Source organism: Trachemys scripta, chromosome 6 (assembly GCF_013100865.1).
Source record: "Trachemys scripta elegans isolate TJP31775 chromosome 6, CAS_Tse_1.0, whole genome shotgun sequence".
Taxonomy (NCBI): domain Eukaryota; kingdom Metazoa; phylum Chordata; order Testudines; family Emydidae; genus Trachemys; species Trachemys scripta.
In genome coordinates, this window is record NC_048303.1 from 21,540,398 (window position 1) to 21,612,486 (window position 72,089).

The following is a 72,089-nucleotide window of genomic DNA, read 5'->3' on the forward strand; positions in this document are numbered from 1 at the left end:
TTTATCCTCTAGGGAATGGGATTGACTAAACAGCAAAGCCAACAACAACAGCTCCAGCCTCTCTCTCAACTAACATCTTCCTCTTTCCCCCCCAAAAAAGAACAGTTACCATAAAGACTATTAAACAAAAGGGGGTTTCACTTGTAAAAGTATCTCTCCAGCTAGACAGAAAGGGAACAAGGATGTTAAAATGAAAGCTGTCAAGTATCAGGGGGTAGCCGTGTTAGTCTGTATCTACAAAAACAACAAAGAGTCTGGTGGCACCTTAAAGAAGAGAACAGCAAAGATAGAAAATGAAAGCTGTACTTAATACTTTACATTTCAAATGCTTAAACTGTTTTTCCTCTTTTCTGTATCTTTAATAAAAGGTTAAAAAGGATTTTTGAGGTGTGTTTGCCATAATACTAAGCAGGTTACAGTCTCTGTATATCAAACCCCAAACCTTGTTGAACACTGTTTAATGTTGGACAGTGACAGGGTCACTGTAACACCGTTAGCTCTTTGGGTGCATGTATTGTATCTAAATTAATACAGAAGCTAAGAGAAACCCAGAGAGATGGGAAGATGGGGGGGGGGGGAATTGCATGCTTGTCATCTTTGCCTCGGGTGCGACAATGTAGCAGGAGTAATAGGTTTTATTAGTGAGTCTACTAAAGGAATTATCTTTGAAGACAGTGCCAAATGTTGATAGTATCCATATTGCAACTGAACTTCTAGATGCCAATTTTGACAATCTGAGGGTGAAATCCGGGGCGAGGATTTCACCCCAGTCTCACGGGTGACCTGGACAGCATTCTTGATACTGCTGAGACCAAAAGAGCAGAAGTAGATAGTGCCAATAAAGCACATCACCATACAGCTTTTCTTAAGGAAAACACTGTAAACAATAAAGTGGAGGTTCTAGAGAATCAAATAAGAGATACAAGTGTTAGAATAATTGGCCTCCCTGAAGCTACCAGAACAAATGGCCTTTTGGGGGTTTTAAAATGCATTATAGCTAGTGGAAGAGTCAATGTATAGCAATATACAAGTATGAAAATGTAAGGGAAAAAGTGTACTACCCCTTTAAAGGACAGGTTGTAGACTCCAGCCTCCAGCTGAGCTATTTAAATACAGGAACAGGAAGCTAAGAAGAGAGATTGGTGTAGAAGGCTGTAGTGTATGGTGGTTTTTCTTTCAGGTAGCAGGAAATAAGCCTTATCTGACTCAGGTTTGGGAATGTTAGTTGGGAGCTCTGAACCAGCATCCTGATGAAGTGGTTGTTGTAAGGACTGCTGTCCTGAAACCTTATTAAAAGGTGACCTGGCATTTGGTTAATGTGTTTTGGCTTCTCCTTTCCCTGGGCTATTAAAATGAATCTATTGCTGCTCCATTTGGGGAAATTGAGGAACACACCTGCAGTGCCACACAGGGCCACAAGGGAGCGTGCAGTGACTGCCCACACCTTTACAAAGAGAATAAAAGAGACTGAATCTAAGCACTCTTGAAGTTGCATGTAAAATATATATATATATATATATATACACACACACACTATATATATATATAGTGTGTGTGTGTATATATATAGTTTTATAGTGAGTGTGTGTGTGTGTGTGTGTGTATACACACACACACAATAAAACAGAATTCTGGGCGAAACTAAGACTAAAGAATATTTGATGATTCTGGAAGTGAACTGCTGGCTAGGTAAGTGATGTAGGGAGAAGAGTTTTGGTTTTGTGGAACATTTGGTCCAATTTCTATGGGGGAGGGGGGAGGCTGTATAGCTTGGATGGCCTCCAGCTCAATAGAAGAGGGACCAAGTTCCACAGGGCAGGCTGGCTAGAGTAGTCAGGATGGGGGTAACCGAATAGCAAGAGGGGAAGGTAAAAAGAGGGAAGAATGAGCATTCAGAACAAGAAAATTTGAGACAAAAATCAATCAAGGAACCAAAAGGACAAGAAGAAAAGAAAGTACTGAATTGCCTATACACCAATGCTAGGAGCTTGGGTAGCAAACAAGGAAATGGAATTGCTCATTTATGAGTATAATTTCAGTCTAGCTGGTGTTACTGAAACCTGGTGGGATGATTTGCACAATAGGAATGACCAAAATCAATGGTTAAAAACCTATTTAGGAAGGATCGAGTGGGCAAAAGGGGAAGGGAGAGGCACTTTGTCAAAAATGGCATTCCCTGTTTCTGACTCACTGATCACTCAGAAGAAAGTCATCTTGAATGCTTATGGATCAATGTCCTAACACTGAAAGCACAAGATGTAGATGTTAGTTGGTGTCTGCTATAGACCACCAAATCACAATAGGGGAAAGGATAACTGCCTCCTCATGCACCTATCTAGAATGTGTAGGGGAAAAAGCTGCATGATCATGGCATGGGGACTTCAATTTGAATGAGATACACTGGAGGTCTCATGCTGCCAGTATTAAAACATTATTGGAATGTCTAAACATTAGAAGTGTTACAGCCAACACAAGGGAATTCTTTAATAGACTCCTAACTGACAAAGAAGAACTGATCACTGAACTAAAAATTCATGGTAGCTTAGGCACAAGTGATCATGACTTGATTACATTTATAATGTGCAAACAGAATGAAGTCCAGAACAGTAATATGTACCTAGTGCTATAAGAGGGCCAGTTTTGCAAAGCTGAAAACAATTATGAGCCAAGTTAGCTGGGAGGAAAAATGATAACTGGAATAACTTAAGAACATCTTATTAGGTGCCCCAAAAGCCAAAAATCAAGAAAAAGGCCATATTAATTAAAAAACCAGCCTGGTTTAGAGGGGAAGTGAAGGCAGTATACAAATGAATATACAACAAATGGAAGAAAGGAGAAGTTGATAGTGACGAATAGAAGTCAGAAGTTAGGGATTGTATAAAATTGATAAGGGCACAAGGAGGAGTCTATAACCAGCAGACTTAAGGACAATATGGAGGGTTTTTTAAAAATACACCTTTATCCTGATATAACGCGACCCGATATAACACGGGTTCGCATATAGCGCGGTAACCCCGGGGCTCCAGCAGCGGGGCTCGGCCGGCGATTTAAAAGGCCTGGGCTCCCCACAGCAGCCGGAGCCCGGAGCTCTTTAAATCACAGCCATAACTTACCCCTGGACTACACTGGGGGGAGTGGGGGTGGGGAATCGATCTAAGACAGAATCATAGAATATCAGGGTTGGAAGGGACCTCAGGAGGTCATCTATAGATAAGCAACTTCAGCTACGAGAATAGCGTAGCTGAAGTCGACGTATCTTAGATGGAATTAAAATTACTTACTTCGTGTCCTTGCAACACGGGATTGGTGGCTGCGGCTCCCCCGTCTACTTTGCTTCCACCTCTCACACTGCTGGAGTTCAGCAGTCGACGGGAGAGTGATCGGGGATCGATTTATCGTGTCTACACTACACTATAGACATACCCTTAGAGATGTTATCCAGAAAGAATCAGCAAGTTTTAGATATAGTCTGGATCTGAGGACCTAGAGAGGTATCCCAAAAGATGGGTGTTGCCAATTCTCTTGTTCCTATACGAAGGGCAGCTGTGAAACCATGTTTGGCAACTTCTGCATCTTTTTGGTCAGTTTCAAAGGACACTCCAATTGAGCCATAAGGTGACAAAGAGGTGACTGCGGCAGCGTCACATTCAAGAAAAAAACTTCAATCTTTCTGGAGCACATGGAAGTAGTAATAGCCAGCATCCTGAGAGTCAGTGTGGAGAGAGAGATCCAGAGTGGTGCCTGACATTTAGTCACCCAAGTGGTGAGTACCCGTAACACTGAAACAGCAAGAGGGAATTTAGGAGGGCAGAACATAATGATATGACTTGCTATCTGGTCAGGACACCAGGCTGACAACGCTACTCTTATGAAATGTACCATTGGAGTGTTGAAGACAAGTGGTCAGGACCTTCATTTTACAACTCATCCAAAGACAGCATCATGCTGGGGGCACTAGTTCAGTGACGACTCAGAGGACAACCCCATTTCCTGCCCACACCATTACTGATGTTTGTCCAGGGGGCTTTCACCTCCACTGGCATCCCCCACCCACCCACCCCGCCACACACAACTGAGCAGGTGTTATGTTTTGTTCAGCCAATCACCATTTAACCCCATCTGGTAGTTCCTTGTTATGACTCCAGCCTAAAACCAATCATCTCTCCCTTCTTGGGGGGGAGGGGGATGGGAAGGGAAGAGTCTAGTGAGTCAGCAGGCTGGTAACCCTAGCAAAGGGTCCACAGACTCAGATCTCTTGGAATTGAGGCCCCTTTTGTTCTGCAGGAGATAATAACCCCTCTTCTAGGGTTGACAGGGGAACTCAGCCCCCACCATTCCAGCAGCTTCCAACCCAGCCCCCACCACTCCTCCAGGTTCCAATCCCAGAATCCTGGCCAGAGCAGCTGAAAACAGTTTCTCCCAATTCCTCACTGCCTCTCTAATAGGCTGTTTCCCGGACTCACACTCTGCGATTCTCTTCCTCTAGAGATCTGGCTACCAGGGTGGCTTCTCACCACTCTATTGCTAAAGGCCCCTGCTCACAGTGACTCGTCAGCCTCCTTGCAGCTACCCTTTCCTTCCCACCTGCAGCCTTTTCATCTCCCACCAGCTGCAGGGCCACCAATCAGCTCCAGCTGAGGAGGCAGCTAGTTTCCCTGTTAACCCTTGAGGATATGTCTACACCTATGGCTGGCCTATGTCACCTGCCTCAGGCACATGGGGCCTGGGCTGTGGGGCTATAAAACTGCAATGCAGAGGTTCGGGCTCAGGTTGGAGCCTGGGCTCTGGGAGTCTGTGAGAGGAGAAGGTCCCACACCCTGGGCTCCAGCCCAAGCCTGAATGTCTACACTGCAATTTTATAGCCCTGCAGTCCAAGCCCCACAAGCCCAACCAAGGCAGTTGACGTGGGCCAGTTGAGGGTGTTTTATTGCAGTCTAGACATACCCTGTGTGTCTGGCACAGCTGGGATCTATACATGCCATCATGTTAGACTGTCGACAGACAAGGAATTGATTTTTCACATGAAGAAAAGCACAAGACTTGGTAAGTCTGGTCAACTTTTTTTATTAAAATTCAGGCCACAATCCATTTCTTCTACATACCCTGTTTGGCTGTCTTCAGCCCTACCCAGAACGCCCTGTATTATAGCACAGTCTTGGCACTGTATGGAATATCTTTGCAGCTTGTTGCATTGTGCGCACTATAGCCACTGGCCATAACTAATAGCCTTCACTATACAAAGGGATTCAGATGAATCACATCTTAACAATGACTAACATTCTTCAAAAAATTAATAAAAGAGGTCTGTCAAGAATTCACATCCGGTACAATACAATTTTATGTTCTATATACATGTAAAGCCAATCCATTTGGCCTCTACCCTTTGCGTGTCTTATTTATTTAGAGTTCCTAGCGGCAGAGACTGTCTCTTACTAAGTGTTTATACAATACCCAGCACAATGGGGCCTCATTCTTGACATACAAAATGCTGTGTAATACAAACAATAATAATTCTTTTGTAATACTAAGACTGCCCTCGTTAATGGCCTGTTTTGTGCCTCTGACCATAGCTCCATTTCTTTTATTCAGTACGGCTTTCAATGCTATCAGTCACTGGACTTCTCTCCAGTTAAGCAAGAAGTGGGTTTCTCTAGCACACTGTTCTGAATTGAATTCTAGTTCAAGATTTCTCAACCCATAGGTCGCATGATCCAAAATTGGGTTGCCAGAATGTTTCAAAGGGTCGTGTGGCAACTCCTGTGGCTCCTGTCCCACGGGGCTGGCAGGGCTCATCTCCCTCCTCCAGGCACTGCAACCTCTGGGGTCCCAGCGCCACTCAGGTTTGGCCCAGCCTCATGATGACGGGAGTCCGGGTATGCCAAATTTGAGTGAGTGGCACTGCAACCCCATGAGCCAGGTCACACAAATTTGGTCTAGTCAGGGGCACAGGCCCAAACCTGAGCAGCGCTGCAACCCCAGAGGATGCAATGCCTGGAGCAGAGAGCCAAGCCCAGCCAGACCCACAGCACAGGAGTCACCACTATAGGGTGAGTGCTGGGCAGGACTCAACCCCCTTTGGGGAACAGGACCTGACCAAAATCACCCAAGGGTCTCTACCCCCCAGGCTATTTACTGGATCACAACAGGCCATAAACATTTACAAATGGGTCCTGAGCCCAAAAAAGGTTGAGAACCACTGTCCTAGTTTATATCTTTCCAACTGTTCATTTTTTGATTTCATTAAGTTAATCAAACTACAGACATGAGACAGGGCTGCAGATCTGAATCCTGACTTCATGCTAACGATGAAGTATCTAAAATAAAAGCTTGATTGCAATAAACCCTCTTTATTTTTCAAGTAGATGCCTGATTAGCTCAATCGCATGTGCACTAACCATGAATATAGCGCTATGTAGCCAATGACAAGGTGTGTGATAGGGAGGACAATATGTGTTTTGTTTTTAAATTCAAATAGAGCTGGTTTGTTTTCTTTATTGTCCCTCTCCCTTAGGGGCGTATTCTGTTTGAATGTTTGTTTCCATAATTACCCATTACATTTGAAACATTTGTACTTTTACTCTGTTTCAATGTTTGATTTTCAATTTCATCTACCTCTTCTCACGCTGAGACTCACGCTGAAGTTTGTACCTGATAGAAGCAGGAAAATGATACTGCAGCAATTTTTATTCTATTGCTTTCTAAAATTTCATCCAAGTAGACTTAGTTTGTCAAATTTCAGGTACCACCATAATAATAGACTGTTTCTAGATCTTGCTGTAGTCTAATCATGGCTAATGGTTTCCATCTAGCCCCTAGTAGGCAGATGATCTCATTAGAAAGCCCATCCAGCATCCCAACTGTCACTCTTTCTGGTCCAGTACATAACTAGAGGATTTCAGTTTCCAGAGATGTCAGACTGACACCTTTTATGAACATTGAATCCACTTTGAAAAAAGTGCCGTTTGAAAGACAAACACCATGTCCTAAGAAAAGAAATTTGGGGCAAAGGAGGAGGAAAGACAGAGGAAAGTCTAAGGGTATGTCTACACGGCAATTAAACACCCACGGCTGGCCCATGTCAACTGACTTGGGCTCACAGGATTTGGGCTGTGGGACTGTAAAACGGTGGTGTAGATGTTTGGACTTGAGCTGGAGCCTTGGTTCTGGGACCCTCCCCCCTTGCCTGGTGTCAGAGACCAGGCTCCAACCCGAACCTGAACGTCTACACTTCAGTTTTATAGCCTCGCAGGCCCATGAGCCTAAGTCGCTGACATGGGCCAGACATGGATCGTGGTGTGAATCCAGTGCACTCTCTGGTAGCAGCAAAAGTGTCCTGTAGAAGACAGGTGATGAAAACAAGGAAACTGTGACACGTCTAGTGGCATATGCTTGGAATAAGAACAATGCAGTGCTCATAAGTAGATAGAGACTGTCATTTAATGTGCTTTCAACCAATCCCTTCATTAAATTTTCTCTTCGTTAAATTTATGGCCTCAAAGGGCTTGCTGGTTTAAAGTTCAGTCAGTGCCACCTAATGGCTGTATGTTAACTTGTAGAACATATACACCTTATGGACTTCAGTTAGCATCGCTCACTGCATTCAGAGAACAGTAAGGCTGCAAAGGGAAGCACTCAAAAGTCAGAAAATTAGTTAAGATTATAGGTGCAACTGAATTCTGTCCTCTTTTGCATTCATATTATTCATGGTTAGTCTTATTACATGGTCACATGCTGTTCCTTAGTAATGAAATATTATATAGTACATTTTTTTAAATAAAGCCTTAGATGTAGATTTATAGTATCTTGTAACAATGGACACTAGTGTCTCTGTATGAGATAGATTGGCATACACTATTTCTCAGATTATCCAAGGTATTATTACACATTTTATTCCAATTAGATACATTCACATATAATACAGTACTCTTTTGTTATGCAAGATGATTAAGATAATTGTACTAGTTCAGTTTATCTTTGTTTTGTTACAATCAGATACAAGTGAAAAAGTGAGAGGAAGAGTAAAACTGCTACTTTCTGTTGGAATATCTTAAAACTTGTACCTGGAATAGTGTTACAAGTCTATGAAAATCTGAGTGATGGGCCAGTTATAGGAGATAGCCATTGTTAATTCAGATAGAGCTGCATCAACCACCAACAGCAATCAAGAATCTCATGTGGTTTTCAATGGTTCTTTTGCATTCTGTTTCCTGTGTTCATTGCAGATTTCACACTTGGATGCTTCTTTAGCTTTGACAGCTTTTATGCCATGTCAGAACAGGGGGTGTTGGGTTCTGTCCTTACTCTTCTTAACACCTAGATTGACACTGTACATTTTAGTTAGCATTTCCGACCTCATGCTGTGCCCTTTGTACAGAGTCCCACTGGCTGAAGCAGTTTGATCTCTGTAATCCCAATATGTTTTTAAGATTAGAGGAAGTGCTTAATTTGTGTCAGGGCAGGTTTAGCAGTTCATAGCCCTGACGCCTCTGGGCTTGCCGCCTCAGGTATGAAAGTAAAAAAATTGCTTGAGCCCCAGTACCTCTTTCATTACAAATAAAGCATTGCTTGAAGGTGTATTCTCAGTGTTTCCCTCTTTCTCTCTCACACACAGACTCTCACACATGCATTTACTGTGAGTGTATTTCTTTCCCTCCCCCTGCTCCTCCCACCACCACACACACACACACACACACACACACAAAGTAAGAGATTTTAGCCCAAAATCAAAATGTTTGGAGTTACAGCCCTGGGGACTGAAGTCCACTATTTATCCAGAGGTAGCAGCTGTATAAGCTTCCCCACACTGACCTCTTATGCCTCAAACCTGATCAGAAGGCACTACAGGTAGGGGTAGGTGAGTTGTCCAGTCCATTCAATCCTTGGGATGAAGTCCTGGGGCAGGGAAGTCAATAAGAGTTTTGCTATTGATTTCAATAGTGTCAGGTGTGTTGCTGGCTGACCAGGTTCCAGCTCAGGCAATGTCCCCACGCCCCAGTTGAATGCTGACAAGTACATAGCTGGAATCAGTCTGGCTTACCTGTGTTAGTATTGTTAAAGCAAGTATTAGAATTATAAGAATGTTAAGTGTTAAGACATTATTGAATGCTTGTGAGCTGTAGCTCACCTATAATATTTATATTCCGTAGTGTAAGGCCATATTTGAGCATTTGCACTGTAAACCTTTGTAACTGTACCTCATCTGCCTGGAGAGAGACATTAACTAGTGTGACATGCTGATCTCCAATAGAAGATGTTATGTGGTGACTGACAAGGAAGGCCCATTGACACCAGATGGACTAGAGTGGAATATTAAAGAGGATAAAAGATTTTGTCGTTTACTTTCCCTCACCCCCCAAGAAGATGAGTCTCACAAATGAATTCCTCCCACTGGCTGAGTTTACAGCTCAAATCAGAACAGGGGGGAAGGGAATAAAAACCCCTAACAAGAAGGAACTGTGCCTTTCTGCTGCTTGGACTCTGGGGGGCTAGGATTACTGGGCATAAGCAAAAGATCCCCAGTGCTTGGCCTGTGTTAGCCCCAAATGACATATAGATCTTGCTTATTATAGAAGCTTCTATTACCTTTTGAAACTTAAGTTTGGAACTAATTTGTGTGTATATGTGTTTGCCTGCTCTAACTTTGTAAATAACTCTCTTTTCCTTTTTCCTATAGACTAAATCTTTAATTAGTTTATAATAGGATTGGCTACAAGTGTTGTCTTTGCTGTGAGATGTAAAGTGCAATTGACTTGTGGAAAGTGACTGGTCTGTTGGGAACAGGAGTAACTATAATATTGCCGTGACCAGGGGAGCTGGAGCAATTTGTATAGTAGGGGGATGTTGAGAGCCATTGAACCAAACTGTAAACCCTGTATATGATGGAAACCACTTCAAGTCAGGGGCTGTGGCAGCCTCCCGCCCAGCACCCCTAGTTCCAGCACCTATGGCTGTGATTCATGGTATAAGGGACGATCTATCACAAAGGCAAGCTCACCCGCGTGGCAAAACTGACCCGAGTTCCCAAGGAGACTGTCTGTGACTCCATATTAAGGATGTTATACTGCCTGAGGAGTTTGCACTTGATAATTGGTTGGTGAAATTTAAGTAGAGAACTCACAATTAATTACATCTTAACAGTCTGCTCTGAGGTTGGTACGCGTGCTCTTGAGTCACTGCAGGACAGATTGACACGAGGATTTTACCCCAGTTTATTCTGGTGAGAAGGAAAGAAAAAATATGCAAATTACTTCTAGTTGTGAGGGGGTTTTGTGGTCCCCTAGGAACTGAACTAAGATTAGTATTATTATTTTTGCTTTTTTTCTGGGTGCATTGTCCTGGGTGAAAGCTTTATTCTGACTCCTTCACATAGGTGAAGAAGATTGGGGAGTTTGTCTCTGGACAGTGACCTCATGTGGCCATTAAGCAGAAGATTAATATTTTCCTGCTGTTTCCTCTACAATCACTATTGCTGGTCCTGAAATGCTAGACTATCACCAGCAAGCAGTTCTCACTAGAACTAGTGCCTTTGCAATTTAGTCTTAGGCAATTGTTCCGGTACTACTGGTGCAACTGGACAATATAACTTGCTTCACAACAGATTTCTGTCACATAGCAAGTCAGCCATTCACCAGAAACTCAGATGTAGCTGTGGCATATTTAATTCATAACTAATTCATATTATTGTTGATTCTGTGGATCATTGGTGAATTTCAGCACAAACACTGCCCTTTCTGAGAAGTGGTGTCTAATCTGAGCAGGAAGCAAACATTGATCTGAACTGGGACATTCGCTGAAAGACTTTATTCGAAACCATGACATTTCTAATCTTTAGTGTATGGTACAGTAGCTTGAAAAATGAGCAATAAAATCCCCCCAATTTTATTGTTCATCCAGTAGTTAAAACTGCAAATCAATGCTTTTCACATGGCATAATGATACAAGCTCTGAATTTTCACCTCGTGGACTGAGGACCCAATCCTGCAAAGTGCAAATCATTCTCAATTCTCCTGAACTTCCCTGGAGATTGATCACATCCAGCACAATACAGGAGAGGGCCTGGAGTAGATTCCATTCTAAAGAATAAAGTTGAAAAATGAAGTCCTCAGAAGTCTAGAATGTTAAAGTCAATGTTGCTATGGGAACCTTAACTCTGCTGTTTTGTGCACAAGTATTACAATACAGTCTTTAATTCCATCATAACACATTATTTTTTCTGTCGGACCTCTGCCTCCTTCACTGTGCAAGCTGGATGGAGCGCATTGAATGAGACAGCTCTTCAATGTTTATTTGCTGTCCTCACTGTCCAATACGTGGTTCCTTAGCGCATTCACTGAGAGCCATCCACCCGCGGCACTGAGTGAGGCAGGTGTTCTCTGGGAAAAATAGCACGTGGCCACGTACCATAAAGATTGTATTGTAATGCATATTTTCAAGGAGACAGAGTTAAAATAATGTGGGCAGCTTTAACTGTAGCCTTTCCAGACTTCTGAGAACTTCCTTTTGTAACCTTAGCATTCTTTTGACATAGGGTGTTGTATGGCATTTCTTAGCTCTTTTTAATTTATTATTTTGTAATAAAGAGGGAAATGGTAAAGAAATTCCATCTTCTGGAATTACTTCCTAGCCATTAGAAGAAAGCTCTATTCAGCTCAGTGTGGTCTGCCTCATTCAATGTGCACTTTAACTGGTCAGTTTTCAGTATTGAAGTTTCCCTGCTTTGTTTCAAATGCAACTTCACAATACTTACCCCATTCCATTATCACCTTCACAATCTTATCTCCTCTGACCCAGCTACTTGGTACCACTCAAATAGTGCCAAGAAGTTGCAATCTGACTGTGTCTGGCCAGTCAAAATCAGGAGCCAACAGGGAGGAGCATTCAGATGGCATAAAGCCAGCTTAGTTCTCTTGCACGCACCACTCTTCCCAACTCAGCATACAGGGGATGTTGAGTGGATAGATGGTTGGATCAGGTGTGGAGCATAGCAGTGTTCTGTTGAGTCTCAGATGCCATGTGGCTCATTAGGGATCCTACCCATCTACTGTAAGGTAGCAACCCCATCGATGCTCTAACTCACACTAGAGCCAGGTAGATTGGCCCAAAGAATGAGGAACTATAAACTGCTCAGTGCAAGGGAGAATCTGGCCCTACATTATCTGAGCAGAACCCAAGGTTGTTTCAGAGAGCAATGCAAAAGCCAAATAAATAAAAATAAAGTTAATGTGATGCACACTATGTAGAATTCCTTATGTGATGTAGCTAGTTATTATAGGTTTGTCTGTCTTTCTTGTCTTGGTAGCCCAGTATTACCGCCCAGCCTGGAGCACTTTGACAGAATGCTATCAGCTGAAACTGATTTGCAGATTTCCTTCTACAACAAATTTTAAAATCTGACCTGATGCATTGTCTGGTTTTTGTAAAAAGCAACAGAGGGTCCTGTGGCACCTTTGAGACTAACAGAAGTATTGGGAGCANTTGCTTTTTACAGATTCAGACTAACACGGCTATCCCTCTGATACTTGTCTGGTTTTTGTTCCTCTTGGTTGCTGAAGCAGAACTAACTGCACAACCATGTATTGATTCACAACAATAAAAACACAACCTTTTCACACTCATTCAATGACCAACTGCCTCTTCTCCCATCCCGCCCACTCCCCCTCACAAAAAATCTGTCCCTGTATGAACCTCTTGATTCCAGGACAAAACATCATTTTTGAAATAAAAGCATCCTCTTTTGAGGAGATTTGGAAAATAAGTGAGTGGAACTGAAAGCTCTCATGGGAAAATTCAAGGGAAGATGAACATGGGGGAAAATTACATACACAATACTGGATCAATTTGATTTTAAATCTGTTTTACTTGAAGCTATGTAATAAACTGGAGAAAAATTGTTCTTTTACGAAATCCCACAGCTTTTCAAATATTTCTGTAGAATCTATGAAGGGCTGAATTTAAAAAAAATTCCAATGCAATAACCTCACAATTCTGGTTGAGGCATATTAGCTCTTTGGTCCCAGTTCAAATTGAACTGATCTTTTTAAAAGACACTTTAGATTGTTTCAGACTGTTTTCTTGAAAGTGTTAAGGTTGTTTGGGTGCCTTAACTGTGCATTTCCACATCTTAACATGTTTGGATATGTTCTAAGTTTAACATTAACACTGAACTTACTGTGTTTATAAGTGCTTGTTTTGGCAATAATTACCCTATCCTTGTACCTTTTGTGTGTGTAAATCACTGATATGTACTCTCAATCTTAACTCCATTTTTATATGTATTTTGTCTTGGAATGTCCTTGTGGTTTTTTTTAACTATAATTTTCAAACATGAACAGTAAACAAGAAACCCAAAGAGGAAGTTACTATATGGTATTTCTAATGATCTGAAGACATGTAGCATCCACCATTTTTTATTTTTTTTCTATTTTATTTTAACATTTAGGGCCAAATTCACCTGTGTGCTCTGGCTGTTTTATACCATTCTGGACCTGCACAAAGCAGCAAGAGCATACTGGTCAGTTACACTGAATTTACAGCTGCTTTGTCTTGCCAGAGCAGCATAAGGTATGCACAACCCAGTTTTTCCCTCTCACTTGCTTCCCTGTACATTTTCCTGCACACACAATACAATTTGCCTCTCCCTCCAGTCCTCTGTATTCCTTGCACACTCTGATCCAAATTCCCCCTCCTGCCATCTCTGTAGAGTAGATTTGGCACAGTGGTTAAATGTTGAAAAGATACATTTAAGATTAATAGCCATTTTTGCAAATTGAAAGTTTCTCCACAAGCAGGAGGGAGTGTGCAAAATCTCCTTCAAGACTCACCAAGAAATTGCCCTTCTTCAAAATAGTCGCCTTTAGCCAATTGTTCTTATTGGGACTGAGTCTAAAAGCTGTCCTCACTTCAAATCTCTCATTGTTCTATGTGGGAGTGAGGCCACAGGGTGCCCTTAGCAAAGATGGCCACTTTCAATGGGTGTGTATCCACCAATCCCCCCCCCCCCCAACCTCCCCATGCAGCCTAGAAGCAAAAAAAGATCACTGTGAGGAGTAAATTAATGGAGGTGGTGGCCATTTTTGGAAGGGGCAGCCTGTGGCCTAAATTCCATTGAGAACAATGGAAGCTGGCAGCCATTTTGAAAGAGAGGACAGTTTTTCATGAGTTTCTCAGAAGGATTATATTATTCTTCAGCTTCTGCTGAAGAAGAATTTTAGGTATGAACAATAATGGGAAGAATTACCTTTCATGCTAAATATTTAGGTAAAACTCTACCCATTGTACTAGGTTTACTCAAGATTCAACTCTGCCAATTTTTGTGTGGATAGATAATGCCTGAGCTAAGATCATGTTGAAGGAGGGCGGGAATTTTACGCCAATTGCTAAATTTTTTAAGGATCTGATTTAAAATTAATTTATAAATTAACAATTTACTTTTAAATGGTCAAAAAAATCCACTCAACATTCAAGCAATATATGCTGTAATTTTGGGGAGGATACAGCTGAGGAAATTATTCTTTCATTAATGACTTGGATAATGGAGTGGATAGTATGTTTATAAAATTTGCAGAGGACACCAAGCTGGAAGGCGATGCAAGCACTATCATTTGGAAAAGCTGACTAGGTGGTGGTACTGAGGAAAAGGGTCTGGGGGTTATACTGGCTCACACATTGAATATGAGCCAACAATGTGATGCAGTTGTTGAAAAGGTTAATATAATTCTGGGAGTATTAACTGAAGTGTCATATCCACAAGGCTCGTTATCCTATCAAAGAAAGCTATCAAACCAATCTTAATAGCTTTCTTTGATAGGATAACGAGCCTTGTGGATAAGGATGAAGCTGTGGATGTGGTATACCTAGACTTTAGTAAGGCATTTGATACGGTCTCGCATGATATTCTTATCGATAAACTAGGCAAATACAATTTAGATGGGGCTACTATAAGGTGGGTTCATAACTGGCTGGATAACCGTACTCAGAGAATTATTATTAATGGTTCCCAATCCTGCTGGAAAGGCATAACGAGTGGGGTACCGCAGGGGTCTGTTTTGGGACCGGCTCTGTTCAATATCTTCATCAACGACTTAGATATTGGCATAGAAAGTACGCTTATTAAGTTTGAGACTAACAGAAGTACTGGGAGCATAAGCTTTCGTGGGTAAGAACCTCACTTGCATCTGAAGAAGTGAGGTTCTTACCCACGAAAGCTTATGCTCCCAGTACTTCTGTTAGTCTCAAAGGTGCCACAGGACCCTCTGTTGCTTTTTACAGATTCAGACTAACACGGCTACCCCTCTGATACTTATTAAGTTTGCGGATGATACCAAACTGGGAGGGATTGCAACTGCTTTGGAGGACAGGGTCATAATTCAAAATGATCTGGACAAATTGGAGAAATGGTCTGAGTTAAACAGGATGAAGTTTAACAAAGACAAATGCAAAGTGCTCCACTTAGGAAGAAAAAATCAGTTTCACACATACAGAATGGGAAGAGACTGTCTAGGAAGGAGTACGGCAGAAAGGGATCTAGGGGTTATAGTGGACCACAAGCTAAATATGAGAGTGTGATGCTGTTGCAAAAAAAGCAAACATGATTCTGGGATGTATTAACAGGTGTGTTGTGAGCAAGACACGAGAAGTCATTCTTCCACTCTACTCTGCTCTGGTTAGGCCTCAGCTGGAGTATTGTGTCCAGTTCTGGGCACCGCATTTTAAAAAAGATGTGGAGAAATTGGAAAGGGTCCAGAGAAGAGCAACAAGAATGATTAAAGGTCTTGAGAACATGACCTATGAAGAAAGGCTGAAAGAATTGGGTTTGTTTAGTTTGGAAAAGAGAAGACTGAGAGGGGACATGATAACAGTTTTCAGGTATTTAAAAGGGTGTCATAAGGAGGAGGGAGAAAACTTGTTCACCTTAGCCTCTAAGGATAGAACAAGAAGCAATGGGTTTAAACTGCAGCAAGGGAGGTCTAGGTTGGACATTAGGAAAAAGTTCCTAACTGTCAGGGTGGTTAAACACTGGAATAAATTGCCTAGGGAGGTTTTGGAATCTCCATCTCTGGAGATATTTAAGAGTAGGTTAGATAAATGTCTATCAGGGATGGTCTAGACAGTATTTGGTCCTGCCATGTGGGCAGGGGACTGGACTCGATGACCTCTCGAGGTCTCTTCCAGTCCTTTAAGAAAGGTGTGGGCAAAATAGAGAGTCCCCAGGAGTGCAACCAAAATGATCAAAGTTTTAGAAAACTTGACCTATGAGAAATGGTTTTAAAAAATGGACATGTTTACTTTAGAGAAAAGAAGACTGAAAGAGGCCTGATAACAGTCTTCAAATACGTTATGAGCTGTTTATAAAGAGGACTGTGATGAATTATTCTCTAGGTCCACTGGAAGTAGGATCAGACATAATGGGCTCATCTGCAGCAAGGGAGATTTAGGAGACTATTAGGAAAAACTTCTAGCTATAAGGATAGTTAAGCACTGGAATTGGTTACTGGGGACATTGTGAAATCCCCATGATTGGAGGTTTTTAAGAAGAGGTTAGACCAGGGGTCCCCAATGCAGTGCCCACGGGCACCATGACGCCCACCGGGGCATCTAAGTGCGCCCGCGTACTGGCCGGCGGACGAGCATCTGCCGAAATGCCGCCGAGAAGCAGCAGCATCCAGAGGCGTCACTGCTGAAATGCCGCCGATTTTCGGCAGCATTTCAGCGGTGACACCTCTGGATGACGCTTCTCGGCGGCATTTCGGCAGTGATGCCTATTGACGTTACCGCTTCTTGGTGGTTTTTCGGCGGATGCTCGTCTGCCGCCACGGTCCTCCGTGGATCGTCGTCTGGCGCCCGCCAGACAAAAAAAGGTTAGGGACCACTGGGTTAGACAAACACCTATCTGGGATGGTCTAGGTATACTTAGGCCTGCCTCAGTGCAAGGGGATGAATTAAATGATCTCAGAAGGCCTCTTCCAGACCTTAATTTCTATCATGTATGATTTTCATACATAACAAAGAAGTTGAATTGTACCTGAAGTGCAAAATGCATCTCTACTTTAACTATGAAGCTGCAAGCTGTGCCTCCATATTACAGTTTGTCAGAGACTTTTGGAGTCCCTGGTTCTCTGTTGCCCTGCACCTTGTATTAGTTGTTCACTTTGCATGGTGTCAATGCAAAACTGGTGTAAAATTATATCCAATCAGAATGGTAGGGCTTGATTCTCATTTACACTAATGCCACTTTACACCCCTTTAGCAAAGTAAACGGGACTTAAAATTAGTGTAAATGTAATTTATGCCCATTTTAAGACCCTGGTACACTGCCAGTGCAGCATCAGTGGCCTTGATGTAAATGAGTGTCACACCCATAGTTTTAAACCTATTTTGCATTCACTTTGCACAGGTGTATACAACTATACAGACTGCAGGGTAATGAAGAATCAGGCGTTGGGTATTTAAATTTGTTTTGACCCTTAACACTGCCTTTGTGCAGTCCACAAGTTAAATGAAGGCTTAGGAGAATGTACTGAAAATATACACCTCTACCCCGATATAACGCAACCTGATATAACACAAATTCGAATATAACGCAGTAAAGCAGCGCTCCGGGAGGGGACGGGGCTGCGCACTCAGGCGGATCAAAGCAAATTTGATATAACGCGGTTTCACCTATAACGCAGTAAGATTGTTTTGGCTCCCGAGGACAGTGTTATATTGGGGTAGAGGTGTATGTTATTATCTCCTAAAGGATAATGTACTTCGGCTGTTTTCATGTAACATAGTAAATATAGATATAAATAACCCATTATAATTTTGTGACTATTAGTCTTTATTAGGTAAATGTATGTATAACAAAGTAAGCAAACATTCTTAACACAACCAGAAATTGAATTTTCAACAAACACAAAGGATTTTCATACCATGAGAGTTAATGGATGTAGCCATATATCACATGTGCCTAATGTACTTATTCCAAAAGAATAAGATTAATATGATTTTGTAGTATGATTTTTTTTTAATTTTAAGGCATGCCAAAATATTACCAAAATACTATCTTAAAATAATATGGTTTTAGATTATGAAAACTCTTCTTGGTACAACACTGCATTAAATACACAGACAAAACCTAAAGTTATTGGGTGATAATTAATTAAAATCCATATTTTGTCAGTGTTTGCTGCACAAAAATAAAAATAATGAAGATCTTATTGTTCAAGTATCAAAATATTTTCCCATTTTAAAAAGGCAGTTTACGTAGACTAGGAATGAGTACAAGAATATTTAAATACAGAGGTCAGATTTTAAATTCATTAATCTATTGTACTGGTATTGGTAATCACTATCCTATAAAAGACGTTCTAAGAAATATTGCTAGGATTCAGAATTTACACTCATGCTAATCCCACCTGCTTCCTATATATTAGTGGTGCCTTACATCTGTTGCAAATCACCAGTTAAGATGCTTACCCTTTCATCAATGTGGAAGAAGAGCCAGTGCCGCCCAGAGGATTCAGGGAGCCTAGGGCAAAGCAATTTCGGGGGCCCCTTCCATAAAAAAGAGTTGCACTACTATAGAATACTATATTAGTAAGGACTGCTAGTTTGGAACTGCTAGTAAGTTTTAAAATAAAAAGTTAAGGGTAACACAGGATTTCAGGTAATGTAAACTTGAAGAACGGAGGGCAAATGTTAATGTTTATGAAGACTGTGGAATAACAAAAATGGGCAGAGCTAGGCGTAGTGTGGCCAGGTCTACTGAACCAGCTAAAGTTTCAATTTATCAGCTAAATACTATACTAATGTAGCGACTTGTTTGCCATACCACAATGTCTTTCCTGAAATACTGGATCCTTGAGGCATAACTTCCAGAAAAGACCGTGAGGAAAATGGTAAGTAAACTTGAGGGTATTAAAATGTACATCCTTTTAAGAGCTCCATGAGATACCTGCTTCTCTAGCTCATGGTGCTGTTTGAGCATTCCAAACATCTCTGGCAATATGCCCCTGTCCTGAAATCTAGTACCCTGCTGTACCAGGTTTCATAGATTGGAAGGCCAGAAAAGACCATTATGATCATTTAGGGGTTCTCAATCTTTTTCTCTCTGAGGCTCCCCGCAACATGCTATAAAAACTCCACTGCCCACCTGTGCCACAACAGCTGTTTTTCTGCATATAAAAGCCAGGGCTCGCATTAGGGGGTATCAAGCAGGGCAATTGCCTAAGACCCCACACCACAGGGGACCCCATGAAGCTAAGTTGCTCAGGCTTTCGCTTCAGTCCTGGGTGGCGAGTCTTAGGGCCCCGGGCTTCAGCCCTACACAGCGCAGCTTCGGCTTTCTGTCCTGGGCCCCAATGAGTCTAATGCCGGCCCTGCTTGGCAGATGCCCTGAAACCTGCTCGTGGCCCCGCAGGGGGCCCTGGACTGGACCCCTGGTTGAGAACTGGTGATCTAATCTTACCTTCTACATAACACAGGCCAAAGAACCTCTGCCTTGAGCTGCTCTTAAGCTAAGAAATCCAACCATTGCATTTTTTTCCTGAAGCAGGTAAATTCATACTAGAAAACTATACTAAAGTCACCAAGATCATCTTAAAAAGGTTCAAGAGGGTGGGGCAATCACCTGAATCCCTAAATACCTTTTTTTTTTTCACATTTTTTCTATTTGTAAAAGTTTTTCTATAGCCTGTTCCTCTAAATCCCCTATCACCTGAAGCTGAGCCGACTCAGTTATTCACAGCCAGTTTCCATGGAGGACTGAATAAATGAATGAATAAAGGATTGTACAGTTCCTGGCGTACTGAACAAAATCTATCTATACACCAAATTTGGGTCAAACTGCCCAAACCACTTTCTAAATCATTTCTTTAAAACCTTTCCTCCCTTTTTTCCACCTGTTTTTTTTTATTTTGGGGTTTGTTTTTTTTTTGGCTCCCCCAATAGAAACATGTAACGGTCCATTAGGTGCAACCCAGGTGACAATGTACCTTCCGAGAAATAGCATCTATGTCATTTACCCAATGTGTTCAGCACCTCTGATACATGAATACCAACATAATGCATCGGGATAAGCTTTCCTGATCCTGCCATGTTGAAATGTTGTGCCACAGACCAGGAAAAAAAAACAGAACAGCTTGGAAAAAAAAAAAAGCTGCCTAAAAGTGCACTTTTTTTTTTTACTTTGTTTCAAAAAGAAGAAACCCAGCAAAGGTGGAGAAACGCTGATGATCTCCATGGAGTGCTCCGTTCCCCATTCGCAGCCAAACTTCATCTCCCTTGGCAAGTTTTAGCACTGCACTGTTTCCTGATGTGTCAGCTTTTCCTTTTGATTCATAGCTAAAAATGAATATTTTACAAAGAGTTAAGCTTTTCTTTTGTCAACAATGATCAAGTAAGTCACCGAAAAGAAAATGCTAAGCCTAAAAAGCACATTGTTTTGCTCAGTATATTATGTTTTAAATTGTAAATCAAGGCAGGTATTGAGTCAGACAGAAGAAGTTTATTCAATTGTCTCGCAATTGGCTATGTAAATTAAGCATTGTAGGCCAACACCATGAAAGCCAAATCTACACACAGAGTAAACAGGGAAAAGGGCAAGTACTGGCAATTGTCTTGGGGGGCAGGGAGGAAATGAACCTTGAAGAATATAAATAGAATGTAGTGTGACATTTTGGCACCCATTCACTAAGGAAAGCCTGGAAAGAGAAGAGGAGGTTCATGAGTACTTGGATCCTGGTTTGACTGAAAACCAGCTAGTTCTGCAAAAGACTAAGTCCTTGGAGTGAAATTACTTCATTACTTTGGAAAGGTAGCTAGTGGTAAGTGGAGACCCAGGTTTACATTTTATGTTTTTGTTTTATAGGTAACCATCTCTGTTTGTATTATCATCACTCACTCTCTCTTAAATCTTAGCCTTTGATAATAAACTTATGACAATAAACAATTTATTGCTTTCACTATAAGTATGTCTCAGTGCTGTTATGTTATACTGGAGCAGATCCTCAGTTGAATTAAACTGGTGGGTGCACTGTTCCTTTGGGGACAGCTTACCTGGTAATTTCTGTGAGTGTCCTGTGATTAAAGGGGTGGCTACAAGGGAAAGAGGGCTCAGGGATTGAAGTGCACTTATTGTTAACCTGCAAGACAACGTAAGGGCTGGCAGAGCCCCAAGGAGATTGTTTGGGTGGCTAACAATCTGGCAGTGTCTGGGAGCTGACATTCAGTTTAGCACAAGAAAATCTTCTCGCTGGAGGTCGAGGGGTAATAAGGTGACTCACAACCCTGGGTACCCTTGGGAAGCATCACAAATGGATCCCCAGATTTCTCACATATCCAGCTATCTACAAATTCTGAACCATATGATGAACAAGTGACTGGGCTCAAAGTCTGTCCTTTTGGATACAGCCAAGGACTTACGATTCCTGAGCGCATGAGTAAAATAAAAACTTCAAAATCTGCTTAGCTGAGATAAATTCTCTGCAATGTGTGACAGGACACGATTAATAGCACCCTGGTCACTGAGGCTGGTGCAGCACTGGGCAGAGTGCAGTCTTAATTGAAGTCAATTAATTAGTTTCTGCTGAGGATTACTGACCCTTGGGTGGCAATTGTTGGGCTAATGAGGCAATTGGCTCAGTAATTGGGAGGATATAAGGAGGAGGAATAGACAGCAGAGGGAAGCTCAGGCCTGGTCTATACTACCCGCCTGAATCGGCGGGTAGAAATCGACCTCTCGGGGATCGATTTATCGCGTCCCGTCGGGACGCGACAATCGATCCCCGAATCGGCGCTCTAACTCCACCAGCGGAGGTGGTAGTAAGCGCCGCCGACAAAAAGCGGCAGAAGTCGATTTTGCCGCCGTCCTCACAACGGGGTAAGTCGGCTGTAATACGTCGAATTCAGCTACGCTATTCACGTAGCTGAATTTGCGTATCTTAAATCGACTCCCCGCTGTAGTGTAGATGTACCCTCAGAGGGTGAGGCTGGGCTAAGGAGAAAAGGCTGCATGGAAGTCTCCTGCTATAATCCTGCAATATGCTCTGTTATACTTTGCAAGGGAAGAACAAATACACAGGTGCTGAAAGGGTAACAAGCTGGTGTGCATTTGTGATTAAGAGACCAAGAAAGAGGCCAGGCAATGTGGCACACCAGGTAGTGACCGAGCCACCCTGTGACACAATGACATTATGTACAAGCAGCACTTAGCTTTCTTATTGATCCATAGCACTGTAGCTGAAACCTCATCTCTCTTTAGTATAACTTGCTTTATTGTAACATTCAGTAAGGCTGTCATTTAGATGGCATGTGCATCAGAATCAACCTGGGAGGAATATTGTTATTTTAATCTGTCACCATTAGATCACAACCCCAGATCAAAACTGTGACCATTTGGAGAATCTGTCTATGTGCAGTGTATAAATTCTGGCTGATGTCAGGATGTGGAATTCCCCATTTGCAGACAGGGACTGTAGCAGTCTCTGCCAGACCAGGGACAATAGTCAGACATTAAATCTTCCGTGGTTGCCTATTCGGGTGGAAATGCCTTGGACAAAGGGCTTGGCTGAAGCAGGAAAGTACCCATCAGCAGAATAAAGAAACCAGGTGTTTGTTGGGTGACATATAAACATGAGGACTCAGAGAGACACATAGAAAGCTTTGGGCAGGAGAGAGGGGCATGCTTTTGTAGCAGGGGTGTGCTGTTTAAATAAAGGTCCAGCCAAAGTGAGAGAAAACTAACTGACCCATATTGGAGGAAAGGATTCTGAAGAGAATCCATGAGCTTCTGAAGAAGGATCCTGGTACAGCAAAGGACTCCGTTAAGGCCAAAGACCTCTCCACAATTGGTGAGCCCCCGAGGCAGGGAGATGAGTACAGATGTGCTTGGCTTCCCCCATCCCCCATACCGCTAAGTAAAGAGTACTGGTGTTTAGAATCCTGTGTAAAGTCTGTCTGTGTGTCTGTTTGCTTTCGCTATCTTGTGCCCCTGAAGAGTTACATTGTAAACCCAGAGCACCCACATGGCTGCCCTTCTGAAAGAGGGTGTGCTACAGGAAGCCTGAGGGGTCAGCACTGGTCCCAAGGGTTAAGCAGTTGGACTTTGGGGATTCTGCTCTCAGAGGGGGTGCTAAACAGAGGAACTGCACCCCAAGAATTAGCCTAGACTCCCCCAGGAAGGGGCACTTCCTGGACTCTGTTCAGACTCAAGAGGCTTAAAGCACTAGGAGCCCAGTGAGGTGGACTCCAAACAACAGCCTGGGGAGTGTCCAGCCAAAGAGGAATTCTACCAGGGCTCCGTATATGTGACAAAATCACTAGCTCCTTCCCCAGTGGTGGGGAAATTCTAATCAAGACTGAATTTTAGTCTCAGGCACATCTCTAGTAATGACACACAACTATGAATCTAGGAGGGCAAATGTTCCACAGGCTGTTTATTTCTGATGTGTTTCATACTATCACGTTCCCTCCAAAATGTGTAGTAAGAACCGACATCCATGCAAATCTGTCTAGCATGGTGAAGAGCACACATCTCTCAACTTACCTATATAAGCTGAAAACTGTATTGCCATTGTGCATGAGGTACACGTACACTTCCTCCACATCCTCATGTTTCATCATGCTGAAGGTGAAGAAATACACCCCTGAAAAAGATATCATGTGCAACATGCATGTGTGTTTTACATAGGGAGGTGGTAGGATACATTCCGCAGACGTGTTTGTTGGTTAGAAAAGAGAGGAGATTTTGCCAAAACCAGGCCTCAGTGAAGTCACTGGGAGTTTTCCCTTTGACTTTAGCCAAACCTAGATTTGATTCTGTCATCTGATGCTCCACTGAGCACAGGGGATCACTGAAGTCAAGTTCCAAATAAAATAAATTTACTTAAAAATGGCAGAGCCTTCTCTCCCAGACTGAGAAGAAAATTACTAAAACATCCAGTCCAATGACCTCCCCCATTCCCTTCCCTTTCCTGCTTCCTTGCTCCTATCAACTCATTGCTTTCCCCGCTTAACACAGTCTCCACAACATACTTTTTAAAAAATGTAGACAAACACGACACATGGCACTAATCACCCTGATCACTTTGTTTGTACACTGTGTCCCTTTAGCTCACCCTTTGTCTTTTTTAGATTTTAGCTCTTCAGGGCAAGGATTGTATCTTTTTCTGTGTTTGAAAGTATCTAGATATATTGTGGATGCTATTTTGATATAAATAACAAAACACAATCATAAACGACATGGCCTGGAAAATAAAGTACTATATGTGGCACTTTAGAGACTATGGTCCCAATCCTGCTGTGAGTTCTGTTTGGGCAGAGCTCTCAGCCTGGGCAGAGATTGCTGCAGAATCCTGGGCCTGACATGGAAAAGTTAGCCATGATTTGCATATGTCAGTGTGGGTGGTAAATTCCATGTGTATACTGTCCCGCAGAGTGAATTTTGTTTTCACTCAGCAATCTGAAGGAAATGACCCAAAGTAATTTCTAATTCCTCATCATACCTTCATCAGAAATAATTCCTGACTCACTATCATCAGTTAATAATCATTCCCATATTCCTTTTATCTACAATACAAGTAGAGCATAGGAGGTGGCAGTGCAAATTTTAGCACACTGTCCGGGCAAGGTGCATCACCTCTGCCCTGGAGGGACAATTTTTAAGAAGTCTTGCATCTGAAGAAGTGAGGTTCTTACCCACGAAAGCTTATGCTCCCAGTACTTCTGTTAGTCTCAAAGGTGGCACAGGACCCTCTGTTGCTTTTCCCATATTCTTGTGATTTGCACATGTGATCTCCTTCCACTTGCGAGGGACACAGGTATCTACAGGGACCCACTATGACTGACATCACTGTATGGTTCTAGAAAATAAGTTAAGAATTAAGGACCTGAACCTGCAAACACTTAAGTAGGTGCATAACTTTACTCCCATGACTAGCTCCATTAACCTCTAAGGGACACGGTTATGAGTAAAGTTACACATGTGCATAAGTGTCTGTAGGATCAGAGCCAAAACAGGTCCAGAGGGCCGGATTCTCATGTACGCTACAGCCACTTTTTGCAGCTCTGGCTGTGTAAAGGAGTTTACAGTGAGTGGAAATGTGCTTTGCATCCACTTTAAAGTATAGTTAAAGCAGTACAACTTGTGTATGTAGACCAGGCCACAGTGCAAATGAGAACCAGGCACAGAGAGCAAATGACGTACTTATTCTTAAAAATTGTCCCTCCAGGGCAGAGGTGATGCACCTTGCCCGGACAGTGTGCTAAAATTTGCACTGCCACCTCCTATGCTCTACTTGTATTGTAGATAAAAGGAAGTCACCAGTTTCTACGGCTATAAATTTTCCCCCATGTATAAACTCCAAAGTCATGTTTTAAAAACTCATCTCAAAGATTTGAACACCAATGAAGACATATAACAGTTGCTCTTATTTGAAAAATTACTACTTAAAGTTCCCTCAACTTTGTCTTGGACTCCTAACTTCCCCAAACTGAGGCAAAGCCAAGAGTACTTGCAGTTAAATTCTACTCCTAGTGAAGTCAATAGCTAAACTTCCTTTAATTTTAATGGGACCAGATCTTTCTTTTAATCAACATCTGACTGACACTTTTTCAGACAGAAATTTACACTACTTTGCTTTATAAATACTCACCATTCACTGGGGCACCAAATCTACCAGTCATAACATCAAAGAAGTTTCCAATATTGGTTTCAACACTACTGAAGATTATCCCACTGTTCTGATTGCTGAAATGGGTTGCCATAGAAGCCATGAATGCAATCTATAAAAATATACGTCTGATTTAACCAGTGGTTAATGAGCAGGAAAAGGATGACTATAAAAACATGACCTACAGGCTTTTTTCTGACATGTGCAGTCTATTTATTTTCCTTACAGAGATGTTCTTTTAGGGTCTGATCCAACTGCCGTTAAACCCCAGTAACAAAACTCCTATTGAATCAATTGCAGGAGGACTAGGCTCCTTAACTTCAATGGAACTATTCATGTGTGTGTATATAAAGTTAAGCACATCATATGGGTAAATGTTTGCAGGTTAGGGCCTTAGTTTTCGATTTCACTTTTACTTTAAAAGCTTAGAGTGATATGATAGAAAAGTTATAATGTAATGTATGGTATTTTAGCATAAACATGATAACATTGGCTTGCGTAGGTTCCTCAAATCCATTTAATTCAGTTACTGCTTTTAACTCAATGTTAGCTGTAAATAAGGCTCAGTAAACCCCATACATGTTATTGTGTCTTTCCAGCTACCAATCAGAAATGGCCTAAGCAATTCTGAGGCCATGTGATTAGGGCCTCTCAAGCTGCACTGTCCAAGGTTCAACATTCTTCATCCTCTACCATCTGCTCCAACTTCCTTTGCCATGCTAGTTCAGTCTGCTTGGATGAACATAATGGGATGAAACTAAGAAAAGGGGAAATTTAGATTGAGAAACTTCTTGACAGTGAGATATATTAGGCTGTGGAAGAATGTTCCAAGGGAAGTGGTGGATGTCCCCTCATTTGGGACATTTCAAACTACGCTGGACAAGATACTAGAAAACGACTATTTTGCCTAGGCCGGGAAATGGGCCGTCTCTTAGTTTCTGTGATCTCAAGGCAGCTTGGGACAGTGGACAGGGCATAGAACTGAGGGTCAGGAGACCTGGGTCCTAGAAGGCCACAAACTTGCTAGGCAAAACACTTAACTTCTGTGAAGTGCTTTGAGACATATAGATAAGCGCTAAGTATTTGTTATTAGCATTAAGTCTCATAGGAAAAGGCTGTTTTCATGAGAACATATGAACTAGAACCAGAAAAAATACCCCTTCAGAATCAAAGAATCAAAACCACAGGAGTAGGTTCAGATCCTGTGACTGAAATCCTAAGACCCCACCAGAAATTCAAAGAGGTTCAGTTTGGGCTGATTTCTCTTTTTCCGCATGCATTTGATAGACGGAAAAGCTGGTAAAAGTGAACTCAGTTAAGTTAATGTGTTGATGTGAAGTAGTTACAGAGTGATATTTTATGCAATGGATTAATTTTTGTCCAAATGCCATTTGAAATTCTAATCAGCTCTAATCTGTTCTTCTGGAGCTAACCAGAAAAGCAAAAAATAATGCCTTTCATCCACCTTGTCTCGTTTCAACATAGCAGATCAGAAATGGATTCATTCTCTTTTAAAATAGTCCTGGTTTTAAAAGCATTATATATGGAAACATTTTCCCCTTCTCCCCCTACCCCTCCAACATCCCAAAGCATAATCTAGTTTTAGAAACTATAGGCTATATTGGGCTGATACTTTTTAAGCAAAACGATTTGTTACAAGCAATGAGGAAATTCTACTTAAAAACTGATGGCATGATATTCAGTTATTCAGCAACGTTTTCAATTACCACCAAAACATATACATTGGTAACAGTTCTGATAGCTAATTTCAAAGTTAGAAAAATACCCAGAAGGAAAATAATTGTAAGAAGGATGTTTTTCAAATCATTCTACCATAAAATTCCTCCCAGATAATGATCTTTATAAGCATTCTCCAGCTATTTTGCTGTATTACAAATGTCAATTAGTTTTGGAAACATTTTCAAGCTATACTTTATTCAGTATAAGAGCTCTATCTTGATGCAACATTATGACTGAGAATTTAATTACAGAAAATTAAAAGTTATTGCCACCACACTGCACATATGTAGCAATTTGTACTGGTGAATTTGCTCTTAATTTTCATATCTTTTATGTATATGCAAAAACATTACTGAGTTATGGTTGTTGTGGAATTAAAGATGGGCCCAGATTACAAAATTTGGGTCTGTAAACTCATCAAACTACTTCCTCCCCCTCCCCCCAAAGTTAGGGAATGTTTGTGTCTAGGTTCCTTTTGTATATTCTGCTTAATCCCTTCAGTGGTGCACCGGGCTTGTGCTGGTCATGCTGCAGGAAACAGTGTTGGTGATACTGGATCATAAAGATGATAGATGCTCTTAAGGCACTTAGGCCCAGATTTTTAAAGGAATTTCAACCTTGCTCCTCTGAGCACTGCAAGGCTGAGATGATTTAGACAGCTATGTCCAATTTTCAAAAATGACTTTAAGTACTTATGCCCACAAGGCCCATTGACTTTCAACAAGACTTAAGGCTTGTTTAAATGGTCAGTTAGTGTGCAGCAAACTGAGGTGTAAATCTACAGTGACTAGCGTGCTGTCCACTATGTGTGTGGACTCTGCTACTGCACACTAAAAGTTTCCTAGTGCACTTTGATCTACTCCAGGAGTAGGTCAGTGTGCGCTAGAGAACTTTTAGTGTGCAGCAGCAGAATTCACACAGTTAGTGCATGGCATGGCGGTGCATTGTTTACCCCTCAACTTGCCACTTCTCCATATACACAAGCCCTCAGGCTCCTAAGGTACTTTTGAAAATGAACGTAGCCATCTACACTGGAAATTTCAAAGCGCTGTCGTGGGAACGGTCCCGCGGCAGCACTTTGAAGAGCGAGTGTGGTAGCGTGCGAGCGCCCGGAGAGAGCTCTCCCAGCGCTCCTGGTAATCCACCTCCATGAGCGGATTAGCTCCAAGTGCTGAGAGCACGTCTCCCAGCGCTCGGAGCCTGTGATTTTTCACCCCCCTGAGCTAGCAAGTTACAGCGCTATAAAATGTAAGCGTAGACAAGCCCTAAGTCACTTTAGGCACTAAATAGTCCTAAAATTTGGCCCTAAAATGCAGATAGGTGCTTAGTGGGATTTTCAAAAGTGCCTAGATGCTTTTTGATAATCCCATTAGGGGCATAACTGCATCTTTAGGCATTTAAATACCTTTAAATATCTGTCCCTTATGCCTTGAAACACTGACTGGAGTTGCCACCTAAATAACTGTAAAAGTCTGGACCCTGGTACCTCTTGTTTTGCGGGTTTTTTTAACATGAACCAGAAAGTGCACCAATATGTATTTGATGCATGTTAACAAAAATGTGATTGTGTCATTTACTGTTCTTTTATCATGTGCACATTACATGAAAACTGGCAATAAACAGCTATTCCGGTTGGAGGGGTTTATCCTCTGTCCAAAAAACATTTCTCTGTTCGCTTTTTACAATAAAGATAGATCATGACCTGGCAACACTTTTTCAGGATGACTCTGGCAATACTTGCAGGACAAATAGTGTGTATATCACATCATACTTCTTGTTGTTCAGTTACAAGTGGGCTTGATCTAGAACTGTATTGTGGTAATTGGGTGCTGTCTTTGAGAGGGGAAAGAAAGCTATACTGTAAAACACATGCTAAAGACTTTGTACCTGAAGCTCCGGTGGAATCCCAGGGTAACCCTTCTCTCCTTTTGGTCCGTGATGGCCACGGTCTCCCCTTGGTCCCAGGTCCCCTTTGTCTCCTTTGTCACCTTTGGCTCCTTCATTGCCAGGTGCTCCATTATTTCCATTGTTTCCATGATTTCCTTTAAACAATCAAAGCTTTCTGATCAGTTCAAATAATCTCTCTCTCTCTCTGTCTCTCAAATCATATCTATGACAAGGTGCTTCCCTTCCCACCCTCGCTCTATAACAAAACCTCTTTTCAGTATAATAAGACCCACGTTTAGATACCAAGAAATAAAAAATGGCTAGGGGGCTAACCTGGTGGATTTAAGAGATTTTAGGATTTTGGCGGGGGACTTTAAAAAAGGAAGTGCAAACACCTTTAAGGAATAAGGCTCATATGACTTAGGTGCTGGTGTATAAAATGCAGACTTTTCAGGCCATTGCTTGATTTTAGTGCTAGCTCTTAATAGTAGAGGACCTGGGGACTGCTAGGGAACCGAGTGTTGCAGAGCTGTCAAAAGTAAAGGTGGTTTGGTAGTTGAGTACACTGAACAGTTTGGATTTGTTTGGATTTTCCCTTTGAATAAAGGCTCGCTGTTTGAACGGCTGTGTTTTTCCTCAAAGTAACCCCGAAAAGCAGTTTAATAGCCTTCTAATGCATCTGCACAACCAAAAGTGATTTGGGCAAAGAATTAGGCGGTCTTCGGGGAGTTTTTCACAGGCCAGCTAATGCAGCCAATTCTGTCTATGTTTCAGTCTATGGTTGACTAGTTAGGTTTGAAAAAGCTGCTTAAGTTACTTTAGATAAGTGTAGGAAAAGGCCAAGGATCCATGATGAAACTCTGCTGATTTAATTTCAAAATGATAACAGTCCCCCTTACATAGACAGTAACTGCTATTTGTAATAATATCCTACACTTCCCAATATTTACTTGAGAAATTGCTGGTATACTGAGCAACCATCTATGGCAACTGACAAGAAAGCAAGACAAAAACACCATATCTGTGGATGAACGCTTTTCACAAAGCAATCACTGTATATCTGACCTCTCCGTCCTCATCCTAAAAGGAAACCTGCTCTCACAATTGGGACATGGGCAATCTAACCTAATGGTCAGAGCAGGAGTCAGGCCAGATCAGAGACCAGGAGGTCAGAGTCCAAGACAGGCCAGAGAGCAAAACCGACTGTCAGGAGGCAGGCAGAGTCAGGTCACCCGGAAGTCAGCGGCAGGCAGTGGGAGCAGGTCTTGCTGGGGAAGCAGATGTAGGCAGGGGAAACCTAGGTCCATGGAGAACTTCCTGTTCCTATGATTGGTTTAAATAGAATAGCAACAAGAAGAAAGTCAAGGAAAGTGTGGGTCCCTTACTGAATGAGGGAGGCAACCTAGTGACAGAGGATGTGGAAAAAGCTAATATACTCAATGCTTTTTTTGTGTCTGTCTTCACGAACAAGGTCAGCTCCCAGACTACTGCACTGGGCAACACAGCATGGGGAATGCCACCCAGCCCCTCCCCGCCCACAGCTCTGCTCTGGTCCTGCCTCCAGCCACATCCCTGGCTCCCAGCCCTGCACCTGGCTCCGTCCCCAGCCTCGGTGTGGCTCTGATCCCAGCCCCACTCCAGCCCCCAGCCTCAGCCACTGGCTGCAGCTCTGTTCCCAGACAGGGACTGAGGCTGGGGGTGAGGCCGGGAGCGGAGCTGCACAAGGCCACGGGCCGGCTGCTGGACCCCATCACAGCCCAGCTGCAGCTCCGCTCCCACCCTCGCCCCCAGCCTCGGCCCATGGCCATAGCCCCACTCCTGGACCCAGACCCACCCCCAGCTGCGGCCCCAGTCTCAGCCCCCTTAACCCTGTCTGTGTCTTCCTGGGCCCCCCCGAGCCGCGGCCCCACTCCGCGCCCTGGCTGGGAGGTGCGAGACACTCAAAAGTTTGGAGACCGCTGCTGTAGTATCTGAGTGAATCACAATCTTTAGTATAATTATCCTCACAACTCCTCTGTGAGGCAGGGAAATATTATTATCCCCATTCTACATCTGGAGAACTAAAACACAGAATAACTAAGTGATGTGCCCAAGGTCACAAAGGAAGCCTGATGGAACAGAGAGCTCTCCCAAGTCCCACTACAACACCCGAACAACTGGACTGTCCTTTTCCAATGAATGTAACTAATTTATGCATCTCATGATCAAATCTCTGTGGTTGTAGTTCTGTGATAACAGTGGATAAGGCTGTGTGAAACACCAGCACAGATATAGTGACTCCAGTTAGGATCGCATAGGATGTGTTGTAAGTCAACACTGAGTCTGACTCCATAGGGTCTTCTTTTAGTCATATAGGTCCTACCCCCACAGGAGCCAAATAGTCAGATTCTGTGCTAATATCATGCAAGGACACTGATCTACCTGGTGTGATTGTAAATCAGCACTGAATTTGGCCAAGCTATAGTTTCACATTGGACAAGGGCATAAATAGGTCCATATTGCAAAATACAATCCTGTGTATTTGCAGTATACTGACTGGCACTGGGGGTTGGGGAGGGGTATAATGCAAAACATTGTTCCATCTTCTAAGCTGCTAAATATTTATGACTTTACTTTCCCTAAATATGGAGTCATGTTTCTCTATGAAAAGCCTCACCATGACAGTTCCCCTATGTCTGTAGAGTTATACAGTATTTATGTAGAGTAAAGGGTTGATGGATGATTCACATAATAAATCTTATTTACAACAGGCTAATGCCAAAAAATTTCAAAGTAACATGTTATTTTTTACATTTTTTGCCAGCCAAAGCTGCTTATTTAAACACTTCATACAACACACACTTCACCATTACTGGAAACTGCTACCACCAGAATATCAACAGTCCGTTTAAAGAAATATTTAATAGGGATACCAGAACCAGAGTTACTGTCAGCAATGTGTAGAAAGAGACAGAAAGAATGAAAGTAGTGAATGAGTAATTAAAAAGAAAAAAGCCAGGCTGTTGAGGCAAGCTACCCAGACTGTGACACAATCCTATATATACCACAATTGTGTTATAAATCATCTTAATGAAGATAATTGCTAAAGCAAACCTAAATCCACTGGCTGATCGCCTTTTCCCCTTCCATATATCTCCCTCTCTTTTCATACCCACACACATACAAACACTGGACCAAATTCTGCTCATTACTAGAGTGCTGTGTTTTTCTATGCCCAAGAGAAATCATACTCTGGCTGTCAAACTGGTTTTTATTTTACATTAAGAAAGACAAGAAAGAAAGAACAAACGTGAGTTTTCCCATGGGAGAATACAGTTTGAGCACAAGCCTGCTAAACACAGGGTTGTGAGTTCAATCTTTGAGGGGGCCATTTAGGGATCTGGGGCAAAAATCTGTCTGGCGATTGGTCCTGCTTTGAGCAGGGGGTTGGACTAGATGACCTCCTGAGGTCCCTTCCAACCCTGATATTGTATGATATAAAGTGTGTCTCCTCTGTAAATGTTTGCAGCACATCTGGGGAAGAAATGGCTCCTGTCTTGGAAATTTATAAATCATCCTTTGCAAAACAAAGAAAACAAAAGCAATATCCACCATAGGGCACATCCCCTTCATTTCAGTGGAAGCGTCACTCATATAACAAAGAGCAGAATTTGGCCTACAAGCTATAAGAAACACATCACTTTCATTAATGATGGATCCATTAGAGATTAATTTTATTAGCAATTGGTTTTGATTAGATTGGAACCTAAAACCTGACTCCAAATCCCCACGTAGGTTATGGGAAAGTTTGGATCTGGATCCAAATCCATATCCAAGCTCAGCTGCTTGCTTGGGCTAATCTCTGATTTTCACACTCACAATCTGCCGTTCGACTGATCAGAAATCCATCGGAGTGACACTTTTACCTGGCATTCCAGCAGGCCCTGGAGGTCCCGGTGGCCCTTGATAGCCTCGAAATCCAAACTCTCCACGGCAGCAGCTACTGCAGTCTGGATGTTGAGGTCCACTTTGAGGGGGCTGAGTGCAAAAACATAGGTTTTAAATTAACCATTCATAGAGTGTATTTGCTATACATACATCTGCATCCTGGTAGCAGGGTCTCCACTATAGCCCCCTGCTTGTACATGCTCACAAGCTTTCTGAACATTTCTCCTTTGAGACTGAAATCTTCCATGCCTGGTCTGTCCCTAAAGAGGTTGGTTTTGAAATTTTTTCAGTTGTTCCTGAGTTATAACATCATTTTTATATCAGTTTCCCCATTTGAAAAAATATTCTTAAATAAGTAAGATCAAGTAACTAAAAAATGATAGAACTTTTAAACTTAGTCTCCAATCATGTATTTTGCTATATGCAGGCAAACTACAATGCCTACATAGATTCTCATAGACTTCTGTGGCCCTTGGTGCGGGCATGCTAGCCGGTATGCAAAGAACTGCAGAATCAGGGCCTTAGGCGTCAATGGGGAGAACTTACTCGGCTAAATCTGAAGCAATATGAGGCTGGATTTTCAAAACTGTGTGCACATGTGCAAACTCGAATTCCTGCACAAAAAGTGGATGTGCCTGGCTAAATAAGGGGTTGCAAGTATGTGAGTCAGGCATTTGCAAGAGCATGCAGGCGCATCTGAAAATCTAAACCTCAAATGGAAAGAAAACATTTGGGGCATTTTGTTATATTCTGTGTGTGTGTGATGATGATGGCAATCTTACACAATATGTTATTCATATGATGAGTGCAACGATGTATCAGTAAAAATATACTTAGCATGAGTTATATGCAGCAACATTTATTGTATAAGAAAGTTTGATAACACCGTATATTTTTATAGTGCTTTTCATCCGAAAGGAATTCCAATTTATTTTATGCATACACAAGTGGCTTCACATTCACAGATGTAGATTTAATAACTGCAAAGGGTTCTCATATAAATATTCATATTGATTCAGTAAAATTACAAGGATTGTGATGAGTTAATTGAAGTTGAGCTCCTCCTTTTTCTTTCTGGAAAATAAGCCCCAAACCCACAATCTGCAACTTGAAAGAATAGCAGCCCTGGAAAAAAGAAGCCCAAATCCACTAATGGTTGGTGGACTTGGCAACCCACTCATGTCAGGTTCTTCAATAAGTGACTTGGGGGAGTTATGTGATTTTCAACCACCTGCAGAAAAAGCTGGCAATTCCCATTGTCATTTGACACTGATGTTCCAAATAGTGCAAAACTCATTTGTAATCTCAACACATAAATGCTCTGCTAGTCTATCAGAATTTTTTTTTAAAATAGCTTCAGACAGACTAATCCTATATTGGAAAAATAATGACTGTGCAATCCGGTAACGCAAAGAAATTCCATCCTGTTACTGAAGTGACAAATGACACAAATTTGGTTCATTTGACTTATGTCACCAGAATTCTTTTCCTCTATGGCTGTTTGGTTATTAATTCTCTTCTTGTCGATATTTAGATGGGAGATCATAAATAATTTTAAAAAGGTACTTTAGGAAGTGATTCTTTGGTAGGTGGAACTCTTCTGAAGACCTTCTGACACTAGAAATCAATTAAGGATTCTATGGCCTTTTTTATAAGACTAGTTTGTTAGAGCCAGTATCTGAAATTCAGGTTGAATCACTGCAGTCCGTTTATCTAAATTCTCTCCAGTTTCAGCTGGAGATGGTATTTTTCACTTCCTGTCAACAACAGTTACATGTAAGTGTGCAGTGTTGAACCTCTGCTATGGCCATGCAGGAGGTGGTTGCATTTCAGTACTGCAAAAGGTGGTTTCTCTCTAGATAAATATAACTTCCTGAGCCATTTGGAATTATGGCTGTATGTTTTCCTGGTTCTAGTCCACAAACCGCTGAGTCATTGGCTAACTCATATCATTTTAATCAATAGGATTAAAATATGCAAAATACCTGAGAAGGACAAGACAAGGTAGAGAAGAGGATAAAGGGAGCAAGATTAGAGAAAAAAGGGGCTGATGTGACTAACTTCTGTCACATTTTCAGCACTCCATGAGTGCCTCACGTCTTAGGACAGAAGTAGAAAGAAGAAGCTGAGAGGAAAGGAATAGAGAGAGAGTTGTCGTGTACTGAAAACTGTTAAAATTGCAAGTTGTTGCTTTAAATTTGAGCTGGGCATTAGGGGGGTTCCTGATGCTGCTTGCAGGCTAGGGGCTCCATAGGGAAGTGTGTGATCTGGGCCTAGCTTTAAGAGAGATAGTAGATTGCTGATATCCTCAAGCAACATCATTATTCTCTCTCAGAAAATTCAACAGGACATTACATTTAAAATGGGCCAAACCCTGCTATGCTGACTTAAAAGTTGTCTTGTTGACTTCAGTGGAGTACTTGTGTAAGTTCTGACCTAAGATTTGTCCTATTAGACTTAAAAATCTTTTGACATAGGAGTGAAAAATCTGTTCATATTCAATGCCCCCAAAACAAAGAATTTTCAGGTTAGGTTTTCTTCATCTGAGGAAACACAGAACTCTGTGCAAATGAATATGTTTTAAAGTAAAAATCTGGGGATATGAGACTTAAATGTGAATGATGAATAACGTAAAGCTACTTTCTCTAACCCTTGAAATGGGATCTGAAGATTCATTGAGACTCATTTGTCCAAGTCCTTATAAATTCTATTGCACGGCAAACCTGTGGAATTTTTTCCTAAAATTGAATTCAGTAGCTTGTGAAAATCACCTGTCACACAGATTTCCGGGGAGAGACGAGATTAAAATGAAGATATTTGCTGGATCTCTGAACATTATACACTTGAGTTTTCTTAGACTGACAGCTAGGAAATCTATCAGTTTAGGAGGCAGCTAAATAGTCAATAAAATTCCTCTAATTTGAACCTATGGACCAATTATAACTGGAGACACAGACATTTTTCCATTTCTTGCTGGCTTTTGTTAAGGTTTTATTTTACTCTGTCCAAAACAAGAAGTTAAATAAATACCTGCCACCATGGGTCCTGTTCTGAATAAGAAGGGGGCAAACTGGTGTACATGGGTGGGGTGGGGACAACTTTCACCTGGCTCCCTCTTGTAGCCAGAGGTGTTTCTGCAGCACCCTCCATCTGTCCCCTCTCTTAAGGGTGCCTTGGGAGCCCCATATAGTCTTTCTCAGGATAATCATCAGCTCTGAAAACAGGTCAGCAGCCCAAAGTAATTCAAGATAGTCCTCAGTGTCCCAAATACAACATCCATCATAGCAACCCCATAGCTTGTACCCAAATCCAATGCTCCTGCCGATTGTGGAGCTTTTATTCTTTCCAGCAGAAGCTTAGCCTCCTGGGTCTGCCATCCTTCCTCTGTCAGCACACGTCCTGTTCTGAGAGGGAAGGCAGATATATATATGCCTCTCCTTCTGAGAGCTCCTCCTGATTGGCCAGGAGGGAGGGGAGCCCTGCCCCACCCTGTGCAGCAGGGCTCCTGATGCCAAGCCCGTAAAGTAAGTGTCTTGGGATCTTTCCAATCCACTGCTAATTCCCCAGGACCACCTCCTCTCCTCCAATTTTGGCAGGTTCCTGAGCCTGTGCTCACACCCCCATCACTAGGATGGGGTCTTCTGTCCCCCATTAGGCTTAAAGGGCCAGCACACCTCATTATAAAAGGGCATGGAAGTCCTTCCGGCTCCTTCTAGATTCATGTCATCTGTCAAAATAAACGAAATAAATAAACCACCAAAAACACAAGCAAAAAGCCAGTATGTCAAGGTGCACTCCAATTATATCAAGTAGCAACAGAAAGAAGATTGTATCTGTATCGGTTCCATACAAATTGTCAGCTACAGGGCTCAAGGAAATCATGCTACACAGCTCATATGTTATCAGCAGTGTGGAAATTCGGCATAGGGAGGAGCTTGCCTATTCTCTTTGGCCCCTCTTTGTCACCTCACAAGCTCCTTAGACATCTGGGGGATGAATTCTCCTGGCATTGTCATTGAATGAAACAGCTGGAGACATAGGGGGCATTCTAGGGGCAAGACATCCACAAGGCACATGCAGCTACCCGGATTCTCAGCTGTTGCAGGTGGCAAAGCAGCTCAAAGGAAAACAGCTGCTGGCTGTTCTGTTTCCATTGAGGGACATACTGATCCTTGGAGCAGCCCAAAATTGGGTGAACGCAAAAGCAGCTTGTTCCTCTCTACCTGAGAATGCATAGTCTCTAGTGATGGAAAAGACATGTTAAATCAGCCATTCCATGCTGGATTTCCCCTAGTGTACATTTGCTAGTCTTTGATCTAGTTTTAAATGAGCCAAGAAGTGGGATTGCATCATTGCCCATGGGAGATTATTTTCCAGACACAGGAATGGTGGACGTGAACGACCTGCAGTCAAGTCAACTGTGTGCCAATTGGCCAAGTCCCTCTTGCTCAATAAGTAGTTCCATTACTGTAAATGTAAAGATCATCTAAATACATGGTGCCAAATTCTGTCCTTGGATATACATGCAGCTCCCAATGACTTCAATGGTATTATATGTCAGAGGGCTGAATTTGGCCTTTTTTGTTAATTATAACAAATTTGTATTAAATTATATATTACTAAAAATAAATTAAAAGTCAATTCTTAAAGCACAGACCACTAGCTCTTGAGCTAAAGGAGAATCTTCTTTAATTATTAGCAGCATGGGGTCTATGGTATGCAGTTGCATAGTATTCCATCCAATAGCAAGAAGTGGAACACACAAACACTAGCTGGCTCGTTATAATATACCCTCATTGATTATACTGTTTATGTACAGAAGTTCAATTTAATGTTCTGTAACAAAGGAAGTTTATATGCTGTGCTGTATAACCATTTAACTGTAGGAAATGTCGTTGCTATATTTTGAACTTATTGTCATGTTTTGCCATATCTCAATCTGCTTCAGTTCCTTAAGCCCATCACAATTACCTAAAATCAAAACTCATTTCTACTTGTCACGAAACAATTATTATCCATCCCACATCTGCCTCCTTCTGCTTTTGGGAATTCAGGATCCAGGGTTGAGACGGAAAAAAATTATATAATGTTGTCAACTGAAATGTAAAGACTCAATCATTTGCATTCAGTAGGGGAAATAAAACTCTCATTTTGTTACTGACTGTAAAACTTAGTAGACAACAAAACCTCCAGCCCAGAGCAGAGGTAAAACTTTCCATTTTGTTTACTGCTCAATAAAACTTCATCTTATCCCCTTCAACATTTTTCCTTTTTCTAAAAAAAATCTGGATTGCAGTATTTTACATATGACCAGGTGAGGTAACTTTCCCTTTGCTCGGAGCTAATGACTAGAATATATAAAATGCTATGTAAAACGCATACGTGATTCCTAATAAAAAGCAAACTCTACAGTCAATTTAAGAAGCATTAATTCCAGTTCTTTTTTTCCACTAAAATAAAAAGGGCAGCAAATACACATATAGCATGTTATATCATATCTACTTATGTCTCAAATGCAGCATTACTGCCAGGATTTAAAAACAAAACAAAGTCCAACTTAGAGGCTATCCATTGCAAATATTCGCTAATGCTTTAAATGATTTTCTCAACTCAAAAGAATGTATTTTTTCTATACATACATTTCAAGTAAACTGGGATTCTTTTCTCCCAGTTGAACAGGATCCTTCAGAATATCATCTGTTTACCAATTTCATAATTTTTCTTCACATACAAACAATGTCCTAAATAGATTATAAAATCTTAGTCTACTAGAAAAAAAATATTTTTCAATAATTGAGAAACTGTATCTCACCATATCTGATTGCATAGAATCAAAGTTTCAGCAGAACAGTGGGCTGCTGGCTGTGTTCTCACTGTCCCCACCCAACTCCTGGCTCTACCAGTTCATTAAAAGATTCTGTGAGCAACCCAGTAGCATACAGACCAATAAGCAGCATTAATAAACCTCTTTACTTAAATGTATCATTCATAATCTTAGAAAAAATCCGATTTCAAAGTTATTCTTAGAAGATTAATTCAGAGTACCTGGACTCTGTCTGAGGTAGTCTGTGCTACATCATCTACCTCTGGTCTCTGGGCTTTTTGGTCTGTAGAAGTGCTATTATCATCAATAGTTGACTCTATAAGTTGACTCCGCTGTCTCAAAATTTCCCTGCTGCTGGAACCTTTATGTCCAGTCTGGTGGTGACTTTGCAATACTTTGGCCACTGCTTTATTAGATCTTCTGCTCACCTCCATGTATTCATCTTGACACAGGCAAAATGGAATTAAAAACAAAGCCAGCAGATGCCAGGTGATGAAATCCTTCACTGCCATGTTACTCAAAAGTCTCAAGAGTCCAGAAAATGTCTTTTAGAAGGAGAAGCCCGTTTACTGCATCAGTAGTTACGTGGTCCTTTCCACTGTTAAGCTTGGCACTTAGACCAGTACCAAGTTTTATACGTTTGTGCGCAATAAATAAAACCATGAAAATGCCAAAGTGACAGGATTCTTCATCCAAAATCAGTCATGCCTCCTTAAACAAACCAAGCATTATTCACCACAACGAAAATTGATTTGTATGCTGGAAATGGCCACCACATGTAACGGACTCCTGTGGTTTCTATTTGGGGGCATTTAAAAATGTGACACTTTTGGGGGTGGGGGTGGGCATGTTTTCATTTAAGTGTGAAGAAATGTGATGGAAAGGGAGAACATGTGGCTAATGGTTTATATTGCTTGATTAGACATGGACAGGCTATGAATTCACACTCTGAAATATCTTTCGGACACAGTCATCTTCTTTATTTGCCAGGAAACTCACATACACGACTGCGTCAGCTCAGTCAGAAAAACCATCCAAGAGCAATTAGGAAACAAAAATACAAGAGAGCCCTTTGCACATGATTCGACTAGGGTGACCAGATGTCCTGATTTTACAGGGACAGTCCCGATTTTTGGGTCTTTTTCTTATATAGGCTCCTATTACCCCCCACCCCCGTCCCGATTTTTCACATTTGCTATCTGGATTCGACTTGATGACTATTTCTGACTATGCTTTTCATTCACTAAAAAAAGAAAAAGAAAATGTTCTATGTCAGTTCACCAACAGTGGAAGGTGACTGCGTAAACAAGTCTGCAACACTAGGTTGAATTCAGGTTCACACCGAGCCCCAATTTTTCAATTTGAACTTCCGACTCGGACAATTTTTTTCCCCCCTCGAGTTTCCAGTGTTTTTCTAAATGCAATTGCCAAACCAAATTTTACATTTTCACTGCCAAGTAAATATAAATTACCACAAAGCTTGTTTCATATTAAGGAAAGAGAACTACATTATTATATACACATAATAACCTAATTTTTGTTTTTGAAACCATCCACTGGTAGCCTCTAGAACTGTAGAAGTGCAGAAGACAGTCCTGCACATGTTTATGCATGAAAAAATTTACACACAGGAGTTCAAGTATAGTTACTAAAATGAACAAAGGTTTGCAGCGTTGGGGCCACACAACCTGTGTTATGCAGTAAATCAGACTAGATGATCACAGTGGTCCCTTCTGGCCTTAAAAATCTAGGCGGCTATCAACCCAATCATGTTCCCAATCATGAAGTCAAAGGAAAAACATCTGTTGGCTCCCATGGAAGCAGAACAGGATTCACAAACAGCGGGGATTATGGAGCAGTGGCTGTGCCTCCATAGCTAAGGTTGTGATAAATTAAATCAGGGATTAAGCCCATCAATACTGTTCAAAAACTTTGCTGACATTGAAAAGGATAATCAATTTTAATTTGCTGAATGGTGATGATATTTGGTTCATATGTAGATGAGGAAATAAACACTGTAAACAAATTACGCATTTTTTCAAATGCAAGCCCAGTTTATTATGCCTTTTTTTCAGGATCCTGGGGCATTTAGTACCTCGGAAGGAGTGGGAAGCAATCCACCATCATTGGAGGGAGGGGGGGGGAACAAACACAGGATCTAGATGTTTCTTCTAAAATGATCAGCAATGAAATGGTTAACAGCATTGACATCTACATTGTCATCTTTAGGTTTCAGATTTAACACCACATTTTGATGAATGGGCAGCAGCCGCTGGTCATTACAAGCCAATACAGCTAAGCCCCACCAGTAATGCCACAGCTGCCAGCTACCCTGAGATACAGTGTAGTGTGGCTGATGTACTGCAAGGTGCAATGCCACCTGTTTTCACTGTGGGACCCATAGGGGATGGCTGGAGCTGCTCCAGCCCCTGAAGACCGCGGTACACCTGCTGCCACTGGGGTCTCCCAGCCCTAAATCACATAGACTGCATAGAGCAGAGGGAGGAGGCAAAGCTTAAGGAATACAGGCTTCTGTGAAACTATTTCACAGCAGGACCAAAGAGGGGAGTATGGGGCTATTTCAGTCCTTTCAGCACATATGCTGCACATGGCAGAGGAAGGAAGTGCACAGTAAGGAATACAGAAGCCCACAGAGGGCGCCACTTTCTTCCCACATCCCTCCTTACCTCCCACTAAAATGTCTCCTTGTGACATCCCTGACCGCACTTCTCAGGATCATTGTTCCAAGCTGTCTGCAGACTGAGGAAGATGGAACTGCATCGATTTGCACTCCGTTCGTGAGATTTTTAAGTTGTCTTCAAAACCATAAGAACTGGGAAATTAATTTTATTTAAGGGAAATCTTAGATTCTGGAGCACATTTCTGCAGCAAGTTGCAGGTTCATTGGTCTCTGAATTACTGAATACATGATGCCCTGATCATATCGGATGCCTGGAATATGCAACTCATTGCTACCCAACAAAGCAGCTGGTAAGAGAGTGCACTAGCCTGTATGTTATGGCTATTTAAAACATTGTTTTGAAAAACTGCAAATTCAAACACAGGTATTCTGGTTATTTCATTGCAAAGGGATGGAGAAAAGAGACTTTATTGGAGGGGAAAGACAAGAAGTCCCAGTCACTCTTCAGGAAATACAGCTCTAGATTTTGGAAACCATTGCCACCTAATAGTTTCTTTTTCATAGAGACAGAATTTTCTTGGTAGCAAAGGAGCTTGAAACCCTCGGATTCTATAAACATGGGAATGACTCAGAAAAATATTAATCCATCTTGGCACTCAATAATTTGATTCAGCGAGTGCTGGAGCAGCTGTCGTCGGTGTTTTCAGGGCTTGCAAGACTCTGTTCCAGGAGCTTCCTGTGGCATTAAAGAGAAAAATGTTTCCAACATGAGTAATGCCCATTCACAGCACCCATGTCCCAAAGAGAGGATGAATAAAACTAAGATGATTTAGTCTTCACAGCCTCCATCTATTGCTTCAAGTAAAAGCTGAAACAAGTATGTTCCTTGGCAACACTTCGAAGGAAGAAATATTCCCTTCCCTCTCATAACGTCCACCTACTTCCTGACTATCATTACTTCAGTGGTTTGGTAGTGCAGACATTTTATGTACCATATAAATGGTTTAGTCTTTTGCACTATGAGTCGCATTTTTTAAAGAAAAAACTGGGCACATTTAGCCTTGAGAAAAGAAGATTGGAGGGGAGACCTGATAAGAGTCTTCAAAATGTGTTAAGGGCTGTTATAAACAGGCTGGTGATCAATTGTTCTCCATGTCCACCAAAGACGACAAGAAGTACTTGGCTTAATTTGCAGCATTTAGGTTAGATATTCTGAAACACTTTCTAATGATCAGGATAGTTAAGTACTGGTACAAGTTACCTTGGGAGGTTGTGGAAACTGCATCATTGGAGGGGTTAAGAACAGATTAGACAAATACCTGGCAGGGATGGTTTAGGTGTACTTAGTCCTGCCTCAGCATGGATGGATGGACAAGATCAGCGTTCTCAAACTGTGGGTCAGGACCCCAAAGTGGGTCGCAATCCCCTTTGAATGGGGTACCAGGGCTGGCTTAGACTTGCTGAGGCCCAGGACTGAAGCCCGAGCCCCACTGCCCAGGGCCAAAGCCAAAGACTGAGGGATTATGCCCTGGGCGGCAGGACTCAGGTTGCAGGCCCCCTGCCTCGGGCTGAAGCCCTTGAGCTTCAGCTTTGGCCCCCCCAACCCGGGGCAGTGGGGCTCGAGCGGGCTCAGGCCTTAGTCCCCCCTCCTGGGGTCATGAAGTAATTTTTGTTATCAGAAGGGGGTCGTGGTGCAATGAAGTTTGAGAACCCCTGGACTAGATGATACCTCACGGTATCTTCCAGCCCTACATTTCCATGCTCCTTAAAATTTTCTCTAAGGAGTAAACAGCCTACACCAGGGTTGGCCAACCTGAGCCTGAGAAGGAGCCAGAATTTACCAATGTACGTTACCAAAGAGCCACAGTAATACATCAGCAGCCCCCCATCAGTTCCCCCCCCCCCCAGCTCCCAGCACCTCCCACCCACCGGTAGCCCCACCGATCAGTGCCTCTCCCTCCCTCCCCGCACCTCCTGATCAGCTGTTTCGTGGCGTGCAGGAGGCTCCAAGGGGGAGTGAGGGCATGGCAGGCTCGGGGGTGTGTGTGTGAAGGGGTGGAGTGGGGGCAGGGCCTAAGGCAGAGCCAGAGGTTGAGCAGTGAGCATCCCCCGGCACATTGGAAAGTTGGCACCTGTAGCTCCAGCCCCAGAGTCGGTGCCTATACAAGGAACCGCCCTTAACTTCTAAGAGCAGCATGTCGCTCTGGAGCCACAGGTTGGCCACCCCTGGCCTACACAGTCTACCTTCCATCTGCAGAATGTTTTGGGTAGGAAACAATGTAGGAACTGATTCTCCAGTCTCGCACCTTGAGTAGTCAAATACACCAGTGAAAAGTGGATACCAAGTGAGTGTAAAATGATACCACAAAGGAATGGAAGCTTTTTGAACTCACGTTGTACTGGCATAAATGACATAAATGAGGCTCAAGGCAGTAAAAAAGCAGACCCTTGCAGTCTAGTGATCAGAGAAGGGATGACATGAAAGGCCCAATTTTGCTTTTAGTTACACAGGTGTAACTAAAAGTTACACTAAAGTTTAGTTATACAGGTGTAACTAAAAGGGTGTTTTTCAGGTATCTAAAAGGGTGTCTTAAGGAGGAGGGAGAAAACTTGTTCACCTTAGTCTCTAAGGATAGAACAAGAAGCAATGGGCTTAAACTGCAGCAAGGGAGGTTTAGGTTGGACATTAGGAAAAAGTTCCTAACTTCTCAGGGTGGTTAAACACTGGAATAAACTGCCTAGGGAGGTTGTGGAATCTCCATCTCTGGAGATATTGAAGAGTAGGTTAGATAAATGTCTATCAGGGATGGTCTAGACAGTATTTGGTCCTGCCATGCAGGCAGGGGACTGGACTCGATGACCTCTCAAGGTCCCTTCCAGTCCTAGAATCTATGAATCTATGGATCTAGGTGTGATGTTCATTATGGGAGTTACGCTGCTGTAACAGAGAAGAATTTGGTGCTTTATCTATACCTCTTAGCTACATATTTTTATATCCAGGTTTAAACCTACAGTGACTTCTGTCTTTGCTTATCTGTACACTTCCAAACTGTTGCTGTTTATAACTCTGAAATATATTTGGGGACACATTTGATTCCTGATCTTCTAATTTTTAACACTATACAGCTCCTTGCTCTGCTGGCGCTGTTTGATTCCCCCTGTGGCTATGCCTTAGAAGTAGTTATCTATATTAGAATTTGTTGAAGTATTGTCTAAAATGAGATGGTTGTGCACAAATTGCATGGTAACCTTTCAAAAGGCAACAAAATAAAAGATTAAAGAAAGACGTGTTCAGTCATAGGAAGAGACATCAGAACAGTAACATTTGAAAATGGCTAGATATTTATATGGATGCTTCACCATAACTTCATTTAAACCCACAGGGACATGTTCCCCATACAGCAGGGGTTCTCAGACTTTAGGATGGCACTGTCCTTTTTCTAAGTCCTGTCCCGGCAGTCCTGACTTTTTTGGCAAAAGTGGGGTGCGGAGGAAGGTGGGGAGAAAGGGAATGCCAGCCCCAGGCAGGAGGCAGGCCGGGCTCGAACAACCAGCAACAGGTCTTGGCTGTCAGACCCAGGTGGCAGCAGCAGCAGCGCAGAAGTAAGGGTGGCAATGGGGCACTGTCAGCTGTGAAAAGTGATATTGACAACTATTTTGGATTAGCCTGTCGATTAATCTTAGTTAACTCACGTGATTAACTCAAAAAAATTAACTGCGATTAAAAAACCTAATCGCAGTTTTAATCGCACTGTTAAACAATAGAATACTAATTAAAATTTATTAAATTTTTGGATGTTTTTCTACATTTTCATATATATAGTATTCTGCGTTGTAACTGAAATCAAAATGTAAATTATTTTTGATGACAAATATTTGCACTGTAAAAATGATAAACAAAAGAAATAGTATTTTTCAATTCACCTCATACAAGTACTGTAGTGCAATCTCTTTGTTGTGAAAGTATAACTTACAAATGTAGATTTTTTTGTTACATAACTGCGCTAAAAACAAAACAATATAAAACTTCAGCGCTTACAAGTCCATTTACTCAGTCCTACTTCTTGTTCAGCCAATCGCTAAGAGAAACAAGTTTGTTTACATTTACAGGAGATAATGCTGCCCTCTTCTTAATTACAATGTCACCAGAAAGGGGAAACAGGCGTTCCCATGGCACTGTTGTAGCCGGCATCGCAAGATATTTACGTGCCAGATGAGCTAAAGATTCATATGCCTCTTCGTGCTTTAGCCATCGTTCCAGAAGACATGCTTCCATGCTGATGCATTCGTTAAAAAAATAATGCATTAATTAAATTTGTGACTGAATTCCTTGGGGGAGAATTGTATATCCCCTGCTCTGTTTTATCTGCATTCTGCCATATATTTCATGTTGCAGCAGTCTCTCAAAACGGGTGACTGGGCAACAAAATGACAGATGAAATTCAAGGTTGATAAATGCAAAGTAATGCAAACTGGAAAACATAATCCCAATTATACTTATAAAATGGTGGGGTCTAAATTAGCTCTTACCACTCAAGAAAGAGATCTTGGAGTCATTGTGGATAGTTCTCTGAAAACATCTACTCAGTGTGCAGCGGCAGCCAAAAAAGCGAACAGAATGTTGGGAATCATTGAGAAGGGGATAGATAATAAGACCGAAAATATCATATTGCCTCCATATAAATCCATGGTACACCCACATCTTGAATACTGCATGCAGATGTGGTCGCCCCATCTCAAAAAAGATATATTGGAATTGGAAAAGTTTCAGAAAAGGGCAACAAAAATGATTAGGAGTATGGAACTTCCATATGAGGAGAGATTAATAAAACGGGACTTTTCAGCTTGGAAAAGAGATGACTAAAGGGGGATATAATAAAGGTTTATAAAATCATGACTGGTGTGGAGAAAGTAAATAAGGAAGTGTTATTTACTCCTCATAACAGAAGAACTAGGGGTCACCAAATGAAATTAATAGGCAGCAGATTTAAAACAAACAAAAGGAAGTTTTTTTTTCACATAATGCATAGTCAACCTGTGGAACTCTGCGTCAGAGGATGTTGTGAAGGTCAAGACTATAGGGTTCAAAAAAGAACTAGATAAGTTCATGGAGGATAGGTCCATCAATGGCTATTAGCTGGAATGGACAGGGATGGTGTCCCTAGCCTCTGTTTGCCAGAAGCTGGGAATGGGCGACGGCATGGATCACTTGATAATTACCTGTTCTGTTCATTCCCTCTGGGGTACCTGGCATTGGCCACTGTCGGAAGATAGAATACTGGGCTAGATGGACCTTTGGTCTGACCCAGTATGGCCGTTCTTACGACCCAGCACATGTTGTTCATTTTAAGAACACTTTCAATGCAGATTTGACAAAATGCAAAGAAGGTACCAATGTGAGATTTCTAAAGATAGCTACAGCACTAGACCCAGGTTTAAGAATCTGAAGTGCCTTCCAAAATCTGAGAGTGACAAGGTGTTGAGCATGCTTTCAGAAGTCTTAAAAGAGCAACACTCCAATGTGGTAACGTCACGTTATTGATTTGAACTGAGACCATATAGAACATGGTTGCAACCAAAGTCCTGTAGTGGCACCAAATCTTGTATAAAGGGGGTCAAATGAGGTGTCTAAGACAAGGTTATGGTTTGGGTAAGGGGGCAGGGGAGTTTGGGGTGGTGGTCAGGGGGTGGGGATGTGGATAGGGGTCAGGGCAGTCAGAAGGCAGGGAACAGGGAGGTTGAATGGGGGCAAGGATCCCAGGGGGCAGTCAGGAATGAGAGGAGGAGTTGGACGGGGCAGCAGGGGTAGATAGAGTAGAGGTTTGGGGGCGGTCAGGGAACTGGGGGGTGGATAGGTCAGGGGTCCCAGGGGTGCCGTCAGGAGATGAGAAGCGGGGGGAGGGTCAGATAGAGGGCGGGGCCCAGCCACACCTTGCTGTTTGGGGCGGCACAGTCTCCCTTAACTGGCCCTCCATACAATTTCGGAAACCCTGAGGCCAAAAAGTTTGCCCGCCCCTGACATAGCACATGAATTAACCTGAAGCCAAACCTCCACCTTGTGTTCAGTGCTCCAGTATAGGACAAGAGATGGTTTGTTTACACTGATTATGCAACAATACTCTAATCCACATTCACCCCCAGTGAAACAAGGCACCAAGATCCCTGCTTTGGATCTGCGAGCTTTGGGAAGTTCATTCCTGTAATACACACTTCCTAACCTCCTACCAAATTTCCCTAGACCATCTGGATCTCCTAGAAATGCTCTACACGGTAACCACACCAGCCCTCAGGAGCTCAGAGCCCAGTCCTGGAAAGAGGCAAAAGATTTATCAGAACAATGGGAATCATGCCAGATTCCCACACAGGACATAAACCCACCGATCCTTTAATCTCTTGTGGATGTCATTATTTCTTCCCTTTCCTCCCCCCAGTAAAAAGTTACCTACTGTTTCCCCACAGACAGCTGCTTAGCCAACTGAGACAGAAATGGCAGGGATAGAATTAAGAATGACATCTGGTGCTGCATAAAATACATTTGCAAGGTACACGTTGGCTTTCATTCACTCTTCTTGCTTGCCTGGTCTGAGCTAAAAATGTTTAACATATATCCTGTAATAATAACTGGTAGCAAACCGTCTATCTGGAGAGGCAGAGTAATGTCTCCTGCCATGCTGGCAGCCTTTCCTGAGTAACAGTCCTGCAAGCTTGAGCGGATTATAAATGACAAGGATTAGCTTCCTGCATGGGAAAAATGTGCATGTCTCTTTCTAATTTGGTTTCTGGGTATTCATTTTACAAGGAGAAAGGAAAATGGAGAAAGGAAATCATATTACTGTGGTTTTGCTTTTTATTGGCGGTGGTTGTAAGAGATTTCTGGCTTGACAGCCCTGGCGAATTATGTCCCCTATGCATCCAGAGAACAGCATGGGCAGTAGCAGACAAAGCTTCTCCACAATGTCCTGCCAACTATACTTCATTTCTCACTTGAAGACCAACTGTCTGCTGCCATTCTCAGTCAGTCCTTGCCCTGTCTAGTGAGACTGCTAATAAAGACTCCAGTCATGAGGGGTTCTACTGAGAACAGAGCTGAGCACACAGACCACTAGCTACCAAACAGCCCTCGGTTTGTAACAGTTCTTAGTCACTACTGACCTGGACTAATTTGGACTGGCAAAGCAAAGGCTCAATATTCAAGGCTCTGTGTACTTCGCAGCAACCCAGAGCTAAATTCTGTGGCAGCAATCCAAGATTCTGTAGCTGTGTGGTGAAAATTCTCTAAATTCTGCTGCTGCTGTGTCAGGTAATAATTTTAATTGGGTTTTCGTTGTATTAAAGATGAAAGAACAATACAATTGAATAGCCCCCGTGCTATTTATTTTTAAATTAAATAGAGTTTATTTCACAGCCTCCACACTGAAGTTTTCCATGTCACAGAATGTCTTCTTAACATGTTAGACAACTAACCCACTGAGAAGAATGGGGCAGTTCACACCTCTCAGATGTATTGTTTCAGGCTCCCTGCAGACTCAGGCAGACATCAGTGCACATTCAGTTACCTTTGTGATGTTATCTTTATAACTACACAGGCTATAATCATATTTTTAATGAAAACAGATTCTAGAGCTCAATTCAGTGGCACGGCATGAATTCTGAAATTAAAACTGTGACTGGTGAAATGCAGAATACACAGTGGCCTGCCTAAACTGTATTGCCAATCCCTTGAGTCACCCATGCTCTCTTTGATATTTTAAAAATTAACTTTATAAAAATGTTTGTTTATTTTAGAGCCAGGAGAATGAGACTGTAAAAAATCCCACTGTGAAAATGACAGAGAACGTGTTATGTGAAGGCAGACATAACCAGCTGGCGGTGAGCTTCATAGATTCAAAGTCTCATGCTACATATACAAGTGCAGTTGTTATTGTTTAACATTGACATTGTGGTAGTGGCTAGAGCAAAACCAGGCTGGGGCCTGTCATGCTAAATGCTGTACAAACACATAATAAATGACATTCTCTGCCCCAATGAGCGGCCCACGCCGCTTCCCGCAGCTCCCATTGGCTGGGAACGATGAACCGCAGCCACTGGGAGCTGTGGACGGACGTGCCTGCGGATGGTCAATGTAAACAAACTGTCCCATGGGACGCAGGTTGTCCACCACTGGCTTACAGTCTAAGACAAGATATACAGGTGAATAAGACAAACAGGTGAGGGTGGCAGTTGCAGAAGAAGGGGGTAACAAAAATAGGGTGTGCACAATTTTCAGCCAGTCAGGAATAGTAATCACATGTATGAAGTTTTTGAATTGTACATTCAGAGCATATATCCTCAAAGTGCGTTATTCTACCAGGACCAAGACTGACTCCAACAGTTGTAAGTTAATTACTAACAACTAATACCACAGGTAGAGTCAGTCTTTAAGAGTAGCAGGGCTGGCACATCGAATCTGGGTGATGAACCCCACAGGGTTCCCAGTCAACTGTCACCACCCTGCTCCCATCCAGCAGCTCACTACTAACTGAGCAGAAGAGACCATGAAACCTGAAGTTACATCAGGGAGGGTTTCCTGGGCCTGAGTGGAGGAACACTGAGCTCTGATTGGTCAGGGCTTCCTATTTAAACCCAAAGAGAGGCACCGGAAGTTGTCTGCACAATCTGTCTGCTACATTGGACCCTTCCTTCCTGACCTTGTTCCTGATTCTTGCCCCTGGTCTCCAAATCCGGCTCCAATGGTTGGCTTGACTCTGACTCCGGCTCCAACCCTTGGCTCTACTCCTAACTCGAACTCCTATTCCAACCGCTAGATTTGGCCGCCTACATCTCTGCCCCAACAATCTGGACCTTTTTGATCAAAACGCAGATCAGTGGAGTGATGTCTGTCACACTATTCTGTGTGAACAGGACTTTAAATGAACCACCAGGGCTGCATTCTTGCCAACTGTATGCATTCTTCCAATAAAATACCATGATTCTATAACTGCACTATCACTTGGGAGTTCACCTCTGTATCTGAAGATAGGTGAAAATATTAGGGCTGTCAAGCGATTAAAAAAAATTAAACAATAATAGAATACCATTTATTTAAATATTTTTGGATATTTTCTACATTTTCAAATATATTGATTTCAATTACAAGACAGAATACAAAGTGTACAGTGCTCACTTTATATTTATTTTTATTACAAATATTTGCACTGTAAAAAACAAAAGAAATAGTATTTTTCAATTCACCTAATACAAGTACTGTAATGAGACCTCTTTACCATGAAAGTTGAACTTACACCCTACAAGTCCAATCAGTCCTTACTTCTTGTTCAGCCAATCGCTCAGACAAACAAGTTTGTTTACATTTGCAAGATATAATGCTGCCTGCTTCTTGTTTACGTCACCTGAAAGTGAGAACGGGCGTTCTCAGGCCCAGTTGTAGTCGGCATTGCAAAATATTTACATGCCAGATGCATTAAAGATTCATATGTCCCTTCATGCTTCAACCACCAGAGGACATGTGTCCATGCTGATGACGGGTTCTGCACAAGAACGATCCAAAGCAGTGCAGCTCATGTATGTTCATTTTCATCATCTGAGTCAGATGCTACCAGAAGAAAGTTGATTTTCTTTTTTGATAGTTTGGGTTCTGTAGTTTCCGCATCAGTGTTGCTCTTTTAAGACTTCTGAAAGCATGCTCCACACCTCATCCCTCTCAGATTTTGGAGGGCACTTCAGATTCTTAAATCATGGGTCGAGTGCTGTAGCTAGTTTTAGAAATCTCACATTGGTGCCTTCTTTGCATTGTGTCAAATTTGCAATGAAAGTGTTCTTAAAATGAACAATATGTGTTGGGTCATCATCCGATGCTATAACATGAAATATATGGCAGAATGTGAGTAAAACAGAGCAGGAGACATACAATTCTCCCCCAAGAAATTCAGTCACAAATTTAATTAACGCTTCATTTTTTTAAATGAGTGCATAGCATGGAAGCATGTCCTCTGGAAAGATGGCCAAAGCATGAAGAGGCATATGAATCTTTAACTCATCTGGCACAAATATCTTGCAATGGCAGCTACAACAGTGCCATGTGAACGTCTGTTCTCACTTTCAGGTGACATTGTAATTAAGAAGTGGGCTGTATTACCTTCCGTAATGTAAACAAACTTGTTTCTCTTAGCGATTGGCCAAACAGGAAGTACGACTGAATGGACTTGTAGGCTCTAAAGTGTTACTTTTTTTCTGTTTTCGAGAGCACTTATGTAACAAAAAAAACCTACAGTTGTACGTTGCACTTTCATGATAAAGAGATTGCACTACAGAACTTGTGTGAGGTGAATTGAAAAATACTATTTCTTTTGTTTATCATTTTTACAATGCAAATATTTGTAATCAAAAATATTATAAAGTGAGCACTATACACTTTGTATTCTGTGTTGTAATTAAAATCAATATATTTTAAAATGTAGAAAAACATCCACAAATATTTAATAAATTTCAATTGGTATTCTAGTGTTTAACAGTGCGATTAATCATGAATAATTTTTAATTGTGAATAATTTTTGAGTTAATTGCATGAGTTAACTGTGATTAATTGATAGCCTTAGAAAATATAGATCTAAGCAACTTGCCCATGGCCAACCTCAAAGAGTGGAAATAGAACTAAGAAGTCTTATCTGCCACTTCCTCTACTATATATTGTCATCTGCTGCTGACAATATCTTGAATAACAGGAGCAGGAACATACACTGAACTTTTCTTTCAGATGAATGCTCCACACTACTGAATAAAACATTAAAAAACTTTAACAATTGTGTCAGTTAGTCAGTGGCTATCTCCAGCAATTATTTCCTGCCAGTATGTTCAGATTTTTCCTGTCAATATAAAATTAACTTGTCATTCACATCCACAAGACTGCTGAATGTTTTACTCATTAAAAACCTGTTACTAAAAGATACCATTTCATTTTAATATGCTTGCAAACAGCACTAGTCTTTTCTTGCTACAAGTCTTGCCAGCAAAAAAAATTGACTGATATAAGACTATTTCCTGAGTGAATTACTGGGGAAGTATGCTAATTAATTTGCCTTTCTGTTTTATCAAGAACCAGAATTCGAGAGGATATGGCTTCAAATATAATTTTAGACTTCTATGGATCCAGGTATAATCTGCCATCTAAATGTAACAAATTAAGTGTTCTGGATGTGCTCACGGTAGACAGAGGGGCTATTCATTACAGCAGAGATCCATCTGACCAACACGTGGACTCGGAGATAAATGAACAAAGTTACACCGTTACTTTAACACATCTGAAAAAATGTCCCATAAATTTTAGACCACAGTGACTGCTAAAACAGATTTAATGAGTTGATTTTAATATTACACACTTGCAAAAGAGATTAGAAACCTAAAACTTCAACAAAGTGACCATGTAAAATAGTACAATTTTGTTCAACAGACCCATTCCTTTTGTGTATTCGGGTTACATCTGCTTATGTTACCAATCACAATAATTATTTTGTAAAAGTTTTGTTAGTACTGTGGAACCAATATAGCTCTGAAAAGAATGCTGGCTTCTACTCAGGACCACACATCATCAGTAGGATTATTAACTAATTGCTAATTACTGAATCGTTATCACTGCTGATGCATAAAATAGAAAGCCTCGCCTGACTTTCATATTCCAGGCTGAGTTGGGTAGGCTACATTAGGAAAATCACGTTTATTACATTAGACCTGGATCCACAAAGGTACTTAGGTGCCTAACCCCCAGGTTTATGAACCTAAATCCCACTTTTGGTGCTACTGCGATCCACCAAACTCCCCCTCACCTAACCTTGTAGGCACCTAAACTCACTTGGCACCTACAGTAAAAATTCCCTAGGCACACGTGCCACTACCCCACTCTAGGTGTCCAGATGCCTATCTCCTGCCTAAGCCCCAGAGTGATCCACGAACAGGGGGAAGATGAGTGTTCGGCCACCTAATTCACATGATCCAGTGCTCAGGTGTGCTCTGCCTATCGCCACGCAAAACAGCCAAGGGGGAGGGAGACATCCCTTACAATCTTTAGCCCACTGCTTATGGTATTCACCCACAATGTGAGAGACCACCAGTTCATGCTCCTCCTCTGTCTAAGGGGAAGTGATTTGAACAGGGATCTGCCACCACTCAGGTGAGTGCCCTCGCCACTGGGCTAGCCACTGGCAACTCCCCAGGCTGCAAGGCCTGGTTTAAGGCCTAAAAAGGTACTGGGTAGAAGAGGAAGGCTGCAGGTCCAAACCCCCTTGCCTGTGATGAGTGGCTTATACTGCAGTCTGCCCCAGGAAGTGGGGCTAGATGGTGACTGGTAGTAGCCCAGACTGATGTGAGGTGGGGTTAGTGGGTGGGGGTTCCCGTGGGTAGGGAGACCCAGAACCTGAAAGTGTGGGGGTACTGCCAGAGGGACAGCAACCCAGAGAAAGGGGCACTGGGGTCTGTGAGGTGCATGGGAGCCAGCGGTAAGGTGGATCACCAGCCTGCAAAGGGCGCTCCGGAAGCTGGATGAGCTAATTCCTGACAGAGACCAGAAGGAGGCACCGCAGGGGTGAGTCCGACCGCATATACCAACCATGAAGAAACAGGTCAGAAGGTTTGGGGGTTTGTGAACTACTACTGCTGATTTGAACCAATTAAGACACTAGTGCCAAGAAAGTTCACTGGTCCAAGACCTGCAAAAAGGCCTTTCAGAATTTGAAAGACCACTTGTGTCAAAAGCCTGTCCTGTTCAGTCCCAACTTCCCAAAAGAGTTCATTTTGCAGACCAACACCTCAGAAGTGGGGCTAGGAGCAGTGTTGTTCCAGGACGTAAATGGAGAAAGACGCCCTGTTTTCTATCTGAGCCACAAACTGTTCCCTCAGGAGCAGTCATATTCAGTGATAGAACAGGAAGGACTGGCAGTGAAATGGACTGTTGACTCTCTCCAATATTACTTCCTGGGAAATCCATTTAAGTTTGTCACCAGTCATGCTCCTGGCGGTGGTTAAACGCCACGAAAGACACTGAGGCTAGGTCTACACTACCCGCCTGAATCGGCGGGTAGAAATCAACCTCGCGGGGATCGATTTATCGCGTCCCGTCGGGACGCGACAATCGATCCCCGAATCGGCGCTCTTACTCCACCAGCAGAGGTGGGAGTAAGCGCCGTCGACAGAAAGCCGCAGAAGTCGATTTTGCCGCCGTCCTCACAGTGGGGTAAGTCGGCTGTGATACGTCGAATTCAGCTACGCTATTCACGTAGCTGAATTTGCGTATCTTAAATCGACTCCCCCCTGTAGTGTAGATGTACCCAAAGCCTTGTCTTATGCACCAATGTCTATCTCTCCAGCCCTATGCCTTCTCAATTCAGCACAGAGCTGGAAAAGCTCACCAGAATAGTGGAGTTTTTTTCGGGGGGCAGGGGGACAACAATCTGCCTCACATCCCCACATGCAAACTCAAGGGGGAGGTTATGTGATGGGGTATACAAACCCCACCCTGGTCAACAAGGGGTTAAGCAGCTGCTCTAGCCTCTGGGCTCAGCCAGCCTTGCCCTGCTACACCTGAAAAGCATATACAGGCCGGAGAAGGACTTAGAAGAGGAGCAGAGTAGCTCACTTGTAGGTAGACCAGGGAAGAGAACAGTCTTTCAGCTCCTGAGGGCTGACTGTAGGTAGAGCTTCCTAGATGAACGCTGCCTGAGGGAAGGGAGGGCCAGATACTTATGCACCAGTCCTTGAAAGGGAATCATTTCCCATTTCCCTCTTTCCTATTAACTCAGTTTGTTTTGATTGTTTCCCCTTGTTTTTTGTTCATAGACTTCACTGTTCATAGTCCCAGCGAGGGGAGAGACTTTGAAGTGAGCTGGCCAGAGGGCCAAGTTGCAGGCCACAGAGGCGGAGCGACTTTTGATAGGAGGTACCCAATGGGAAGAGAGCTGTTATGCCACATCCAGCCACAAGGAGGCACTAGCAGCGAGTCAACCCCTTCACAATGCCCAGTCTGGGCAGCTCTGCTAGTTCTTACCATGGGAAGCAGAGGCATGGCCTGTCCTTACTCTGAGCATCCCTGATACCTATCACAAGGGGCACTGGCCTAGCAGGATGATGATCCCCCTACTAGGCACACTGTGCATGTGGGGGGAGGTTTTGTGCCAGCTTCTCCCTTGTGCATCCACACAGGGACAAAGTCTGGACTAAAATGTTTTTATGCATAGTAAAATAAAATGAATTAAAAACCATTGAAAAGGATGAACAATTCAGTCTTGATTCTTCCAAATGTTTTAATGTCTATTCTCTTCCAGGGCAGAATAAACGGCAGTAGTAATCATGATCTCAATTTTAAACGGCTCCACTTGACAATTTAATGAGAACATAAGCCACCAGGCATCATCAGACATGAAATGCCTGCCAACCAACTGATGTAATTAACAAAGTTAGAGACAGAAAAGACCTATCAGGCCAAATTTGCAAAGTGACTTCAAACCTACTTCGAAAGCTGCATGGCCAAAACTCCTCACCCAACTTCTGCCTGTGCAGTTTTCAGCAAATAAGCTTTTGTGTGCCCAAAATATCAGTATGTACAAAGAAATGGTATTTGTTTGTGCAAAATTAGGAAGTTGGGGCATATGAAGACTTGCATGTTCCCCAAACTTGCAAATACAGAGTCTGATGCATGCTGCAGCTGGAGGAAATTATCGGTATGGGTCAACTGAGGACACTTGGGAAATAAGAACACAAAGGACCTCCTGAAATCTGGGGATACTTCCAATAATTCTCTCCATTTTGGGGAATGGGAGGAAAAGGTCTGTTTTAGTTGTTAATCAAGAAGATTAATTTCATGAGCGTTTATGGAAAAGTCTATTTGCTTAGGGGGGATTAAACATGCATACATGAGGTATAAACCATAATTCCATGTTAGACCTGACTAAAATAGATTGTGGTCTAAAGTAAATACATTAATACCCTCTACTCACAAGTTGTACTGAAATTTTGGGCCTCTGGCGCCAATTCAGAAAAGCACTTAAGCTTGTGCTTTAGAACAAAAGAACATGAGAACTGCCATACTGGGTCAGAACATGGTTCATCTTGCCCAGTGTCCAGTCTCTGACAGTGGCCCATACCAGAGCTTCAGGAGGACTGTACAGAACAGGGTAATTATAGATTGATCCACCCCTGTCTTCCACACCCCACTTCTGGTAGTCAGAGTCTAGAGTCACCCCGAGCATGGGGTTGTATCCCTAGCTATCTTGGCCAATAGCCATTGATGGACCTATCATTCATGAATTTATCCAGTTCTTTTTTTAACCTAGTTATACTTTTGGCCATCACAACATCCAATGGCAATGAGTTTCACAAGTTAGTTCTCTGTTGTCTGAAAAAAATACTACTTGTTTGCATTAAACCTGCTGCCTATTAATTTCATCGGGTGACCTTTGGTTTTTGTAGTATGTGAAAGGGCAAATAACACTTCTCTATTCACTTTTTCCACACTATGCATGATTTTATAGACCTCTTTCCTATTCCCTGCTAGTCCTCTCTTTTCTAAACCGAACAACCCTAATCTTTCTGGTGTCTCCATATATGGAAGCTGTTTGTACCCTTGGTCATGTTTGTTGCCCCTCTCTGAACCTTTTCCAGTTCCACTGTATCATTTTTTTAATGGGGTGACCAGAACTGGACACCGTAGGTGTCAGTTCACCATGGATTTATATAGTGGCATTATGATATTTTCTGTCTTATTTACTATCCCTTTTCTAACAGTTCCTAGCATTCTATTAGCCTTTTTGACCATTGCTGTGCATTGAGCAGAAGTTTTCAGAGAATTATCCATGGTGATGCCAAGATCTTTTCCTTGGGTGGCCACAGGTAATTTAGACCCCCATCATTGTATATTTGTAGTTGGGATTATTTTTTCCAATGTGCATTACTTTGCAGTTATCAGCACTGAATTTCATCTGCCATTTTGTTGCCCAGTCACCCAGTTTTGAGAGATCCTTTTGTAGCTCTTCGCAGTCTGCCTGGGACTTAACTATCTTGAGTGATTCTTTTATTGTCTGAAGAAACCCTTCTTGTTACTCTTAACATCTCTTGCTAGCTGGAACTCCAAGTGCGATTTGGCCTTCCTGATTTTACTCTTGCATGCCTGAGCAACATTTTTATACTCCTCCCTGGTCATTTGTCCAATCTTCCACTTCTTGTAAGCTTCTTTTTTGCGTTTAAGATCAGCAAGGATTTCACTGTTAAGCCAAGCTGGTCGCCTGCCATATTTACTATTCTTTCTACACATCGGGATGGTTTGTTCCTGCAACCGCAATAAGGATTCTTTAAAATACAGCCAGTTCTCCTAGACCCCTTTGCCCTTCATGTTATTCTCCCACGGGATCCTGTCCATCTGTTCCCTGAAGGAGTCAAAGTCTGCTTTTCTGAAGTCCAGGGTCCGTATTCTGCTGCTCTCCTTTCTTCCTTGTGTCAGGATCCTGAACTTGACCATCTCATGGTCACTGCCTCCCAGGTTCCCATCCACTTTTGCTTCCCTACTAATTCTTCCCTGTTTGTGAACAGCAGGTCAAGAAAAGCTATGCCCCTAGTTGGTTCCTCCAGCACTTGCACCAGGAAATTGTCCCCTACACTTTCCAAAAACTTCCTGGATTGTCTGTCCACCGCTGTATTGCTCTCCCAGCAGATATCAGGGTGATTAAAATCTCCCATGAGAACCAGGGCCTGTGACCTAGCAACTTCTGTTAGTTGCTGGAAGAAAGCCTCGTCCACCTCATCCCCCTGGTCTGGTGGTCTATAGCAGACTCCGATCATGACATCACCCTTGTTGCTCACACTTCTCAACTTTATCCAGAGACACTCAGGTTTTTCTGCAGTTTCATACCGGAGCTCTGAGCAGTCATACTCCTCTCTTACATACAATGCAACTCCCCCACCTTTTCTGCCCTGCCTGTCCTTCCTGAACATATATAGTTTATATCTATCCATGACAGTACTCCAGTCATGTGAGTTATCCCACCAAGTCTCTGTTATTCCAATCGCATCATAGTTCCCTGACTGTGCCAGGACTTCCAGTTCTCCCTGCTTGTTTCCCAGGCTTCTTGCATTTGTGTATAGCACTTAAGATAACTCATGGATTGTCCCTCTTTCTCAGTATGAGATAGGAGACCTCCCCTCTTGCCAGGCCTTCCTCCAGAGGGCTCGGGCAGTCAGCAGTCTCTGCAGAGGGTCTGGACTGGTCCTTTTCTCAGGAGCAAAGGATAGGAGGTCGAAGGAAGCTACCAGTTGCTGGACTCGCACCCTTTGGCCAGAGCGGAGGTTCTCCCAGACCTGTACACGTTGTGGTTCCTGAGCTCCAATTCTAGTGGGTAAAGGGCTATAAACTACCCCTCCTGGGCCTTCCATGGCTTTAGGCATTTCATGTCATACATCTGTGTTGTCTTCTGTTTGTCCAGTTGCCTCCGCTCATAATTCACCAGCCGGATTACCTCATATTGGCCCCTGCCATTTGGCTAGCAATTTGGACTCGGTACTTGAGTAGCAGAATTCAGCGGTTAAACACTTGCAGATGAAAGCTCTTGTGGTATGCCTGTTCCTGGGCCTGCTGTGCATTAAAGAGGTATTCCCTTGCAAACCTGCCCAGAGCCTTGAGTTTATCCTGGAGCTTTGGGATGTGACTAGATTCTCAGCCTTGGGGCCCTTTTCCTCCCACAATTCTCACAGAAGGCCTAAGGTTCCCTTTGGTGGCCTCCCATATAGAAGTTTATAACCTCCCTCACAACAAACAAGAGTGGGGGAAAGCAGCTGGTCCCAGGGGCAGTGGGTCCATCACAACGAATTTCTTTTTAACATATTTTTTCAGAGACTAATTGAGATGCTCGACCAACCTGTCTGTTGGGGGTAGTACATGAGGTCAAATAGTTTTAATTTTTAACATGTATCTCTTTCCTGAGCCATGACAAAGTTGGTTCCCTGATCTGCTAAGATCTCCAGGGGCAAAAACTTTTACCAGCTCAGTCATGATGGTCTTTGCATTAGTCGAGCATAAGGGAATCACCTCCAGGTACCAGATAGCATAATCCAGGATTACCAGTATAGAGATAGGGCCCCTTGAGGAAAGTGCAACAGACTAACAGGTCCACCCCATCCTCTCAAAGGGGGTATCCACCAATGGGAGGGGGACTAATGGAGCCTTTGCCACTGCTTTAGGAGCAATGAGTCAGCACTTGGGACAAGAGGCACAAAAGTCGGCTACTTCTTTGTATATTCCAGGCCACAAAAAGGCTTAAAATTCTAGTGTGGTTTTCTCCTTACCGAGACGGGACCAGGAGCTGTTTTTTATCTTCTCTAGTCTGGTCATTCTTTTCGAGGCCCTAGAGTCCCTCCGCTTGGAGATAGGTCCCCCTGGTTCTATATAAGACAAAGCCACAAATATCAGGACTGTCCCTATAAAATTGGGACATTGGTCACCCTACATACCCCTAACGGTCAACTTTTGACCATCCATGCAGAGAATATTTGTATTTAAACTTTTGCTGTTAAAAAGCTGATTTTTAAACACTCTCCTGATTTATTTTAGCCCTCCCCGGGCTTTGAGCTGTGCCTTGTAGGGATAAAGGAAATCTGAAGCAAAAAGAATTCTGCTCCTGCCCTGCAGTCCGGCAGGACACTGGCAAATAAAAACAGCAGAACAAAGCCCAAGGCAGAACTAATAGAGAACTAGTTGAGAAGGGAAAATGTACTGACTGTAATTCTCCTTTACTTGGGAGTTTCCTTAGATTACTGAGGTTTTAATGGCTAACCAGTTACCAACACGGCTGCATTTTTTCCTCTGTTAAGCCTCTTACTGTATGGAAAGAAAATGGGGTATAGAAAATCCAGTGCTTGGGTAACGGATGGTGGGAACTTGCTAAGATATTTTTATTTGAAATATTGAGCCAAATTGCTCTGTTATGCCAATGCAAATCCAAAGTAACTCCATTAATTATTTTGGATATACACCAAAGTAACTGATCCATTTGTTTCGGTAGATAAACATTGCTATGACTATCAGTCCTCTGAATGCATTATATAGGACAACATATGGATCTAGTGGCATTCTCTGCTGATCATTAATGAATTTTGTCCTTGTGTACTGCTTTGTACTGTACTGCTATTACTGATGCTTTGAGATTCATGAGCAACACTGTCAAAGAATGCAACCCTTGAATTGCTAACTTTTTAGTGTGTGCATATTTTGTTCTGAGTACTTAAGCTGTGAAATATCTACAAAACTCTAACAAAAAAGTGCATTAGAATGAAGAGAGCATGGGATTAACAGAAAGCCACTAATGCCCTTCTGTTGCTGAACAGACTTGCTTCCTCTACTCCCACTCAAACAGAAACAGCACCATCTGTTGCTCTCTGCTGTAGATCGAGGCAGCTTTTTCTCAGCGCAGATGACAGCAGGAAATGAATCATGTGCAGGAGAAATTAAACAGAGACAAATGCTAATGTTATAGATGGGCTAAGACTGGAACAATTTATCCTAATCCAACCAGGGTACAGAACCGAACTACCCTTGGTTTTTGGTCTTGCAAAAACAAAGCCCAAATGAGGAGGCTTTGCAAAACCAAACTAAAAGCACCCATCTCTAGCATATTTGCAGTGGTGCAGGAACTATCCTCAGAAGTTGAACTATAGCTACTAGGGATGGGAATACCCTTTAGGGCTAGTCTAACCCTTCATTGCAGCTTTGGCTTTTTCCCCATAGTATGCTGTCTTTGTCCTGTTCGGTTAGTATTCATGATAATTATTTGTTTAGCTCAGACAATATGTTTTTCAGCACTGCTTTCATGACACTTGATCTCAGCAGAGTTAGATGACGGAGTGCTGAAAACCACACTGACAGCTGGACCCTGTTGTACAGCAGGGTTCTCATGTTGGTACAGCTAAACTGCTGCTAGCCATGGTGGAAAGTTTTTTCTCAGATTTCCTTGGTGGGCTAAAGTATACAGCCACGTCTGTGGAGAAGCAGCAGACACGGCTGCATTGTGGCTGGAATTTGAACACAAAGCTGTTTGGCTTCATTTCTGAAAGTGGGGCTACATCTGTGAGTTACAAATGGAAACTTCTCTTTGATGTTTAAAATTCCTCCTCAACGGTGGATAAACTTGTACATCAATTCCATGAAAAATACAGTTCTCTCTCAATAATCCACTACACATTCCAAACCCTTCTTGATGACTCAGGAGCCAAGACAAGCTCAACAGTCTTTACTCAGGCACTCACATATTAGCTTCAGCAATCAAGTTTGATAAATATGGGATCATTTTCTGACTGTATTACAGGATCAGATGTAACAGAAGGATTTTATATTCTGACCGAGGTATCAATGAAGAGTTATGACAATTATAGTCTTAGGTTTTGAATGTTATTTTTCAGAATATGAAATGCACTACTCTGGTTGGAGTAAAAATGGGTAGGATAATGGTACATTAACATTTATTATCTACAGATAATGCAGATGGGCTCTGCACAAATTCTGCAAAGGACACTGCAGGCAGAGGTAATGGGGTGGGCCAGGAGAAAGTGCGGTGTAGCAACTGCGTTTCCCATTACACAGATCCAGTAGCCACAAACCACCACGCTGTCCCTACTGTAGCCCAAGGATTGGAGTAGCAACAATGGAAGGGCTGCAGAGTTGCCCTGCTCCATGGCTGCAGGTTGGGTGTGAATTCCATATCCCAACTTCTACTCCCTAAATAATCCCTTGCATAGACCTAATGCAAATATGCGATTTTCATTTACATTTTGAAAAAGAGAGTAAGAATAAAGTAGTCTGTTTTGGGAGAGGTGGGAGTTGAAGGAATCAGAGGAGATTGGCAGCTGTCTCTCTCCACCATGTCCAAGCTGTGCTCAGATGTAGTGGAGAATCAGAACCTTCAAGTTTACGATCCAAATCCCTCAGTGCTGGAGCTAGTTGAAAAAGTGAATCCCCCACCCCCAACCCAGAAACAATTTTGATATTTTTAAGAAAATAAAATGAAATGATTTTTTGTTTCAGGGTTTGAAAACTAGAAAAAAAAATGATGGGTTGATTTTTCAGCTATTTCCCCCCTCACTTCTTTCCTCTTTTTTCCACCTGAAAGTGGGTGGGGGGAGCAGTAAAATAGGGAGAAAAAGTAGTGGAGGTAATAGGGAAACAAAACAATCTTTTTCCCCCCTCACACTTTGTAATTTTCCCCTTTTCCCGCATGGGAAAAAGGGAGCAGGGAGCAAAAAAGGGCTGAGAAGGGGTGAATTAAATCTTAAACCATCATCAGAAAACATTTTTTCCAATTTTTGAAAAGCAAGCTGAAACAAAAATTATTTGAAACTAAACCAAAAACATCAAATAATTCTATCAAAATCTCACTGTTTTCAACAAAGCATTTCTGGGTTGATGAAACTTTCACTTTTTGATGGGGGAAAAAAAACTTGGTCAAAAAATTTCATCTATCCCTGCTTATGGGCATGGAACTTGCTGTGACTGCCTGAACGTTGCCACATCCTACAAAGTCATCTGTTCTTGCCACTATAGACATACCAGACTCGTCAACAGCATTGTAGAAGATTTAGACATGATCTATTTTATGACCACACCAGCTGATCTCAGCTGTTTTACATTAGGGATTTGTAAGCCCTTTGAGCCCTCCCTTCATATGTTTCCCTCCTCCAACTTCCCAGTCTGCAGTTATAGGGTTACCATACATCCGTTTTTTCCCGGACATGTCCAGCTTTTTGGTAATCAAACCCCAGTCCGGGGGGAACTGCCAAAAAGTCGAACATGTCCGGGAAAAATACCGCTGGCCAGGCACTTACTCTCCCACGGCTGCTGTGCTCCCTACCTTGACTCTTCTGCTCTGTTTAAAGCCGAGCTGCCCAAGCGCTACCGGCTTCGGGCAGCCCCCCTGCTTCCAGACCCTGAGCCGCAGGCCGGGCACTTCCCCTCCCGGGCTCCGGGGGCGCAGGGTCGAGAGGCATGAGGGCTGCCCGAAGCTGGTAGCGCTCGGGCAGCTCGGCTCTTAAACAGAGCCAAAGAGTCAGGGGAGGAGCACAGCAGCCGGAGCCTGGGAGGGGAAGTGCCCGGCCGCAGGCGCAGGGTCCGGAGGCATAGGGGCTGCCCGAAGCCCGAGCGCTACCGGCTTCACGGTTTGCCGGGCAACCTCCAGACCCTGCACCCCCGGCTGGGCACTTCCCCTCCTGGGCTCCAGCTGCGCTGGGGAAGCGCCAGCCGGGGGCGCAGGGTCTGGGGGCTGCCCGGCAAACGGTGAAGCTGGTAGCGCTCGGGCAGCCCTTTTCGCGTGGCTGGGAGGGAGGAGGGGGAATGCGGAGCGCTCAGGGGAGGGGGCGGAGTTTGGGCAGGGACTTTGGGGAAGGGGCGGGGAATGGGCAGAGTTGGGACGGGGAAGGGGCGGGGAAAGGGCGGGGCCAGGGCCCCGTGGAGAGTCCTCTTTTTTTATTTTTTAAATATGGTAACCCCATGCAGTTATAAATTCTGCTTTAAAAAGTGCAAATCAAAATTAAGGCAAAGAAATCAGAGCACATCAAACTGACGTGCATAATGCAACGCTTTGGTGCTTTCTTCATCTACATGTGCATTTGTCAACATTTTGACTATGCAGTGATCTTTTTTTAAGATAGCAGGCAGCAACAGAATAAAAAAGGAAGGAAAAGGGCAGTTAACTGCAGTGCTTTTGGTGGATGCACTCAGAAAAAGAAGCCAAACATCTTAGAAAGTCAAGTCAAGTTCTTGGCATGCAAGAAATCAACTTGTTTCATGAAGGATTATTTTAATATATAAACATAGCTTCTAAAGAGGTAAGTTTGCAAAATCCTTGCCTTTTTGGCAATACTGTGTACCACATGTAGCAGTGGCTCGCTTTTGCCTAATCTAGACCTTCAATGTACTAGCAAGGAGGATGCCTCTGAATGCATATGCTAACAAACCTGTCCAAATAACTCTACCTAAGCCTAAGCTATACAAAATTGCAAAATTAACAAGCTCTGCTAGGACCTTACAATGCACATACAGCACAGGTTCCTTTCAGCTTTGCACTATCACTACCATGCCAATATGTATAATGTCTAGCTACAAAAAGCTCCAGTATGTGAAAATAATTTTAAGTCTGATTAAACTCACTTCGGTCCGGAGGTAGAAACTTCAGCACGTGCAGGATGTTGGTATCTACCCGCCATCTTTGTCCTGACACAACTAGAGGTTGCTGGCTTTCACAGCACAGCATAAGATCTACAGCTGTTTCTTCAAGGTTTTCTAGCAGAGGAAGTTTGAGGGAAGCTCAAGTTTTCTAGCTGGTAGTTCTTTATTAGTAGCTGCTTCTCATTTGATGGATGAATGTATGCATGGGAGTTACTGTCTCTTGTACGAGCATGTGACAAGTCTGACAGAAAAAAAGGAAAGGCCCATGGGATTGATAAACAAGATGCCACAGCTGGCCCCCTGAAGAGGTAATGGGTCCAGCCCCACCTCTGCCTCAGCTCTCCCCCACAGGTGTGTAGTCACATGACATGTAGATCATGTGGCTAAATCAGTCCCAAACCCAGGGCTAAAAGAGAAGCCTCCAGAGCAACCAAAGAGGGAAGGGGGGCAGTATCTGCCTCCATCCACCCCAGATGGAGGGCCCCTTGGACTATGGGCCCCCTGAACCAAGGGGGAAGAGACATCCACCTCAGCTCCAGAAGGAGAGCTGGGAAGACCCCTGAACCTGAAGGAGAATCTACAGGCCAGGGAGACCAGGACTGAAATCACCTCAGCCCCAAGGAGGAGAGATGGGAAGACCATCAACCTAAAGCTGATTAAACTAAATAAATTCAACCCCAGGAGAAAGAGACTATTGTTGAAAGACTCTGGGGTTCAGAAATAAACTGCTCAGATCCAAACAAGCTGAGGGTGGTGCCTGCAGAACCATGCCTTGCCACAACGGGATGGGATCTGAGACAGACCCCTCTAACCCAAGGGTTCCTTTCCCAGAGATTTATTTCAATCACCAATGTATATATACCAGGAAAAAAATGTCTCTGCAGTCTTAGTGACCCTTGTCAGAGACGTCTGCCTCAAAAGAGCCATGCAAAGCAAAGCATGACCTATATCTTTCCAAGTCTCTCCCCCTCTATAGTGTAAGAGAAGTCTTATCCATTTTCTTATACCCCAGCATAATTTACCTCAGCACAGGATTTTAACATGACTGCCAGAGAGAAGAACTACAACCCTGCTCCCAAGGATCCTAGAGAGAGGCCAACTGTGAATTCTCCTGAGCTAGCCTTGCCCCTAGTGCTGAAGGGAGAGGGCGTTCCAGACTGACCTGATCTTAATTCAGATATGAGACTCTGTGAATCCGATTCCCCGAGATCACTTCCTCCGACCCTGTGACTGTGTCCCCTGTCCCATAGGTATTTTAAAAGGCAAAACTTGTAGTGCTAACCCAGGTGAGCCCCAGGGCCGCCCAGATGATTCAGGAGGCCAGGGGCAAAGCAATTTCCAGGGCCCCTTCCATACAAAAAAGTTGCAATACTATAGAATACTATATTCTCGTGGGGGCCTGGGGCAAATTGCCCCACTTGCCCCCACCCCTCTGGGCGGCCCTGGTGAGCCCTTGTCAAGCATTAAGAACTGGCGCACCTCATTACAATGTACTTAGAGGGTATGGTCAGTACATTCTTATAAAAAACTACAGATAAGTAAACCTGCAAGAGAAAGTCAATTTAGAATTAAAGAGACAAGGTGGGTGAGGTAATATCTTTTATTGGCTCAACGTCTGTTGGTGAGAGAGATGAGCTTTCGAGCTACACAGAGCTCTTCTCCCAGTGACCCAAAGCAACGTGGCTAGGTCAACCTAAATTCTAGGTGTAGATCAGGCCTAGGAGGAAAACCTTTGAAGTGGATGGAGTTGCAATAGTGTGAGTGGAGAATCAGGCCTGTAGATTTCACTGAGGTAGGATAGGATGTAGCTGAGAGCAGACTTCGGCCTAAAAGGGGAGCTAAGAAGACTTTCCAGCCCGGTCTCCACTTAAAAGTTAAGTTGACATAGCTACTTCAGTCTGGGGTGTTACTGGAGCAACTAGGCCAACCTGTAACAGACTGGAACACCCACGGGGAAAAAATTATGGGTGCTGAGCACCCACTGGGAGCCCCCATATCAACGCCTCTCCCTCCCCCCAGTGTCTCCTGCCCACTGGCAGGCCCGCCGATCAGCACCCCCCCCCTCCCCACGCCTCCCACAGATCAGCTGTTTCGCAGCATCAGGCGGTGCTGGGGGTAGGGGGGAGGAACAAGGGTGCAATGTGCTCAAGAGAGGGAGAGGGAGCAGAACTGGGTGGGAAGAGGTGGGACAGGGGCAGGAAGAGGCGGGGCAGGAAGAAGCAGGGTAGAAGTGGGGCATTGGGAGAAGGGGTGGAGTGGAGGCAGGGCCTGGGTGGAGCGGGGGAGCACCCCTCGGCAGATTAGAAACTTGGCACCTTTGCCTTAGGGCCTCAGCCTGCAAATCCCTGCAGCCCATCAGGAGCTGCCTTTATCTCTCCGGGTCTCTGCCTGCAGCACTGCTCTATCCAGAATGCTTGCTGCCTTCAGCCTGCAAGACAGCCAATCCACCTCCCTCCTCAAGCTCCAGGGAGTAACGGAAGCTGCTTTGCTATGCAGCCCTTTTTATATGGGCCAGGCCAGCCCTGACTGACTGCTCTTCGCAACCCCTCTCTGATTGGCTGCCTCCTACACAGCCTCCCAAGGGCTCTATTAACCCCTTAGGTCCCAGTGTGGTGCAGGCACCCCATCACATAGACTTTCTGAAGTTGTACCAGAGTAGTGTATAAATATATGTTCTTCAAGAAAGGGCTGAAATGTAGATATTGTACTTCATAGACCATTACTGCCAATTTGCTACATTGTGCCAATCTGTAGTTGGGAGCCATCAAAAATAAGTGCTGTTGGTATTCCCATTTGGTATTTGGAATAGACTCAAATTTTTAAAATATTGTAAAATCACCTGTTATTCGTTCACTCTTTAAAGCATACTTTATAATACCCTTTTTTCAAGGACTCTAGAGCATAAGACATACATCTCTTATATTAGCAATAATGAATTAGCTTAGTTTGTAAATATTTTCCAGTAGGTCAGTGTATTCATCACAAGATACAGTGTTCACGGCAAAGGTCATTCTAAAATGGTAAGAATGCAGTGCTAGTTTCATTTCCAATAAAAAATATAAAACAACCTTTGTGCACAGGAAGTTTGATATTTTAAACTTTAGTGTCACTATGACTATGAATCAGGAGACCTCTCTACAGGTCACAGATAGAAACAAGCAGCTAAGTGGAAGAGATGGAGACTGAGCTGAATGTTTGAAACAATAACTGAAATGAAAACAGCAAACCAATGCCTGTATATTGTGTTTTTCACACCAAGTTACAGGATGGCCAGCAAAGTATAAGTAAAATGGTCAATGATACAAAAAATGAAGAGCAGCAACAAATAATTATGTCTTTAGATTAGCGTTTAAAGTATAAGTTCCCAAACTGTGGATCACAACTCCAAATAGGGTCATACCATGAGCAGAATGGGTCACAGGTCCAATGGGCCAGATTCAGCTCCTGAGATGATGCTGTCTGACCCTGAGCCTGTCCAGACTTGCTCCACAAATGCCACACCAGGAGGTCGTCGTTTTAAGCTACAAATTGCACATACAGTGCATACAAGGCCAAGCTGTGCAGAGGCCGCCATTTTGTAGATCACTATGGCAGCCCCCTAGACCGGCATTTGTGGAGCAGGTCCGGACATGTTAGCTGTGCGGATGGCAATTTGGCCATTTGCACCATCCAGCTGTGCAAACATCCAGCTGAAGGACTTGAATACAAAAAATTCTTATCTGTGGGCAGCAACCTCATCAACAGAGCATCCTTGTTCTGTGAGCTGGTAGGAACCTGTGCTAGCCTTGTCTGAGATGGGAATCTGCAGTGGCTTCTAAGATCCTTAAGGCAGAGGCTATATCTTCTTTTATGCCACCCTGAGTACACTGTTGGCACTCAAGGATAAAGAATCACTATAAGTCACTGTCTCTGTGCTCCCCTAGTATCACCACTCAGGCCTTCCTAAGGCCTGGTCCTCATTTGCTTAAGTGTGAATTTCTCTTTCTGATTTGTGATAAGAGGCACCTGTGACAGTGTACCCCATAAGGCTTTATGGGGGGGGTGCTTATAAATGTATGTATGACATAACTGGAGTATGTTTTGTGCTGCCTGTGCCATGTAATATATCTCCGTAAAGGTTACGGTCTACTATATCTATTCATCCTATCTGTACACATATATCATTTTCTACTTGAGGTTAAGAATACGGGCTGTATACTTGCTTGGTTTCTAAGTAAGCTTTGTGAGGCATTTGATCAGTTTCTTTAGGAAGGAATTTGCAAGGTTAAGTACCTGATCAGGAAGCACTTGGGGAACAATGCATCTTGGAATGCTCCAATCCACATAAGAAGTCTTCCTGGAGACATACAAGATACCATGTGGACAATGGCTTCGGCCTGTAAAGACTGAGTCATGCAGGGACATGTGACTTGCCCAGGTGACTCCAGAACTCCATCTTGGAGCTGGATTTTGCATAGGAGAGAGGAGGGGGGTCTCCACCCACAAGAGAAAGTCTATTTAAACCTGTGGGAGACTCCTCCATTTGGTCTTCAGCTGGCTAAAGAAGGAGCCTCTCCACCCCCCAGGATACTCGAAGGAAACTGGAACAAAAGACAGTAACTACAGGGGGTGTGAGTGATTGCTGGACCCAGACTAAAAGAAGATTAGCCTGTAAAAGGGAGAATTCTGAAACTGGTGAGGATCTTGTCTGTATTTAGTTTGATTAGACATAGATTTGCGCATTTTATTTTATTTTGCTTGGTGACTTACTTTGTTCTGTCTGTTGCTACTTGGGACCACTTAAATCCTACTTTCTGTATTTAATAAAATCACTTTCTACTTAGTAATTAACTCAGAGTTTGTATTAATACCTGGGGGAGCAAACAACTGTGCATATCTCTCTCTATCACTGTTATAGAGGGCGAACAATTTATGAGTTTACCCTGTATAAGCTTTATACAGGGTAAAACGGATTTATTTGGGTTTAGACCCCATTGAGAGTTGGGCATCTGAGTGCTAAGGACAAGCACACTTTTGTGAGCTGTTTTCAGGTAAACTTGCAGCTTTGGGACAAGTGATTCAGACCTTGGGTCTGTGTTGGAACAGACGGGAGTGTCTGGCTCAGCAAGACAGGGTGCTGTAGTCCTGAGCTGGCAGGGAAAACAGAAGCAGGGGTAGTCTTTGCACATCAGATGGCAGCTCTCAAGGGGGCATCTGTGATCCAACCCGTCACAGCACCATTGACTCATTTTTATGCAGAGTATCTGCTGCATCCTCCAACAGTGAATCTAGTGGTGAAGTAATGAATGAAACACAAGAATGAAAGAAACATGCTCACAAATATGACAAGGCTTTCTTTGAGTACGGCTTCACCAGTGGTTTGGTCAAGAACAAAGACAGGCCAAAATGCCTACTATCTCATACAGTGTTATCTAGGGAAAACACGAAGCCTAAGAATATTAAACAACACTTGGAAACACATCACAAGGAACACATAAGAACGGTCATACTGGGTAAAACCAATGGTCCATCTAGCCCATTATTATGTCTTCCAACAATTGCCAATGTCAGGTGCTTCAGAGGGAATGAACAGAACAGGCATTCATCAAGTGATCCATCCCCTGTCATCCACTCCCTGCTTCTGGTTTTCTAGGAAAACCAAGGTCATTTTTCCAGAATGAAGAATTTTCACATCAACAAATGCAATTCAAGAGAGCCCGTGTCCATCTCTAACTCAGCTCAAAAGGTGGCATATGAGGTGTCATCTCATCGTACAGGCCAAGAAGCCTCATACAACTGGAGAGACTTTGATTTTGCCAGCTGCAATCAGTGGGGTGAAAACAATGTGTAGGGAAATAGAGGCAAACAAGCTCAAAGCTCACACTCTCCAACAACACATAGAGTGAACGACTGAGGCGATAGCAGCAGATCAGGAAAACACACTGGCAGAGTGTCTGAAAAACATGGATGCTTTTGCTCTTCACGTTGATGTGAGCACCGAGGGTACTTCACACACAGGAGGGTGCAATTCTTGAAGACATTCTGTTGTGCCTCCCTCTTCCCAGACACTGGACATCACAAGGAATGTTCGATGTGCTATTTGGCTACATACAAGACAAAAATATCCTATGTGATCACATGGTGGGCTTTTGAACAGCTGGAGCGCCGTATGCATGCCTTGGTAAAGCAAATTACTCCGTCTGCTTTGAGGATTCACTGCATGATTCACAGAGAACACTGGCATCTAAAGCTCTTAGTTCAGAGCTAGGTGAAGTTTTGCAGCAGGTCTCATCTATTGGGAACAACATCAAGATTCATCCTCTTTGCATGTGTCTGTTTGAAAACTGTGTGAAGAAATGGGGTCCAATCATGACAGGTTGTTGTATTTTTTGAACTGAGAGACAAGCTATGTACCTATGCAATGAATGGCAAAATGAGTGAATTTGTTGATTTCCTGTGTCACCAGAGGAAGATGTGCCTTCTTGCCTATATCACAGACATAACCAGGAAACTGAATGAATTGAATACAGGTCAGCAAGAAAAAAAACACCCACGTCCTTCAGCTGAGTGATTGAATCACAGGATTCACGAAGAACATTGTTTTCTGGAAGAACACTCCATTGAAGACAAACTATAAATCCTTCCCGAAGCTTTGCAAGCTCCTGGCTGACAATGAAATTATTCAGCCTCCCCCACCGGTAATAGCTCAGCATCTCAGCTGGTGGGAAGAACAATTTGCATCCTTTTCTCCCAACTTGGATGTGACAAAGTGTGTTTGGGTGTGAAACCTCTTTCAGTGCAAGCCTGATGCTATGGATTTGACATCAGCTGAAATCAAACAGCTCATTGAAATTTCCAGTTCTTGCAAGTAACATATGCCCAACTGGTTCTCCTGGCACAGGTGACTGGTAACTGCTGACAGTGGGGGCGGGGGGGGCACAATGGCAGGTCACTCCCCCACCACAGCCATGGTCAACTTCCTGGTGACTGCCAAGGCACCCTCCAGCAACACCCTCTGCACCACAACATCCCCCTGACAATGGCATACTGGGCGGTTGCCCCTGCCCCCACCTTTATGGCCAGCCCTGCCAGGGTCAGCCTTAGGGAAAATGGCATCCTGGGCAAACCAATCACCCCTGTCTCCCCGCACTGCCTCCCTGGGCTCCATGGGTGGTGGGTGAACCACGGGCTCTGGGAAGCTAGCCCCCAGCTAACCCCCAGCCCGGCCCACTCCTTCCATTTGAGGCACCGCCCCTT

At 43.0% G+C, this 72,089-nt stretch overlaps 1 protein-coding gene across 2 annotated transcripts; it reads right to left on the minus strand.

Annotated features, from left to right (window-relative positions):
- Window positions 1-19,907: 19,907 nt before the first annotated feature.
- C1QTNF3 (C1q and TNF related 3) lies at window positions 19,908-39,703 on the minus strand. 2 transcript variants are annotated; one of them, XM_034774368.1, is made up of 6 exons: window positions 39,249-39,703; window positions 33,182-33,293; window positions 29,277-29,431; window positions 25,632-25,761; window positions 23,525-23,624; window positions 19,908-20,322 (listed from the first exon to the last, which is right to left on the minus strand). In XM_034774368.1, exons 1-6 carry the CDS (start codon window positions 39,537-39,539, stop codon window positions 20,163-20,165), a joined length of 948 nt encoding a protein of 315 aa, XP_034630259.1. In that variant the 5' UTR covers window positions 39,540-39,703; the 3' UTR covers window positions 19,908-20,162. The 2 variants fall into 2 exon arrangements, with proteins under 2 accessions (XP_034630259.1, XP_034630260.1); XM_034774369.1 differs by having other exon boundaries at window positions 39,456-39,700.
- Window positions 39,704-72,089: the final 32,386 nt, after the last annotated feature.

Excerpts from the sequence above, each read along its gene's own strand:
- C1QTNF3 (XM_034774368.1), bottom strand. The coding sequence starts at position 39,539 with ATGGCAGTGAAGGATTTCATCACCTGGCATCTGCTGGCTTTGTTTTTA. Across the intron at positions 25,762-29,276 it reads GGATTCCACCGGAGCTTCAG|ATTGCATTCATGGCTTCTAT; the intron begins GTACAAAGTCTT and ends ATATTTTTATAG. Across the intron at positions 23,625-25,631 it reads ATTTGGTGCCCCAGTGAATG|GGGTGTATTTCTTCACCTTC; the intron begins GTGAGTATTTAT and ends TATCTTTTTCAG.